Raw genomic sequence first — 63,744 nt, forward strand, 5'->3', positions numbered from 1 at the left:
GGAGTGACGATGGGAAACAGCAGGCCTGCACATAGCCAGGGATCCTCCAGGTGGGGTGGGCCATGGCCTCCTTCCCCAGAGCCTTGCCCCGTTCAGATCCTGCTGCACCTCTTAGAGGATGTGTATCCTTGGGCAAGGTACTTAGGCTCTCTCTGCTTCATACATCATCTTTAAAAAAAAAAGGAAGAAAACAATACTTTCCTCATAGGATCTATAAAAGAAAATGTAAAGCAGGTAGCAGAGTGGCTGGCACAGAGTAGGTGCTTAAGCTGTGGGAACTTCTATTATTGTTACTATTGTTTTTAGTTCAGAACAGGCAGAATGCAGAAAGAATCCAACAGCCAATGAGCTCTTGACAGCCCCTGCTGCAAAGGAGGCCCGCTGGGTAGAAGGGAGAGCTTTGGGATCCACTGCAATTCCCCATTCAGGCACATCACCTAGGAGAGCACAGAGGGGATGGGGAGCCAGTCTGGGGCAGCCTGCCCTGTGGAGAGGGAAGCCTGAGCTCCCTTCCCTCCCTCCAGTCCCTGAATATGTGTATGGGGGTGGGTGGGAAGAGGAGAGGCTGAATCTGAAGTGGCTCAGTGGCTCAGTTGTTTCAGGCCAGAAGCCATTACCTTCCTGGAGAGAGAAGCCCACAGCCCATCTGAGGCTGGGGCAGGGGCAAGCAGGGGTACAGATCAGAGTGAGACTCGGGGCCTGCCCTGGGGCCTCCTTGCCTTCCCTGTTCCCCTTGTCTGTCCAGGTGAAGAGGCAAAGTCCCTGCTCTTCTCCAGTTTGGGCCTGATTGGCACTGGCCCTGGGGGTGAGGTGTGAAGGGGACCAAGGGAAGAGAGGGGTCCCTGCTCGAAGTGCTTCTGTAACTTATTGTGCCTACTGTGTGCTAGGGCCCAGGGATCTTCTGTTTGTACCCTTGACACAGCTGGAAACCAGCAGGGACCTTTTCAAGAGAGTCATCCAATTATCTAGGCTGGGGGTGTGACTGGACAGTGGGAATGGGAAGATTTCCATATGAGGGATGCTGGAGCGTGGACTGGAGGGACGGTGGAGGGTGCTTGAGACTCTGCCTGCTGGCTTTGCATAGTAAACGTGCTGTCTTATGAAGACTGCTTGCCTATTTAGGGTAGCTCAGGACTGCTGGTGATTGAGGGGAGGGGTAGTGCTGCCTAAATCACCTGGACACCACCTCTGGGGTCAAGCTCAGGGGAAGCACTGGCCTATCAAAGTCCAGGCCCAGAAGCCACTTGAGCTCAAGATGGCAGTCTGTTGGATCATCCCCAAGGTGGTTAAAGGGAGGCAGGGATGGGCTGAGCTCCTGGGCGTGGGCTGTGTGCATGTTCTTACCCAGGAGTGGGACTGTAGGTTTTATTTTATTATTCTTATTTATTTATTTATTTATTTAATATTTTTAGAGACGGGGGTCTCGCTATGTTGTCCATGCTGGAGTGCAGTGGCTATTCACAGGCGCCATCCCACTACTGATCAGCACAGGAGTTTTGACCTGCTCCGTTTCCGACCTGGGCCGGTCACCCCTCGGTTACCCCTCCTTAGGCAACCTGGTGGTCCCCCTGCTCCCAGGAGGTCACCATATTGATGCTGAACTTAGGGCGGATACCCAATCAGCATATCGCACTACATACAGTCCAGAACTCCTGCGCTCAAGACATCCTCCCACCTCAGCCTCCTGAGTAGCTGGTACTACTGGCACCTGCCACTGCGCTCAGTGGGACTGTAGGTTTGTGTGCAGCCCACGTGCACAGCATTGGAAAGGGTTTCTGTTGCCTCTTGAGAAAACACTTCCCCCATCTCTGCTGGGTGCTTGGACGCTCGGAGTGCCATGGCTGTCACTGAGTCCTTTTCTACCTCATGCCTTCCTGGCTTCTATCCCCTTTGCCTCTCTGCTCTTGGCAATTTTATGTCCCTGTTTCTAGCTCTCGGTGTCTCATCAAGGGCCTGTGAATCTGTGTCCCTGTCTCTGTCCCTGTCTGACTGTATCTCTGTCTGTCTCTGAATCTTGGTGTCTCTCCGTCTGTATTCCTCGGCAAGCCTCTGTGTGACTCGATGTGGTCTCTATGCTCAGGTTCTTTTTTTTGTTTGTTTGAGACAGAGTCTTGCTCTGTCACTCAGGCTGGAGTGCAGTGGCATAATCTCGGCTCACTGCAACCTTTGCTTCCTGGGTTTAAGTGATTCTCGTGCCTCAGCCTCCCGAGTAACTAGGATTACAGGCATGTGTCATCATGCTTGACTGATTTTTTTTCTATTTTTAGTAGAGATGGGGTTACATCATGTTGACCAGGCTGGTTTTGAACTCCTGGCCTCAAGCAATCCACCCGCCTAAGCCTTCCAAAGTGCTGGGATTACAGGCATATGGCACTGCACCTGGCCTATGCTCAGGCTTTAAGGCTACTGCAGGTCAGGAGCTGAATGGAGAGCAGAGGCTAGGAGACAGGGTGTCCTGGATGCCTAGAGTCCCCTTTGAGGGGCCTTATTCTACAGAATCTGGACTTGGACTCAGCCTAGGTCAGGCCACGAACACTCTGAAGGTTCCAAGAGCCTCCTGCTTTATACTGTCTTTCAAGGGAAAAGCCTTGCCTCCATTCAGACAGGCAGCCAATTTCTCTGCAATTTCCCCCTTTCTCCATTTTTTTTTTTTTCAAAATGAGAAGGAAGTCAAACTCAAGTTCAAATTCTAGACTTGCTAATAATAAGCTCTGTGATACTGAGTAAGGTATTTGATTTCTCTCAGCCATGAACACCTCCTCATCTATAAATGGGGATGGGAACAGTCCTTATCTCTGTGAATTGTGGTGAAATAAAATGTGTAAAACACTTAGCACAGAGCCTGACTCAAGAACTGGAAGCCATATTTATTGTATTTCCGTGATTTTGTGTTTGCAGAGCCCAATACACACATAGGCCCACAGGAAACTTATTGAATAAATGCAGAGTTCTCTGTGGTTCATTTCCTTATTTCCCTTCTAGCTCCCTTTCCTTCCATGTTTCTCTATCCCTACGTTTTGGAAAGAATGGGTCAGGAGAACTTCTTGAGCACCCGTATGTACCCAGCCTTGAGCCTGGTTCTGCAAATGGTGACAGGCTCTATAAACAATAATGAGATCTACGTGTGGGGTTTGGCTCTGCAAATAGCATCTTTGTAAAGTCTAGGGTTCTGACAATGGTAACATGTTCTGCAAATTATCACTGGGTCTGTGACACTGACAGACTCAGAAATCAGTGATGGGATGTGCTCTGCAGATGGTAGTAGGCTCTGCAAATAATGATGAGCTTTGCATCTGATTTCAGGCTCTGCAAACAATAGCAGACTGCAAACTTTAAGGCTCTGCAAACAATGATGAACCTTATAAATAGGGAGAGACTCTGCGAAGGGTAATGGGCTTTGCCAATAGTGATGGCAAGCTGTGATAGGCTCTGAAAAAACTGAATAACCATTCTTAAAGGACAGGCGATCCCTCCTGTGGGTCCCTAAAGAATAAAGTTCTGTCTCAGTACCATGGACAGCAAGGCCCCCCCCTACTCTGCCACATACACCCAACTCCACCTGCAATTCCACTCCCTTACAGGCCTAACTAAAGCACCTCTGTCCACTTATTCATTGGCGTTGGGTATGTGTTGTGTGGTGGAGGATGTAACTGAGAAGTGGGACAAGGAGAAGAACAAGCTATGTTCCCACTATCAAGGCTTTCAGTTGGTTGAGAAGACAGACTTCTAAGTAGACAAATGGAAGGATTGTGTCTGTGTTGACAAATCTGTTCTCAGCCTAGCTATTTGCGAGGTAGAAGGTGTCTTTCCACATCAGAGGCTCTCAGAATGCTAAAAGGGTGTTTAAACCACATTGGGCCTCCTGGGGGAACCGAGAAAGTCAGCTTTGCAAAGCACGTCTTGCAGGCTCCAGCCGACCTTAAATTCTAGCTGGCACCTGAATAGCTTTGTAGCAATTTAAATTTCTCTGCCTGTCCTTTCCAGGTCTGGCCACATTAGCAGGTCTGTATCACAGGGCACATGCATACCTCTCAGAGCACAGGGCCTAGGGAGGGCAAAATGCGAATCTGTTTTAGATAGGCTGTGAGTAAGGCGCTGAGGGTCTGATGGTTGAGAGTGGGATGGGGATGACGACATCATCGACGTGGAGATCGTTGGATAGCCATGGGGGGCGGGTGGCGCTAGCATGCTGATGGAGGTGGGGGAAGAGCTGGGATGTTGATAATGATGGAGGTGATGGGAAATGATGGATATCATCAAAATACCGTGGGCAAAGTAGGCCCTAATGGGAGATCGGTTGACTTCTGGTTCTGCCATTAGCTGTGTGACCCCAGTCAACTTATTTAACTTTTCTGTACCTCAGTTTCCTCTCTCATAAAATAGGGATACTAATAATGCCTACCTCATGGAGTTCTTGTGAGGATTAAATGAGTTAATAAAATACGTACAATACTTAGACTAGTGCTGGGCCCATAGTAAATACTATGTAAGTGATAGCTGCCGTTACCTTTTTTTTTTAGATGGAGTCTCACTCTGTCGCCCAGGCTGGAATGCAGTGGCGTGATCTTGGCTCACTGCAACCTCGCCTCCTGAGTTCAAGTGATTTTCCTGCCACAGCCTCTCGAGTAGCTGGGACTACAGGTGCACATCACTATGCCTGGCTAATTTTTGTATTTTTAGTAGAGACAGGGTTTCATGTTGGCCAGCCATATTGGCCAGGCTGGTCTCGAACTGCTGACCTCAGGTAATCCACCCACCTCAGCCTCCCACAGTGCTGGGATTACGGGCATGAGCCATGGAGTCTGGCGTGCTATTACTGTTAAGGAGGGCAATGGAAGTGGTGATGATGAAGGTGGGGGTGGTGGCAATGAAGTTGATAATAGTGAGAATAGGGAGAATAATAATGAGACTAAGGCTTATTGAATACTATGCGCCCTGCACTAAGTACTTTATATGTAATAACTTGTTTAATCATGTCAGCCCTCTGAGGGGGCTAATATTACCCTCATTTAAAGACTATGAACCTTAGACACAGAGGGTAAAATATGTGATCAAAGTCGACACAGCTAGTAAATGGAGGAACTCCAGAGCCTCTGCTCATAACCGTTGCTAAGTGGGGAAGTGATGGAGTTGGCGATAGCAGTGGTGAGTTCCGTGTCCTTGTGGAAGCAGGGCTGGGGGTGGAGACCACGGTTGAGGTGGCCTGGGCAGCAGTGGCTGTGGTGATGACAGGAGGACCGGAACTGGCGACGAAGGAGGTAAAGGTGAGGGGCCTGCAGGGCAGTGAAGGCCGGCTACAAGAACACCCACTGCCCAGCTCCCAGCAGGAACTTGCAGCTGCTGCTATGAGGCTCTGCTCAGAGAGCAGGGAGGACAGCAAGGACCTCACTTTCTGTCAGCAGCTGGGGGTTGTAAGTCGCAGACAGTGAAGTTGAATGGAAACAGGCAGACTGGCGGGCAGTGCGCGGTAGAGGGGTGGGCAGCGTTTCCCATGGGCTCTCCACCTTTTCCCTGCGATTTGGCATTCTCTGACCCCATAACTACCAAGTCTGCATGCTCCACGCCAGGGCCTGATCTGCACTGCTGGGGCAGACAGCAGCAGAGGTAAGCCGCCCGCCCCATCTGAGAACCTCCCCGCCTCGCCGGCCCAGTGCCGACTCTGGCCTGCCTCTCGCTCGCTGCTGCGCTGAGGGGAAGCCTTAATAGAGAATCCGCCTCTGTGCCGCCGCCCCCGCCCGCCAGCCCGTCCCTATTATCAACACCATCAACGGCGGCAAATGACACTCTCGGAATCTTGACTCCAATCTGATGCCTGGTCCCCGGAGCCGCGGAGAGGCGCAGGCCGGCCAGGCTGGGGGGCTGGGGAGGGTATGTGCAGTAATAGGATGTGGCCGAGGACGGTCTATTAGCAGCGGCGCAACCGCTGATGAGTCTCCTCCCCAGCCCCTTGGCGTCCCCATCCCCGCTCAGCCAGGCACAGCATGAGGCCTGGGGGCTGCTGGGGTGGGGAGCAGGAAGGAGGGCAGCTGCGGGGGTGGGGCTAGGCTAAGCCGTCTTTAAGTCGAGACACCAGGCTCCCTTGGGGGGACATAGGGGTGGGAGGGGGAAACTGAAGAAATGAGGCTACTCAGACACTTTCTTCTGACCATGTGTCTGGGGAGGAAGAGGAGTCAGGGAGCAAGTGGTCTGTCTGAAGGTGGGCGATTTCTCCCGTTGCTCCATAGGAGCAGCCTGGGGCTCCAGGTCTAAGTAGCCCCAGGAGGATTGCATCCAGCCTCCCTTCCCCAGCCTCACCGGGAACTCTCTTGGGCAGGGGAAGCTCAGCACCTCCCTGGGCTGCCTGTCGCATTGCTAAGTGCCCCCTCATTTGGAGACCTGATTGGTCTTTCAGGACTTAGTTTAGACTGAGACCCCTCTGAGGCCCTCACCCCACAACCAAGGGTTTGGAGCCATGTCTGCTCACCTGGGCCCTCACCCCTCCTCCTGGCCACAGGTCTTCTTGTTGATGTATAATGTGTGTGTGTGGAAAGGTTATAAGAGGTTGGGGGAAGGTGTCGGGACCCACTACAGGGCCCTGGAGAGGCAGGGGAGATGGTGGAAGGACCTCTGGGTGTGTGTGGGACACCTGGGTTCCAACCCAGTTCATCTGGCGACCATAGGTGAGTACTCACACGGCTCACCCTAGACTGACTCTCCGAAACACCCTCTCAAAAAAGGCCTGCCAGGCATGGTGCTTGACGCCTGTAATCTTAGCACTTTGGGAGGCCGAGGTGGGTGGATCCCTTGAGGCCAGGTGTTCGGGACTAGCCTGGACAACATGGTGAAACCCCATCTCTACTAAAAATACAAAAATTAGCTGGGCATGGTGGTAGACGCCTGTAATCCCAGCTACTCAGGAGGCTGAGGCAGGAGAATCACTTGAACCTGGGAGGTGGAGGTTGTAGTGAGCTGAGATCACACCACTGCACTCCAGCCTAGGCGACAGAGCGAGAGTTCATCCCAAAAACAACAACAACAACAAAAAACAAAAAAACAAAAATAAAGGCCCTGGCTGAGAAAAGGGGATGATGAAGTCAGGTTTTCTCCCTCAAGGGCCTGGGTGGCTCAATGCTTTGGGGAGTAAAAGTTATGAATTTGGGGCTAGACAGTCTCTAGGCAAGGTCTAATTAATACTCCCTCCACCCCTACACACACAGCACCCTGTGGATGGAAGAAAATGAGGCAGAGTAGAAAGTGGGCTTGTGGCCAGGCACAGGGGCTCATACTTAGAATCCCAACACCTTGGGAGGCCAAGGCAGGCAGATCGCTTTAGCCTAGGAGTTCGAGACCGGCCTGGGCAACATGGTAAAACCCCATCTCTACTAAAAATACAAAAAAAAAAATTGACCAGTAGCTGGGACTATAGGTGGTGCACACCTGTCATCCCAGCTACTTGGGTGGCTGAGGTGGGAGAATTGCTTGAGCCGGGAAAGGGTAAGTGGGTGGGGGTTGAGGCTGCCAGTGAGCTGTGATTGATTGCACCACTGCACTCCAGCCTGGGCAATAGAGTAAGACCCTGTCTTAAAAAAAAAAAAAAAAAAGAAGAGTGGCCAGGTGCAGTGGCTCATGCCTATAATCCCAGCAGTTTGGAAGGCCGAGGCGGGTGGATCACTAGGTCAGGAGTTCAAGACCCGCCTGGCCAGCATGGTGAAACCCCATCTCTACTAAAAATACAAAAATTAGCCAGGTGTGGTGGTGGGCATCTGTAATCCCAGACTCAGGAGCCTGAGGCAGAGAATTGCTTGAGCCCAGGAGGTGGAGGTTGCAGTGAGCCAATATCATGCCACTGTACTCCAGCCTGGGCAACAGACCAAGACTCCATCTCACACACACAAAAAAAAAAGAAAGAAAGAAATAGGGCTCTTGGGCCTGACTGTGTGTGCTGGGATGCACCATAGAGGGGCTGGAAGGCAGGGTTCTGTCCTGTCCTGTCCTAAAGGGTGCCTGGCAGGCTAGAAGCCTGGGCACTTAGGCCAGCTGGACAGAGCTCCCTTCTGGGCTTCACAACAAGACAGAAAGGCTGGGCCTGCCTGAGAGAGGACCCTTGGGACAGGCCAGAGAGGGAGGGAGAGGAGCCAAGCCTGGCTCACAAACCTCCCCTGACCCCTGCCAGGTCTAGGCCTCTGACCACAGCACCGAACTCAATCTGTTCTGCCTACTGCCCCCACCATGTCTCCTAGACCAGAGGCCACAGATGTCCAAGCTGTTTGCCTCTGCTGAGTGGCCACCCTCAGTGCCCCCAGCAGGGGCCTGGCTATTAGTCACAAGGCTGGCAGTCCTCAGGACTGGACATGCAGAGCTGGATGTGGACCACTGGATGGCAGGCAGCAGGGGGCACTGACTGCTATGCATAGGCTGCCTTGGAGGCCTCCATACGGCTTCCCTGCCCCCTTTTCTCTCCTCTAGCCCACCTGTGCCCTCGCCTTTGCCCATATCTCCATTTCCCCATCACCTGTGTCTACTTCACCCGCCCTGTCCCTATGCCCTTCTCACCCGTGGGCCTCTGATCTGTCCCCTTTCTCTTCCTCCATCAGATCCCTCTCCCCTGCCCCTCCTTGGGGCCACTTTGCCCCAGACCGACTTCTCCTGTTTCCTGTGTTAGTCTCTTCACACCTTAGGGGTGGAAAAGTCAAGATTCAGCCTTTGAAACTCCATCTTCCTAACCTCGCTGCCCCTACCTCAGCCTGGCCCTCTCTTTTTCGACGCAGCTGCCAGTGGGGGAATTGGAACCTCAAAGCAGAATGGGTTTTTTGCCCAACCACAGGCATGTGGAGGTGAGAGGAGAAGACCTTGTGTGGTTGTGGGAGTACAAAAGGATCCTGGGAGGGGCACCCTGGGGAGAGGGTGCAGTTCTGAGAGCTAGACAGCAGGGGGCGGCTGATCCTTGGTGACGTCCGGTTTGTTCCTATACTTCAACCCCCCAGCTGGAATTACCCAAAGGGGTAAGTGTTGAGTACATTGTGGGTGGAACCCTAGGACCCTCAGTAGGGGCAAGCTTTGTCCCAATCTGAAGTTGGCCCTGGATTGTTAGCTTTTTAAAGAAACTCTTGTCTGTTACCCCCAAAAACTTCTCTATTTGAAATCCTGCAAGGGATGAATCCGCTTGGGGTTTAGACCCTTGGAGGAGAGGAAGGGGAAAAAGGCATTTTGGTTCTCCTGGGGAGCGCTACCTCTGCTGTCCTCAATCCTCAGGGAGGCTGGCACCTTGCCTCTTAAATGTTCCTATTCTGGATTAGAGAAGGAGTCAGAGTCTCCCTCCCAGCCCCCGAAGAGTGCCCCTCTCCCATCTACAGGCAGCATCCTCGATCCACTGAACTCTCATACCCACACCAGCTCCGGAACGGAGCAAGCCCAAGGCGTTTGCTACAGACCTCCTGTCCCGTGCTAGTTGGCACAGAGGAGGGAGAAGAGGCTGGGAGCAGTGGGCCCTCACTATGTGACAGTGTGACAGCAGGTGCATTCAGTGTGTGCACAGGTATGTGTGTGTGAAAGAGAGACACCATGGTCTGCTCTGTTCTCTTAATTAATCCTGACACGAGTGTTCCAGTGCTCCACCCACCCCACCTTTCAGGAAGGAGCTGAGCCTGGGCGTGAGGTCACAGCAACTGTGTGTGACACTGATGCCAACTAGGTGGAGCAGCCCTCTGGGGCCCGTGCCACCACCCTCTTTGTCCTCAGTGCCTGAAAACTCACCATTAAACTTTGTATCCTCAGGAAGGAAGGCACTGCCTCAGATTTGAATAATATAATTATTAGATTACATTAATAATGTGATGTGCAGCATGAGAGCCCAATGTCCTGGAGAGGACCCAGGCACCTGGACACAGGGCAGCAAGGGAGAATTTCTGAAGAAGACTAGACTTGATGGCGAGGGACCTTTCAGATATCCCTGTGACTGCAGGTGGGAGAGACAGCCTGGTGCAGTCATTTCAGGGCCCATAAACACCTTTCTGGGCCTCCCACGGTGCTGGGAACTGGAACTGAGATCCTGAGCGTAACACACCACCCCTCCCAAACAGGCCATGGGAGGTTGGTAAATATCGTAATCAGATTAGTGGAGTGGAGACAGCAGAAGCTATGGTGGGAAAATGCTCTGGGCTGGCCTGGCCCCCACCCCTCTCCTGGGAATCCACCCTCTTGCCCTGCCCACCTCCTCCTCTGTGGGCCCCAAGGCCATCCTGGCTCCTCAGTGGCCCCTGCCAGCCTGGTGACCTGCCTGGCACCTGGCCCTCTCTGAGTCCGGTGGAGGTTTTTGCATCCTGGGTCTCCTCAGCTTAGGAAAGCAACAGGGCAGTAGAAAGCCCAGGCCTATTAATATCCTCTTCCCCAAAAAAACTAGCCCTTTGGGCTGCTTTTCTCAAACCATGGAGGCCAGCAGAGACGCCTGCCCGTTCCTCTGCCCATGATGCTGCTCACCTGTGAGACTGGAATGAAGCATCAGTTCAAGGTGGTCATGGGCGGAGACAGTGTCTGGTGCATGATGCAGGTTTAATCAGGGTTGAGTCAGAATCACTTCCCTCCTCCGTCTTCTCGTGGCCAAGCTGAGTACAGGTCTGGACCCCTGGGGTACTGGGAAGCCTGGTCAGGTGGAATGGCATAGGGCAGAGTGAGCCAGGGGGAGACCACGGAAGGGCAGGGGTGTCTGCCCAGCCCAGGAGGGGAAAGGCTGGGAGAACAGGGCTGGCATTCTGTGGAGCCTGGCGTGGGAAACTGGGGGAGAAAAGCCGAAGGGCTGTGAGTTGGAGAGTTAAGGATTATGGGGTGAGAATCAGGAGAGGTGGGGATTGGGTGGCTGAGGGGCTGGGAGTCTGGGGTACTAAGGTGTGGGATGACATTGGGAGGGGCTGAGGATTTTGGATATTGGGGAGCTTAGGGGCTGAGAGTTAAGAACTGGGGTGCTGGGGGAACTAGTGCCTGAGGAGACGAGGGTAAGGTGTTTGGAGGCTAAGGAACTAGAGGGCCAGTGGAGCTGACACGGGAGAAAGGAAGTGGGGAGACATGCTCACAGACAGAGACGGGTGGCCATGGGTGGATGGGAGGATGTGGCCAACAGTCCCAGGCCAGGCTCCCTCAGCTTCTGTGGCCGTGCTGGGGCCATGGGGGCAGGCAGCGGGCCTTTCCTTGTCGGGCTGTCAGAGCGGGTTAGGCTCGGGGAATTGGTTCTCTGGATCATCTCCCGGGAGCCAGCCCCTCCTGGCAGCTTTGTTTGGCAAAAGCGCAGGGATTAGCAGGGCTGCCCCCACACCACCTCCCGGCTGCTAGCTCCTGGCGCTTTCATCCCTGAAGGTCGCTAAAGCCGAAGTGCTTTGAGATTAGGCCCCACAAAGGGGCCCCTTGTGCTTCAGCCAAGCCTTAGGGGCAGGGAGGGGAGGGGATCCCAAGAGCTCAGTGCCGGCAGCCCCTGAGATAAATCCTTCTCTCTGTCCCTGTTGCATCCCGAAGGGTCCCCCAGGCCAAAGGCCAAAGACTCCTCTGACCCCTCTAGCCCCAGCTCAGAGGCTGTGTCCCCAGTGGAACCTGGTAAGGGAGCATCCCAGGCCCAGCCAGCCCAGCCCAGCACATCAGCATCCACCTGTGGTCATTTCAGGATGGAAGTGGACGAGGGAGTAGAGTAAGGAGGGCTGCGGGGCTCAGGGCGGCAGTCAGAGTGGGTCTAGATCACAGAGAAGGAGCATCAGTCTGCACTGCCCACTGAGCAGATGGGTGACCAACCAGAACTCAGGAGAAGAAGGGGCTTGTCCCGGGTCACACCAAGTTGCTGGCTGAGCTGAGGCAGGAATGCAGTGAGCTCCCCCTTTTCACCAGGCATTTGAACCCAAGCTAGAGGTCAGCAGGTGTTCTTGATGGGGAAGAGGCAGTTTTGTGCTTTCTGCATAGAAGAGAATGATGTTTCACATGTTTGCATTTCATGGGCCAGCAAAATATGTTTTAAATATGAGTTCCAGAATAAAATTGCCAGCTATTAATTTTGCCTTATAAGGGCACAGAGGGAAAACTACTAACTGCTGTCAGCATCATTTTATAAAAAAGAGGATATTTTAGCATCAAAAAAGTAGAAAAGACATAATCCTAGAATAGAGAGGATAGACCTTCAAATTGAATAGCTGTAGCTTTATGAAAAATTTCCTATGAAAACCTTATTTTTCTTATTTATTGGTATTTGGATGAAAATGTCTTGGGAATCCTAGACCAAGCAACCCTGGAAGGGGTCCCTGCCCCAAGGGGCTAAGGCTCCTGGGCCCTATGCACACAGGTCTCCTAGGTTAGAGCGCTGCCTACTCCTGTGTGTCAGGGGTGGAGGGGGTAGTTATTTCAGGTCTAGTGCTGGGAAGACTGAGAAAGGGGCTCCTGAGACGGGGTTGCTGCTCCAGGGGCTCTGCTGAGAGGACAGCCTTGGCCTTGGCCCTCTCATTGCCAAGGAGACTTACGGAGAGGAGGGGGAGGGAGCAACCCTGACTGTGGGTCGATAGCGGAAAATTTATCCCTGTCCTCTTGCTCGTAAAATGTTTGTGGCCAACATATTGCACAACATTCCCAGAGAGGCCACAAAAGGTAGTGCTGGGCTGGCAGGGTCAAATGAAGCTCACGGAGCCCAGCCCCTCTGTTTAGCCCCCTGGCTGGGTTAGGCTGTGGAGCTGGTCATAGGGAGGGGCCCAGAGAAACGGGGGAGGTGGTGATGGGTATATGGGATTAGCCTGAAGAACATCAAAGGTGCTCAAGAAATCCCTTGTGAGAAAGTGTTCACAGGTGGGGTGTTGCCAATGACGGTGAAGAACTGATAGTATTAGCTGACACTTACGTGGCATTTCTGTGTTAACTGGTAACTCGTTGAGCACAATCCTTTAAACAACCCTAGTGGGTGAGCGTGATTATTTCCCCCATTTTCCAGATAAGAACACTGAGGCACAGAGGTCGACTTGCCCAAGGTCACAGCTAGTAAGTAGCAGAGCCTGGTGAGGGAGCATCCCTCCCTCATCCCCCTGAATTTGAACCCAGGCAGTCTGGCTCCAGAGTCCATGCATTCAAACCATGCATGCTATAATGCTGTACTGTGTTTCTAAGCAAGGGATACTTCTGAGTTCCCACCATCCCTAGGCCATATCCTTCCAGCTTCAAGATAGCTCCATAGTTTTCCTGGGATTTGTAGGAATCAAGAGTTGCTCATCATCTTGCAGATACTGGGTAAAATGTAAATGTCTCCTTGCCTAGTTGTGATTGTTTAAAAAAGTGTGTCCACAAATTCTTTGATACTTCTTCCTTTAAGAGTTGGAGCTTAATTCTCTTCTTGAATATGGGACGGACTTGGTGACTTGTTTATAATGAATAGAATATGACAAAGTGACAAGATGTCACTTTTGAGATTAGCTTATAAAAGACTACAGCTTTTGTCCCCCCACCCCACTCTCTTTCTCACTCTCTCTCTCTCTCTCTCTCTCTCTCTGTCTGTCTCTTTCTCTCTCTGATCCATCCCAGCCACCATATAAAGAAGTCCAAGCTATCCTCCTAGAGGCCACATGGAAGAGAACTGAGGTACCCTACCTGACAGCCAGCACCAACTGCCAGCCATGTGAGTGGGCTTTCCTAGAATAGGATTCTCTAGCTCCAGTCAATCAAGACTTAAGATGATATAGCCCTGGACAGTGCAGCTGACTACAGCCTCATGAGAATCCCAGAGCCAGACCACCCAGCTAAGCTGTTCCTGGATTCCTGACCATCAGAAACTATGATACAATAAATATTTGTTGCAAGCCACTAAGTTTGGGGGTAATTTGTTATGCAGCAATGGATAACTGATACACCTCACCCGTCTCACTATTGGGAATCTCATCATTAGAGCTTCACTCTGTGGGTGGGTTAAGTCACAATCTCCCCCATGACTCTCCCAACCTGAGGTAAATAACAACTGGGGTAATGCAGATTTGCTGAATCAGATAATGGCTAGAGAACACCCCCAATCCAGTTATAGGATGCTATGCTGAGAGTGGCATGTGGCCGCTTAATCATTCTTAGTTTTTTTTTTTTTTTTTTTGAGACAGAGTCTCACTGTGTAACCCAGGCTGGGGTAGTGTGGTGGTGTGATCTTGGCTCACTACAACCACTGCCTCCCAGGTTCAAGCAATTCTCCTGCCTCAGCCTCCCAAGTAGCTAGAACTACAGGTATGCACCAGCATGCCCAGCTAATTTTTGTATTTTTAGTAGAGACGGGATTTCACCATGCTGGCCAGACTGGTCTCAAACTCCTGACTTTGTGATCCTTGGCCTCCCAAAGTGCTGGGATTACAGGCATGAACCACTGTGCCTGGCTATCATTCTTAATTCTTAATTTTAATCATTCTTAACTCACCCAGGGCTGGGCCAGGTGGCACAAGCAGGTGTGCAAGCAGCTTCGACGGAGTCATAATGTCACAGCTTTTCTATATGTCTGGTTCCTTCCCAGGAAAATCATCCCTTGCTTTAGCTGACAGTGAGAGGCGCAGGGCTGTCTTGGGGATGAGGAATCGAGGAGAGCTGGGCTCTGGCCACAGTAGGACCCAGACTCCACAGATCCCATCTTTTGGGCCCTCTCCATTCTCTGCTTGTAGTGGCCACAGACACATTTGTGGGACCTCTCAGCATCTTCCAACCTCCTTTCAGAGTCCCCACCCCTGGCGGGCCACTGACCCAGCATCAGAAGTTAGCACGATGTGACTGTGCACATCTTGGTGTCACGGTGTGTATGTGTGCGTGTGTGTGGACATGGAGTGGGAGGTATCTGCGTGTAGTGTGTGCCGGGGGTCTTCATGTAGCATGCATTTGTCTGCAGGTACATTTGATTTGTGGGTTTCTGGGTGGGAAGGAGTATGTATGCAGCTATATTTCTATGTGTGCCTGGAAGAGTGTATACATGTATGAGAATATGTGTATTTGCATGATGGCTTTATCAGGGTGGCAACCCTGTGCACTTTGTGTTTGTGTCTGTGTTTGCTGCATTCGAGATGTGTATCTGTGTGTCTGGGTTTCCATGGCCAGCCACCAGCCTAAGGTGTGCCTGAGCTGTAGTCCTCAAAGGGTTAAGGGAAACAGGCGCCACCATAACTCTTAATCATAGCTTTGCAAGCTTAGCCAGTGCCCCTGTTGAAAAATGTTTCAAAAAGCAAAATAAATGATCTTTTAGTTACAGAAGTATTGATTTTGCCCACATCTAGTAATAAAGAGCAAGTCACCTGTAGCTAAAACTCTTGTAAAATATATTTTATACTCTAATAGTCTGCAGATAGAGTCACCCGCTGAGCACAGATGACAAATCTCCCCAGCGCGGCCTGCGCCCCCCATATTTCACGTCAGGGACGCGGTGGTGGTGCAGGCAGCGGCAGAGCTGGGCCTCCCCTCCGGTGAAGACATGGCCTGGTTGGCCGGAAAAGAAAAAAAGCCAGATTCCTGGCACATGGTCCATTCCCCTGCCTCTACCCTGAGCCCTCACCACCATCCTGGGTCGTGGTAGGTTAAGACCAACTGCCCTGAAGATAGAGCTGGCCTTCTCTGTCCAGACCCCTCAGGAGCTCCCCCAAGGCTCTCAGAGGGCCATGCCTCTCCCAGCACTCTGTGGGGGCTGACCGTTTGGGAATGCTGAGGCTAGATTTGAGAGAAGAGTGAACAAGGAGGTGGGGGCTCTTTCCCAGTTTGAAGGCCAGTTACCCCAGATGTACACAGACATGTTCACACATGTGCCACACTCAGGCCTCTCCCAAGCCTCCTTGTACACACGAGAGACACACTTAGTCCTCAATGCACGCATATACAAGGCAATCCCTTGGCACATATGTTGGGGGACAAACTTGACACCCCCGCCACATGTGAATGACACTCGGCTTTACGCAGACACACACTTGAGTGTTCCCCAAGTGAACGGGTGCACGCCCAGTCCCTTCTCACAGACCTGCATAGTACATCTAAAACACCAGGCCACATCCTCTCTACCTGGAGAAGTCCTTCAAAAAATCGACTTCTGTCTGAGACCATCAAACAGTCACTCTGTTTTTGGGGATGAGAATGTGTACCATACTCATATGAGATATACAGATCCAGGCCAGGCACAGTGGCTTATGCCTGTAATCCCAGAACTTTGGGAGGCTGAGGCGGGTGGATCACTTGAGATCAGGAGTTTGAGACCGGCTTGGCCAACATGGTGAAACCCTGTCTCTACTAAAAATACAAAAATAAATTAGCTGGATGTGGTGGCAGACACCTGTAATCCCAGCTATTCGGGAGGCTGAGGCCGGAGAATGGTTTGAGCCCGGGAGGTGGAGGTTGCAGTGAGCTGAGATCCTGCCACTGCACTCCAGCCTGGGTGCCAGAGCAAGGCTCCAGCTCAAAAAAAAAAAAAAAAAAAAAAAAAATGGAGGGAGAGATACAGATCCAGCCAAAAGCCCTCTTACACATCTGCCTCTCCAGGTGGGAGGGGCATTGCTTAGCGGGAATGCCTTGGTCACTTGGTCTCCTTTTCTTCCCAGAGCAGGTGCAGCCAGAGAGGAAGCCCAGGCCGGTGCCTTCCTGCAGGCAGCCTGCCTACAGGGTTGGGGGGCTGGAACTATGCTCAGGAGCACCTGAGCCATAGCCCCCTAGCTGGCACTGGTTAAGTGGGGTTGAAGGCCACCTTACCTGCCCCTCACAGTACAGTTACTTGAGGGCAAGAGTGGTCAGAATAAACTTAGCATGCTCAAAGGCACTGCAGGAGAGGCACGAACTCCACAGCTGCAAATAAGTAGGGGTTTCCAATCTCTGCTGGGAGTGGTGGGTGGGAGAAGGGTAGAGAGGGCAGAAATGGGGAGGCCCGCTGGGTGTAAGGAAGTTCTCGAGGTGAGGAGGGGATGAGTCAGGTAGCATTGGGGAAAGGCTGGGGGTATTGGGGGAAAGGCTGGGAGCACGTGGGATATTTGAAGAACTAGGGTTGGAGGGAGGGAGTGGAGCAGGCAGCAGCTCGAGCGAGGGAAGGGAGGGACGTGCAGGCAACTAACAGGGTGTGTGTGTTTGTGTGTGTGTGTGTGTGTGTGTGTGCGTGTGTGCGTGTGTGCGTGTGTGTGTGTGTGTGTGTATGGTGGGGGGCGGGTTACTTTTGGGTGGTCGGAGAGAGTCAGGAACACGCGGGGGTATCTCTGAGCGGCGAGTGGCAATAGCCGTCGGAGGGCGGGGACAGAACGGTAGCTGCCCTGCCTGGGATGGGGGTGGGGGTGGGGACGGGGACGGCTCTTTAAGCGCCGGCCGCGCTAATAACCTGTCCAGGAGATGGCTCGTGGCAAATTGCTTTGTTAGTCTTGTCAGCGCGGCCGGGGCCGCCGTCAGCTCGCGCCATGGATCAAGATGATGAATCGCCGCGGACGGCGCAGATGCGGGCGGCCAGCGGCCGGGCCCCCGGGTAGGGGTGGGAGGTGGAGGGGGCCACGGGGGGCCGGGCCGCTGCCATTAACTCCCGAATTAGCTCTAAGCCGCCCACCACCCAGCCACTGCCCCGGGGAGCGCCAACCGTGGGGGCGGGAGCGGGCCCAGGAGACCCGCGTCCCGCACCCGAACCTGGATCCAGCCTCCTCTGGACGCAAACAGCAGTGGCTGCTCCGGAGGGGCGGGGAGGGTCCCGGCCTCCAGTTTCGGGCTCGAGCCTTCTCCCCGCAGCCCCGTGTTCCGGCTCTTTGAGGACGTCTCCTGCCCGCGGGGAGGTGCTGGGAGGGCGGCCCCATGGGGCATTAGCTGACCCCACCCACCCGGCCCCAAAACCTCGCTGTGAGCTGCTTGGGACACTCCGAGTTTTACGGGGGTGGAGGCGGGAATGGAGAGAGAAACAGAGAGAGAGGGACAGACAGGGTTGGGGTGGGTAGGGTGGTTGGGTTGGGCGTCGCTGCTCTAAACTGAGCTCAGAGACTCGCGATGGTGGGGCTGGGGCCTGACCTGGGACTTCAAGGGGACCTAGGCCCCTAAAGTGGCTCTGGGCAGACAGCGGAGGCCCTGTGTTCTTTGAGTTTCCAGGCCAGTCGGGAACCTGTGAGCACCTAGTTTTCCCAAGTTCCTAAATAAACCCACCCCTTCCCCACTTCCCCATTAGTCCAATTTAGAAACCTCTCTTCCAAAACACACACACACACACACAAACACATACCCAGGAGTTTACAAAATCACATAATCCACATAAGCACAGTCTACATTCACAAGTAAATGTGTACACGTATATATTACACACAAATATCGGAGTATATACTTATATGTATTCATATACTCATAGCACAGGAAAATGAATTCTAACAATATAAAAGCACATCCAGAAATGCACCACTGACTGCAGCCCAGGGAAGTGTATTGGGGGCAGGTCCCCAGTTCCTCAGGGGACGCCTTTCTCTTAAGCCCTTTGAAGGTGTCAGCCACATCCCTGGGCAGGCGGGTGGGGCGGCCCCAGGAGGAAGGCCCTGAACCATTTCTGCTTCTTAATTCCTGTCTAGATGGTGGCACTTTCAAAATGGTTTTGTGAAATCACTAAAACCCACCCACATTGTGGCACATCAAGCTTCCCTGCGCGGGCCTCCCTAAAGGATGTGTTCACTTTCCCTGTCCTGTCCTGTTTTCCTCCGGACTTTCCATCCCAGCAAGGGAGCTTGCTAGGGATTTTTGTTTTTCCCCCAGCTTTGTCCCCACACCCAGGAATCTACAACCAGCCCTGAGCACAGCCCTTGGCTGCAATGTCTGTGAAATGTGTGGGGATAGGAAGTGAGTGAGGGACTGCAGCTCTCTCTGTCCATGATGTGTGTCCCTGTGAAAGTGGATCTGGCCTGTTAGTGTGGGCTTCTCCAGGTATCCGGGGATCTGAGTTTGTGGAAGACTGGCTGTATTACGAGGCTCAGAGCATACTGCCCACCCAGCCGCACACCACCTCAGACCTCTGGGATGGGGACAGCTGGCACAGGTGGGAGCCTCGGTAGCCTGGGATAGGAGGCAAGCAAGGGTTTCCCAGCTGGACTTAGAATCTATGTGGTAGATGACTTCCTTCCAGAGCGAGTGCCTGGCTGAGCCGCATGCCCCACTGCCTCAGTAGTCCTCAGCCAACCAACAGTGCTTGTGCGGTTCTCAAGCCGCCTTCCCCCAGCTCCGGCAGGTCTGGTGCACTCAGGCCAGGCTGAGTTGAGGTCATCATTCCTCCAGCCTGCCCTCCAGCTCCTGTGCTGTCTGAGGTGGGGACCTAGGGAGGAGGTAAGTTGGAGTTGAGTCCCTGGGCAAAGAAAGATGATGCCCCCTCCTACTGGAAGGGGAGACCCAGTTGGGAATAGGGGCAGAGGGGACAAGGCCTACCTGAGCAAGCCTTCCTTGCTCCACCATTAGGGATGGCAGGGAGGGATTTTGGTGCCCCCTCTTTTGTTTCTCCATATGTGACCCTTCCACATGTGCACCCTTGCCCCTGTCTGTGTGTGTGACTGAATGATGGTATGTGTGTGCAGGGGATTGCAGTTTTCTCCAGAATCATCTGTGTGCCTGATTATGTGTGGAGGTCAGCCAGGTGGGGGCGCAGTGTCCTTCCCACCATCTCCCTGGCTGCTGTGGAGCGCTACTGGCAGTCCCAATCATCTAAGCCAAAGAGGCAGCCTTGGTTGCCCTGCCCTTCCCTCCCCTCCTCTCAACTCCCTCTCAAACAGGGCCAGGATCCCTGAAGAGAAATTAAAAGGTTATTTAAAGCCCCCGCCTCCGCCTTTCTTGTCCCTTTAAATCGAGCCTAAACGGTTTTGCTTTGGCAGAAGAAATCTTTTCTGGAGCTTTGGGGTGGGGGTGGGGGATCCTGGTGGGAGAGAAGGGTCTAAGCGGCCTAATCCTCTTACCGCCCCCTCCTCTCCCCTCCTCTCTCTTCTGAGGCCCACTGCTCCCCCCACCCCCCCTCAGTCATCAAGCCCCTAACTCTGACTGAAGATTGACCCCAAACCTCAAATCTGACTGTGGCCCCTTCTGCCCCACCCAGGCCAAAATTCCTGATGCCCTCAACCCAGGCTGGGGCCCTAAAATCTACTGGCAGTATTGGCTAGCCAGCATCAGCTCCTCTCAGTGCCTGATCCACTAAGCAAGCAGCCCAGCTCCCAGGAGCTAGACCGGAGAGCTTCACTTATAGACCAGGGGGACTGCCAGAACCAGGGTCCTGCTGCTTAGGTCCCAAGATTGAGTGGCCACCCTGTGTGCAGCCACCTGGATTTGCAACTACGTTTGAGCTGAAAATTGCACAAGGACTTGCTACACACACACAAAGGACTCAACACCATAGGAAACCCCACAGCTGCACTTGGATTCGTGGTCATGGGAGCACCAGTCACAAGGGCACACTCAACATGTGAGTCACAGTTGCAGCCACTGAGGCCAAAGGCTGGTTGCACAGGGTCCCTTCCCCACCCACCCCACCGCCTCCACACACTTGGCCAAGACCTCTCCAGCCATCTCCACACAGCCACATCTACAGAGCCTCCCAGAGCCTCTATACAGCAACTTGTCACCCCTGCATCCACTGGCAGTGTGGGCGTAGCATACACCTGCCTCCTGGCACACAGCTTAGACACACACCTTTTGGGAAGCCGAGCCTCTGCCTGGTTGAGAGCCGGCCCCAGAACGTCCTCTTCCTGTGAGCGAGTTCCCGCCTGGAGGAAGCAGAGCGCTGGTAAGAGCAGGACAACCTCGGGCCCAGGATTTTCCCAATGTGAGCCGGTCTCGGAGTGTGTGTGTCCCCCCAGTTCCGGCGACAGGTGCCTGTGCTGCGTGTGAAGCCGTGAATTCAAGCCCGCAGCCTCTCGGCCCAGAGGCCGACATCCAGCTGCCAGACAGGTGAGCGGCTGCTAGGAGCGCCAACCAGCGCACCCGCGGGGTGTGTGGGCGGCGAGTTCAGAGTGCGGGCTGTGGCGCTGCGTGGTGGCGCGGGGGTGGCAGTGTTGCAGGTGGTGTGGAACTGATGGGGAGGGGTGTGTGTGCGTGCCTATGTATGCGCGCAGCTCCAGACCAACCTTGAAGGGGCAGTGAGGCCGAAAGTCCGTCGGGGCGTCCCCAGGCCACCTCTACAGACCCCAGGTGCTAAGCATCGGGTTGGGACAGGGGAGAGAGAGGTTTCTCAAGACCTTTCAACACCCCAGGGATCGGCCTGCGGCTTCCGCGGACCCAAGAGAGGCAGAGATCCCAGGACCGGGAGCCAGAGATCGAGGAGCAGAGATTCGGGAGAGGTGACGGACGCGGGCCCGGCGCTCAGATCCACCGACTGTCGGGCCCGGGCCACCTTGGCCTGGAGCTGCGGCACCAGCGGGGCGGGGCGGGGAGGGAGCGACGCGTGATTGGCAGCCACCAGGGCCATTAGGAAGCGTCTGGGCCCGCGCCGGGCGCCCGGGAAACGCAGTTTAAAACTCCAGCCCCTGCCCTGGCGCGCGTAGATGGCAGCGGCGGCGGCGGCGGCAGCGCGGGCCGGGTTGACCAGGTACGAGCGGGCGGGGCTGGCGGGCCCAGCCGGGAAGGGCGCGGGACTGTAGCTGCGGGGAGGACGCGGGCCGTGAGACCCCGGGGACAGCCTTCCCTCTTGGTGTCCTGTAGTCCCGGACCCACTGGGCAGATCAGAAAGTTTGCAGGGAGGCAGGGACTTGGGGACAGACAGAAGGCGCAGGGACAGAAGAAGCGGAGGGACTCCAGAAAGACGGAGAGTCGGAGACAGAGAGACCCATGGTGAGACAGAGGAAGCGATACCCGGGGCTGAAAACGGAGGGAGAAAGTGAGCAATCTAGGAAAACAGAAAGAGCGCAGAACTCAAAATTCCGAGGCAGAGAGAGCCAAGGGCGAGCCTTGGGCAGAGACGCGCCGAGGCGGAGATGCAGGCCTTGGCCCGCGGAGACGCAGGCATCCGCGGAGAACGCCTCGGATCCGTCATGGTTTTGCCTCATTTGGAAGATATTACTTCGCCCCTGAAAAAAAAAATACAAAAGAGGTTTGGATATTAAGCGGAGACAAATCCTTCTTAGTTTGGAAGGGGGCGGCATGGAGAGGGAGGTGGCCGGCGTAATGCTGAGCAGATGTGGCCCGGGGAGTCGCGAAGCCTGGGGTGGAGGCTGGGGAGGGGGCGCGGCCGGCGGCCCAGTTCCCAGCCCGCAAAGCGCAGAGGCCGCCCACACCTCCCCAGCTTCCTGGTCCACGCAAACCCCGCAGTGCCCCGGGCATTGCCCGGGATCTGGCTCTGGTCTCGCCTGCGCGGATCCTGTTCAAACTCAGCTGCCACCAAGTGCGCCTTTTTTTTCTTGATTGCGATTCTGCACAAATTTTCCAATTGAGGTCGGTTCGGCGCTCAGCCAGCCTCTGCTCTCGTAGACGTGGTCTCGGGCTAGGGTCCTCTAGGTGGGTGTTTGGGGCGCAGTGGCCCTGGTTCCCTGGAATTCGTTTTACCTCCCGAGGCCTCAGCCGGCGTGGATCAGGTGAGCGCCGGTGGGGAACGGCAGGCTGGGGGCAGTCACCGGAGCGGCTCTCGGGGCGCTTCTAGGGGAGCGGTCAAAGCGTTGGGGAGATGGCCAGAGTCTTTCCTCTCTGGGCTTCCCACACCGGATGGCCTGGCCGTAACTCGGTCGTGGACGACAACAGGCCAGGGGCCCTGACAGACTATGCAGGGTTCCAGGCACCACCGGCTGAACTTTCTGACGATCACAAATTCCCGGAACCTGCGCAGAGGCTTCGGTGGCACTGGTAGTGCACTTAAGAAGCTTGAGAGAAACCTCCTTTTCCCCAAATTCACACCAAATCTGGGGTCCCGACTTTTCCTGGATTCCAGCCACACTCAGTTTGGGAGGCAGTGGGCTCCTTAGGCTTGTGATTTGGGGCAGGAAGGAGTCCCAGAATGGGGAAACAAGGCGGATGAGCTCCGAGGCCTTTTCACCCTCTTTCCAAGCATGCAATTCCCCAAAGCGGAGAACCCTCGGAGCCTGGGGCACCTCCGCTACTTCAAACCCAGGCCCCAGAAAGTCTTTTTCGTTTGACAAAAGTTCTCCGAGGCCGCGGCAGGGTGGGCCGTTGCTGGTTTTCTAAGAGCAGCTCCGGTTTGAGGACATTGGGGAAAGAGGAGGGCTTTATTGACTCGATGGGCCTCGGAGGAAGGGGCTGTCGGCACCGCAGGGGTTGTGTGCTCCACATCCGAGGAAATTGTGCAAGTTCCCAGCTGGCTGTGGCGATGCAGGACGACCAGAGTCCTTTCCTCTCTCTAGTGCCGGGGCTCCTTTGCGCTGCAGGCGGGTCAGCTCTGTCTGATCCCTTTCTAGGAAGTTTTGTGGCCTGTTAGTTTTAGGTGGGCGTAGTGGGGGTCGTTTTCAATTTTTCGGGGATTTGTGTTTCACTTACCTTCATCCCTTGTCCTCCCCTCAAGCGGAAAGGCACTCTGGCCTAAGGACCAATGAATTTAGTTCCTACCTCCCCTTTCTGCAAACCAGCTGTGTTTATGTATATGTCTAGATGTTCAAAAAAAATTGAATTTGCTGCCTAGTGAGAGCAAATTATCTGGATAATTGGCTCAAAGCTCTCTCCTCTATGGCTGGGGTAGACGCACTCTTGGGAAAAGAAGCAGGGCATTGCTACTCAGGAGGGGGGTAAACACCATACCCCACCCCTGCAGACCTTGGGGGCACCAACTCCTGCAAGAAGGTGGGAATTTGGCAGCCCAGACCCTGAACGGAATGCAGAACAGAAGGGCAGAGGTACAGAGGAGTGGAAACCCGCCCCAGGCGAAAGGCTATGATGAAAGGCAAGGACTCGCGCCTCTGGAAGGTCTCTGCCGGATAGCGGGCTTATGGGTCAGCTTCACGGGCATCGGGTGAGTGTCTGCAGGATCCCTGCACCCCTGTCCTGGCCACTTTCACATGCACAATCCTATGTGTTTGGGAAATATGAGCTGCTTCTCCATTCTTAAACATAACTTTCACTTGACACACCGCGGGCACACACCCATGCACACACTGCTGATTTTGAGCAGGAAATAAAGTTTCCATCCCCTCCTGGGCCTGGGCGCTCTGGGAGCATACAGCCTGGAATGAGGAGTCCACCATAGCCCTTAGTGTCAGCCTCCCGGAGGCCAGGGGCCTTCTGAGGAGCAACCCATCTGGTGTGACTGGAGCATAGGGACATTGCCGGTGGTTTTTGAGGGAAGGGGAGAACCAGATCCAGAGGCGCAGTCCCCCCTGTGTCTGAATGAATGCTGTGTGTGCACACATATTTGCCAGCTGTCTAAATTGGCGGTCGTACACAGACACACATATAGAGGCTGACAGGCACACAGAACGGGACTCCTGGGTTAGAGTCACCCGGGCTATGGGTATCACACTCAGACTCTTTGAGAAGTCACACAAGAAGATGCACAGGCAGATCCACTAAACCACACAAAACCCCTCTGAGAGACACAGTTCCATACTCACAGGCTAACCTCACACAGACAGACATGCCAACAAACGCAGATACCCCCTAGGGCAACAGTCCCAAGCGTCAAGGCCCTGCTTTGCGCAGAAGCCCCACGCAGCCTCAGGCAGGGTGCGTCTACATTTTTGCTTGGCCTCTGCCCTCCCTATTCCCACCACTCTCTCCGGGCCTTGAAGCTTAGTCTCCTGGCCGGTCCTAAGTCCTTGAGGAGCCAGTCTTCACCTCCCCCACCCCTGCCTTCCCATTTCGCCCTCAATTCCACCCCTTCCCCACAGACTCGCTCGGCCGCCCCGCGGTGCCCATGTAAATGACAGCAATAAATATCTAATCAAGGCCCCGGGCGACGCCACTGCTGCCCGCCAAAGCCCATTACCGAATGAGTGTGGCGGGGGAGCTGGGGTGGGTGGGTAAGCTTCAGGCGGGGCATGTGTTCTGGTCTGCACATTCATCCTGTATTGAGTACCTCTTCTGTCTGCCCTTGAGTGAGTCTCAGTTTCCCCTTCTGTGAGAAGGGCACAGAGCCGGGCTGTCCCTTATCAGATTCAGTGGCCTCTCTATTTAGTCACTTGTCTGTTCTTCCGAGCTTATTTGACTCGGCCCCAGTGTTGCCTGATGGGTGGACCTCCCAGTTTGCACAGACCACAGATCCCAGTTTGCACAGACCAGAGCTCTGGTGGCTCTGGCCCCAGCTGTTGTTCGGACTTTAGCCAGGTTTTCACCGGCAAAAGGGAATTCCCTGGATAGGAGAGCGGCAGGAGGGAGCACATTTCCCCGAACGGTGTCACTCCTTCCCGCCAGTCTACTGCCACTGTGGACATTACTTCAATGTGCCCGAGGCCAGTGGAGCCGACTGGATTTCACAGCCCCCTCCACCATCCACGGCTCTATCTTCAGGGTGTGTTTGCATCCCCGATGCGCTGTACATCTGTCAGTGTGCAGAGCTGTCAGTGTGCCGAGCAGGAACCGTGCTTTCTGTGCCCGAAGAACAGAGCCTCCTCCGAGTTCCTCCAGCCATTTGGAGGCCCTAACTTGGGCTTGGAACAGCTCTTCTCCACAGGGGACTCTGAAGTCCGTTTCCCAGCCCCTGCTTGGATCTAGATGGCCAAGAGCAGACCAGGTCATCCCTGAGGGACTTCAGGCCAGGGCTAACCCAGCAGGCAGGGCCACCACTTCTGCACCATGGAGAGGCCAGGAACATCCTGAGGTCCTAACATATGCCCTGCTGCATCTTAGCTCTGTCCAAGTCTCCTTGATCTCCAGTGCGCTAGCTGTATCTCTGCCAGAAAGGAAGCAGAGAATCAAGCAATTACCCAGACAACTCTACTCTCAAGACTTGCAGTCAGGTCCTTCGGCCTCCTCCACCACCTGCCTGCTCTCAAGTGCTGAAGCTGGACCAGATTTGAGAAAAAGCAACAAAAAAAGTGGCTTCTCCCATCCTCTTTTCCTTCCCTGGCTGCATTTTGCCACCTTAAAAAAAAAAAAATTACCTCCAGCCGCCTGATTTCTCTGCACCCTCAACATTAAGGACCTCGGGAAGCTGGAGGACTGTAGGCAGAGGGGCCTCCCTCAGTCTCGGCCCATTAGCCTGCAGGGGGCTAATTACTCCAATTAGCGGTTGATTTATAATTAATGACTCGGACCAAGGGATAATTGGATGTTAATGGATAACAGTTTGTGTAGGAACTAAGAGCCCCCGACTCCTTCAAAGGGCCGATGGCCAGTGGTCGGCCCTGAGACCCACCGGGACCCTGGAGCTCTCCAGGTGGGTTCTTCTTGTAATCACTGGGTCCTCATTCCTGAGCCAAGAGGGGAGGTGAGAATCTCCTTTGAGAAATTTATGAGCTCTGTGTGCCCCTTATGACGTCCAGCACCCCTTCTAACCTGACCCTTGCAAAGCCACGTACTTCTAAGTCCACCTGCCTGCCACGCATGGCTCCAACTCCAGGCTCAGTTTGGGAGCCCTCAGCGGAGACGAAAGGAGGATGAGCAGATTCTTTGACCTCTACAGCTCATCCTCTTCCCATAAGGATCAAGCAATGTGGGGTTAACGGTGGTGACGTGAGGGTCAAGATGTCTATGTCCCTGGCAGGGGGAGGGAACATGGCCAAGGTGAGGGCAGTGGCCAGTGCTCATGTAGGATAGGGTTAGAGCTTAGTCTGTGACAAGGTCAGGGCCACAGCTGTGGCCGAAGGTGGCTTGGCTTCTGATGAGGACACTGGATTTTCCCTGCTGGGGCAGGGCAGAGCAGGCAGGGTGAGGAGGAAACTTTGGACCTTGGCTCACTCATTTCTGGGCTCTGCTGGCCTTCTCTCATCTCCCAGAGCTGGTCATGTGCCCATCTGCAATTCCCCTAGAATCTGAGCCCCTTGAGCTGGAATTCATGACACTACTCCCAAAGTCCATCGCTCAACAAGCAGTGGCTCCATCTTTCTTGGTGGAATGAATGTCTGAATGGTGAAAGGCAAGGACTCGGGCCTCCGGGTTCTTGCTCTGGGAACTGAGTACTGAGTACTAGCTGGGGAACCAAACCCTGCCCCCAGTCAAGGGTAAGAGCTCTAGTGGGCACTGAGTTCACATTTTAGAGTTAGACTCCCGGGATTCCATCCTGGCTAAGCTGCTTAGCTGGGTAGCTTTGGACAAGTGACTTTACCTCTCTGGGTCTCAGCTTCCTTAGCAGTCAAATGGGGATTATGAGGTTGTTTTGAAGATTAAATGAGATGCTGCCAGTCAGGTCTCTATGAGGATAGCTGGTAATAATAGTTATTTATTATAAAACTTGGCAAAAGGTAGGCAAACAGGCAACTACAGTTTGGTAAGGATAGGAATTTAAAGAAGTCACCAGACCCAGTCAGTGACTTCTGGACCCAACCAGTGATAAAACTTGATGATTATAGCAAATTATCCAATCTTTCTCACCTTCCATTTCTGAATCAGTAAGATGGGGGTGGCAGGAGAGGCTCCCTGGAGAAAGGGGTGCCCAAGCTTAGTGTGAGAAGTCTGGAGTTCTCCAGGTCATGCTGGTGGAGAGACAACATTCCCGGAGTGGGAGGCAGCCACCTGGTAGCTTTGGAGGGCCCTGGCTCACTGGTGGGGGGAGGGTAGGAAGGAAGAAGGAGGAAGGAAGGGGAGATGACAAATTTGGATATGCCTTTTAAGAAATATGGCTTTGAAGGTATCTGGTAGAACTGGTCTGAGAGATGGGTCTGTTTGTTTCAAAGGAGGCCTGGCCCACCCCACCCTCTGGTGGGGATCCCTGGCTGGGAAGAATCTGGCCCCTGGCAGGAGGAGGAAGAGGCTGATCCCTGGCTTTCTGCACCTTTGAGTACCTGAGACTGACAGGAGATTTGGGGAGCGTGGAAGGTTCAGCGTGACCCATGAATGATCTGGGGCTCTTGGAGGAGCCCCTGTAGAATAAGCAGCATCTGAGAGTAATAGCTGGGGTTGTCCTCATGTCAAGTTTGCTCCCAAACCGTATGCCTGCAGGGTCCTTGGTCAGGGTAGGACCGGGATCTTCATAGCCCTTACATCCTATGTTCCCACTGCAGATTCCTGGCAACCTGGAACTAAGGACAAATGTGGAAACAGGGGTACTTCCCCATTCCCAAGCAGGCCAGCCAAGGGGACTCACCTTCCTTGAGTATCAACTCCTCATCTGCAATGTGGAGATAATCATAGTGCTTCCCCCATAGACTTGGGGTAAGACATTAATGAGGTGCTGACGCTGAGTATCTGGCATGTGCCAGGGACAGAGCTTCCCTTAAAATCTTGGCTGCAAAGGCTCAGAGTTGGAAGGCTTCTAGGTCATCTTGCTCAGCCTGCCCCACAACACCCACACACTCGTGCACACACACATGCATACACATGAACGAGTCCCTCCTCTTCCGCCTCCCTCACATGTGGCTGGCCAGCCCTGGGTTACACACTTTTCATGACAAGGTCTCTTTCATGAGCTCAGAGATGGTAGGACCCTAGCTAAGGTCACAGGGCAGCCTGGAGTTGGGGCAGAAGCCCAGGCCTGCTGCTCCTGGGTTCATGTATTCATGATCTTCTACCTGAGAGAGTAAAAGTCCTTTTGGACTCCAAGCTGCGAAGCAGGAGGGACAGTTGCAGCAGCCTCTCTCCTCAGAGGGTCACTGGAGAACTTCCAGAGATAAAGGCAGCAGCATTTCTCAGGGAAGAAAGTCCATGGCAACAGGCTACTCTCCATCCCTCCCTCTGCCATTGACACTCAGGGCTAGTCTCACCAGGGCCTATCTCTTGGTCACACTGTGAAAATAAATACCAGGTAGCTCTTCAGAGACTCAGAGACCTGGGTTCCCATCCCGCCTCCACCACTTACTAGCTGTGAAACCTTGGGCAGGAGACGTTGTCTCCCTGAGTCTCAGTTTTCTCATTCATATACTGGGGATAATTATACCTACCTGGAAGGGTTGTGTGGAAGTTTATTAGGTGATACACCTGGAATGAGTGAAACAAGTCTTGGCTCGCGGTAGATGGCCAAAGAGAGGTGGCTGGTGGTGATGTCAATGAGATGACGTGCCTCACCGTGCCTGGAATAGACAGCGGGGTGAGACTCTCAGAGAATGTTGGTTTCTTCCTCTTCTGCTTCTCTTTCTTTTCCTCTAAATAAAGTTGTTTTGCCATGTTTCCACTGTGAATGGGAATGAGAAGTAACTGAGGGAGAATTAAAAGTTCAGAGAAGGAAAGGGAGAGGCAAAGAGTGGCGGCGTTGGCCTGCGGGGTGGCTGAGCCGAGTGTGACCCAAGGAAGGGTCCACTTTCCTTTTAATCAAAGACGTCTTGCATGCATTTTCATGGTACTGCTGCCGTTAATTTATAAAAAATGCCCTCTAATAAAATTCTGCTTGATTCTTCGATTGGCTGGGCATTAGGCCGCAGCCAGCAGCGACGCGGGGACATAACGGATGCATTTGCAGATTTGGAAAATTAAAGCCATCTATATGGCGCCTGTGGCGGGAGATCCGCCGATCTGCTTGCTTAATGAAATATAAAGATTCTTTTAACCAATGTAAGCACAATTCGACAGCTTGTGAAACGCGGCCGCGCCATGATGGATGGCTCTCCTGGCTCGCCAGGAATTGCGGGGCGGCACCTTTTAAATATATAATTGATTCTGTTTGGAGTGTGCAGTGGGCTGAGCCCACGCAGGGCCCAGTCTGGGGCCAGGAGTGTGGGGCCTCTGTTTAGAGGCTCCTGCAGGCCTTGTAGGTTCCAGCCTGGGGGGCCTCCCTATAGGGGCCACCAGGATTCAGAACTGGATGTGGAAGGGGCTCCTGTGGCTGGGCCTGGCTGAGGACCACTGTACTGCAGGTCCTGGCTGCCCCTACTGCTGGGAAACGGCCCACTAGGCAGGAGTCGCCCCCACGAGGCCTACAGTCCTGGGACAGAGGAGGTTATGGGCTGGGACTCCGGGTCTCCCTTTCCTCCCGTGGACCATCCTGGGCTGTGTTGGTCCTGTCTCCCTCACAATCCCTTGGTCTAAAATTCCTTCCCACTCATTCGAAGTTACTATTTCCTAAGCACCAACTGTGTACCAGGCTCTGTGCCAGGTGTTGCAGAAACAATGGCTAAGACAAATTATTTATTTGCTGTGTTGATTTATCTCCTTGCTTTTTTTTCTCTCTTTGTATTTTTCTCTTGTCCTCTCTCACATCCTGTTCAGGGGTGGAAGAGCCACAGTGCACTGACCTAGCAGCAGGGGATGGGGGCCACATGACTTTCCAGGGTACCAGTTAGTGTACATTTACCTGGTCACACACTCAGAGATACATTGTTTGTACACATGGGCTCACAGGCATGCACACCCACTGAGACACATAAAATAGCCAGATACACACATAAACAAGAGACAGGCACATACAGTCACGTGGCGGATCCCAGTTGGGTTGTGTACACACATGGCCACACATGGACACTGGGGTGAGCCACAGACCTGTGGCTGTGTGGGACTGCATGTGAGCAGCTTGGTTGGTAAGTAGCATCCACCGACAAGGGTCCCTCTGTGGCCTCAGAGAAGAGCAGGGGCCTTGAGATCCAGCTGTAGTGAGGCAGAGGAGTATGAGGCTGGAGGGAGAAAAGCTTAGCAGGGAAGATTTGGGCTTACATATGGCTTCATTTCACAGCACACACACATGCACACAATGTGCACACGAGCATGCATGCCAGAGGGAATGTGTTTTTTCTTTTCTTTTTTTTTTTTGAGACCACGTCTCGTTCTGTCCCCCAGACTGGAGTGCCGTGGTGCGATCTCAGCTCACTGCAACCTCCGCCTCCCAGGTTCAAGCAATTCTCCTAACTCAGCCTCCTAAGTAGTTGGGACTACAGGCATGCACCACCATGCTTGGCTAATTTTTGAATTTTTAGCAGAGATGGGGTTTCACCATATTGGTCAGGCTGGTCTCAAACTCCTGACCTCGTGATGTGCCCGCCTCGATCTCCCAAAGTGCTGAGATTACAGGCATGAGCCACCTCAGCCAGCAGAATATGCTTTTTCTTGCTGTCCTCCTATTGTCTTGGACCAATTAAGAGATGATAGAAATCAGAGAATGGGGCCAGGTGCGGTGGCTCACGCCTGTAATCTCAGGAGAATCGTTTGAACCCGGGAGGCGGAGATTGCGCCATTGCATTCCAGCCTGGGCAACAGAGCAAGACTCTGTCTCAAAAAAAAAAAAAAAAGAAAGAAAAGAAAAGAAAAAAGAAATCAGGGAATGGAATATGCTGGGGTAAGATCCTGTGTGACTGGGGCTAGGAAACACTAGCTAGTGGGAAGAACTTCACTGTTGACACCTGTTCCACCACTTTCTAACTGTATGGCCTTTAGCAAATTATCCAATCTTTCTCACCTTCCATTTCTGAATCTGGAAGATGGGGATAACATTTTCTACCTCCTACAGTGTTGGGAGAATTGATGGAGACGTCTGATGTAACAGAGGCATTTAATACACAGTTGTGATCATTAATTCATCATCTAATCCTTATTTCCTAGCCCTGCTTCTGCATTAGGCCCTGTGATCTGGGGGTGGGGTGGGTGTCCCGAAATGCATGAGATAATTTCTGCCCTCACGGAGCTCAGTCTGGTCTAGTCAGGGGGGTAGAAGTGTCATCACAGCACTGTGCTGCAGGCACTAGAATGAAGAAAATCCACCGAAGGTGTTGAGTGTGGTGTCCGGCACAGTGTGTTCAGGACATGATAGCTAGTATTGTTGTTGTCACCGTTGCAGTCATCGTCATTTCTATGATCGGTGCATACAGATCTTATCTGAGCCTTGAGCGGGGAGAGATTCCCTGTGAGAGGAGAGCAGGGGAAGGCCCCGTTTCTGAAGAGGGATCAGTTCAGCTAGGCCTTATGGAGAGGGAAGAGTTTGTCGGGGGAAGGGAAAGAAGAGAGATGGTGAATCAGGTAGAGAGCCCAGCAAGAGTAAAGGCATGGAGATGAAAAGGAGTGGCAGGTAGTCTGGTAGTGCTTGGTGATGGGGAGGGGGAAGGCATCAGACCAGGCTGGGAAGATCTCAGAGACCCTCAGAGGGCCACGGGGATGGGGCAACTGTGGGGCCCAGAGAGGCATCTCTCTGGCTTCAGTTAATAAAGCTGCGTTGTGCATCAAAAACTGTGAGATCAGCAATAATTAAGTCAATTAAAATGTCACTTACCACATCAACAGCAGTGAATTTTAAAGCAACAAAGCCCCTGAGTTTGGTGGGGGAGAGGCATTCCAATAGCAGGAGTTGGAATGGATGAAATGACTTCTAAACTCCGTTCCCCCTTCCTCACCTGGAGCTTCTGACACACTCTGGAGCCTGGTTTCATCCTCATATCCAGCAAAAGACGTGGATACCTCCTCCCAGCCCCTACCCCCACCAAAAAAGAAAGAAAGAAATAATATAAATGTGAAAATCACCTGTAATCCCATCTGCTATCTCCCAGAGATAACCTCTGTTAACATTTAAGGGTATCACCTTCCAGACTTTTTTCTATGCATATTTATACATGCATTACAAAAATGGGATCACATCATGCGTATTGTTTTGTTGCCTATTTTTCCCACTCAACAGTATCTTGTGAACATCAGCACATACAGATACACATCGTTTTAAATTGCAGTGCCGTATTCCACTGTGGGCCTACCTGTCCCCTCACTTGCTAAACTAATCCTCTCTCGATGGATAGTTAGGTTTTCAATTGTTTGCCATCGCAGGCAGTGCTGTGATAAATATTCCCATCATATCTCTGCATACTTGAAGGGTACATTTCTAGAAATGGAATTGTTGGGTCAAAGACGATGTACTCTCTAAAGGCTTTTGATGTAAGGAGTAAATAGCTCTTCTGCCGTCAAGGTAGGAGAAGGACCATTTCCCACTCCTCTAGATAACCCTGTGTAATAATTTTTCTTTATATTTGCTAATCTGATTGGTAAATAATGATCTTATTATTTTTGTTTTTGAGACACAGTTTCACTGTTGCCCAGGCTGTAGTGCAGTAGTGTGATCTCGGCTCATCGCAACCCCTGCCTCCCGGATTCAAGTGATTTTTCTGCCTCAGCCTTCCGAATAGCTGGGATTACAGGCATGGGCCACCACACCTGGCTAATTTTTGTATTTATTAGTAGAGGTGGTGTTTCACCATGCTGGCCAGGCTGGTCTCAAACTCCTAACCTCAAATGATCTGCCCACCTCAGCCACCCAAAGTGCTGGGATTACAGGCCTAAGTCACAGCGCCCAGCCTTTTTCTTTCTTTGTTTATAAATAAGGCTGAGCTTTTTGTCATGTCGGTTGGCTATTTGTATTTCTTTATTAATGAGTTGTTTCTTCATTTACTTAGCCTATCTTTCACTAAGGTAACCATCTTTTTATTTATTTATTTAGAGATGTGGTCTTGCTATGTTGCCCAGGCTGAATTCAAACTCCTGGGCTCAAGTGATCCCCCCACTTTATCATCCTGAATGGCTGGGTCTACAGGTGTGTGCCAGTGCACCCATCTTTATTTTTTTATTCCCAAATAAGAGTTCTTTGTATATTATGGATATTCCCTTTTATTTGATTTGTGTTATTTATTTTTTATGAATTCCTCTATGGCATATACAGTATATAACAGATATTTTTCCAAATTTGTTGTTTGCCTTTTAGCTTTGTTTATGGATATATTCTGTTATATTGAGGGGTAAATTCTTCATCTCACCATGTCTATCACTCTTTTCTCTTTATTTATTTATTTATTTTTGAGACAGAGTTTCATTCTTGTTGCCCAGGCTGTAGTGCAATGGCGAGATCTTGGCTCACCGCAACCTCCATCTCCTGGGTTCAGGCAATTCTCCTGCCTCAGCCTCCTGAGTAGCTGGGACTACAGGCACTACTACCACACCTGGCTGATTTTTGTATTTTTAGTAGAGATGGGGTTTCACTATGTTGGCCAGGCTGGTCTCAAACTCCTGACCTTATGATCCACCTGCCTCGGCCTCCCAAAGTGCTGGGATTACAGGTGTGAGCCACCGCGCCCGGTCGTCTATCACTCTTTTCTCTTAGCTTTCTGCCTTGAGGTTATGGTTCTGGTGTGTGGAGAAGGCTTCTGTAAGTGAATGCTGTTGGAGGAAGCTAGTGTGTTAGTGCTGACTCAGAATCTGTAAATCTAGCCCTCAGCTCCAGACTCCCACATCCAACAGCCAATTCAACATGCTTACCCGGAAGTTGAATTCATGTCAGTCACTCTTGCCATGTCCCTCCAAACCTTGATTTCCATTCTCTCCCTCCCCAGATCTGCTTCTCCAACTCAGTGCTCTTCATTCAGGAAAGGACCCATCTTCACTCAGCTGCTCAGGATGGAAACTTGAGTTATCCTATTTTTTTTTTTTTTTGGCCTCTTTTTCTCACATCTTATAACTAAGCTATCAGCAATCATGCTGATTCTACCTTCAAACTACCAGAATCTGACCATTTTTTGTCACCTCCTCCACTCTAGTGAAGGCAGCATGGTCACCAGCCTGGACTTCTGCGGTGTCCTAGTGGCCTGCTCTCTCTGCTTTTCTTCTTGCAACTCTGCAGTTTATTCTCTGTATAGCAGCCAAATTGAGCTTTTAAAAATAAATCATAGGCCAGGTGTGGTGGCTCACGCCTGTAATCCCAGCACTTTGGGAGGCCAAGGCAGGAGGATTGCTTGAGCCCAGGAATTTGAGACCAACCTGGGCAACATAGTGAGACCATGTCTCTATAGAAAAATTTAAAAAGCTATCCTGGCATGATGGTGCACGCCTGTAGTCCCAGCATACCCGGGAGGCTGAGGTAGGAGGATTGCTTGAGTACCAGAGATTGAGGCTATGGAGAGCCAAGTTTGTACCACTGCACTTCAGCCTGGGAGATACAGCAAGACCTTGTCTCAGAAAAAAAACAGAACAAAGCAAAAAACCCAGATCATATTATGTTACTCCCCTCAAGACCCTCCAGGGGCATCCCATCACACTCAGGATAAAATCCAGATGGGATTTCCATTGAGCCATAGGATTACAATGGGCGGTGGAGCCCTCTGGCTAGTGGCCCCTCTCTCTCCAACCTCACCTCCTTCGCCTGCTCCCTCTCTCTGTGCTCCATCCACCCTTGTTTTCTTGCTGCTCTACAGTCACAGCCTGTCCATGCCCCAAGGCCTCTGTCCTTGCTGTTCCTTCTGCCTAGAAAGTCTCCCTGAGAGCTCCACGTGCCTTGCTTCAAGTTTCTGCTCAAATGTCAGAGAACCCTTTCCTGACTACATGTTCCACAACAATTTCTCCTTTCCCTCTTGTCATCCTCCTCCCCTGCCTTATTTTTCTTCAGAGACTGTATTCCTGTCTGACATTAGTATGTATATTTTTATTCATTGTTATACATCCCCCCACATCTAGGAATGTAAATTCCATGAAGCTAGGGACTTTGCTACTTAGTAAGTGGGTGCTTAATAAATATATGTTGGATGAATATGTGTAATATAGAAATGGATGTGTGAGCCCTCACATGGTAAAACATAAAATAGAAAACATACACTCTATATGTTGGAGTGTAATGTTTGTGTGTAGATGTCTCTGCTGCATGAATAGATATCTGTGAGCATGTCTGTGCGTGGAATGGTGGGGAAATAACATTTTGTGTCTGTGAATAGGCCAGCTCTATGAATGCCTTGCCAAGAATGTCTGCCTACGTGTATTTGTGCATGAAACGTGCGTGTGCTTGCCTGCAGCTGTGCGTGATTCTGTATAGCCCACATCTATTTCAGTGAGGAGCTGAGATACCTGCATATGTCTTCCTTTTATCAAATGGACCTACCATTGCCCCAGCCTTTTCTTTTCACCTCCCACACTTGGGAAATAAGAAACACTGTTGTGTTTTGGGGAGATTCCAGATGTGGAATCAGTTCCAAAAATGACATTTCACACTGCTGCAGGGTGGGTGAGGGTCCGGATGGGACCTTGGCAGCCTCCTGCTGACGGTGGAGCTGTCTCAGAAGGATGGACGTCTTCCCTGAGGAATGGAAGATTTCCTTGGGACAGTTGGCCATGAAAGAATAAGACTGCAGGAATGTGGAGTGGGGCAGACCCTGGACTGGCTGTGTGGCCTCAGCTTGACGCTGTTCTTTCTCTAAGCCTCAGTAGACTCAGCTGCAAGTGGGGCTCATCATTCTTGGTTGGCTTGCTTCTTGGAGATACGGTGAGAATAATGGGAGGTAATGGCAGTGAGCATACGACAGTCATAACAACGGTATTCTTACGTTTGTGCAGGACATTAGGGTTTATCACATTTCAAAGCAAATGCCTCAGTGGAGAATCTAGCTCTGGGCTTGGCTCCAAGTGGCCCTCAATGGGTATTGGTTGAATAAGTAATAAGTGTGTGAGTGAATCAATGAAGGTAAAAATGAGTAAGTGCCCGAATAATTGAATGAAGAGATGATTGCATAAAGCAGCAAATGAATTTGTAAATCACAACGACTAATACTTTTGAGTACTGTATATAATATGATCCAGTCCTTTGTAAAAGCTTCTGTTAATCCTTGCAGTAACCCTATGAGACAGGTACTGATATTAACCCCATGTTGCAGATAGAGAAACTGTGGGTCAGAGAAGTGAAGTGACATGCCCAGAGCCACAAATCTCCTGAGTGGTGGAGTTGAGGTTTTAGCCTGTCCTGAGGTTCTAGCCCAGAGCCCTAAACCCACACTGGCCCTGCTGAGTGAATCAATGAATGAGTGGGTGAATGAAGGAGTGAATGCAAGAGCCCTCACCTGGTAAGCCATGGACAAGACAGCCTCCTTTCTGATAGAGAGAGCTTCTGCCCCATCAGAAGGTGGGCATCAGCCGGGCGGGGTGGTTCATGTCTGTAATCCCAGCACTTTGGGAGGATGAGGTGGGCGAACCACCTGAGGTTGGGAGTTCGAGACCAGCCTGACCAACATGGAGAAACCCGTCTTTACTAAAAATACAATAATTAGCTGGGCATAGTAGTACATGCCTGTAACCCCAGCTACTCGGGAGGCTGAGGCACGAGAATGGCTTAAACCTGGGAGGCGGAGGTTACGGTGAGCTGAGATCGTGCCATTGCACTCCAGATTGGGCAACAAAAGCAAAAACTCCATCTCAAAAAAGATAAAGAAGAAAAGAAGGTGGGCATCCAGGCTGGACTGGGGGTGGGTCCCCCTGAGGGCAGAGTCTGAAAGCCCTGCCTCATGTCTCTTTCCCTCTTCCATCTGTAGGCAGATGCCGCCATGCAGCACTACGGGGTGAATGGCTACTCGCTGCATGCCATGAACTCACTGAGTGCCATGTACAACCTGCACCAGCAGGCAGCCCAGCAGGCCCAGCATGCCCCTGACTACCGGCCTTCGGTGCATGCGCTTACATTGGCTGAGCGCCTGGCTGGTAAGGGCCCTGGGGACTGGACCACGGAGATGGGACTGTGGGGATTGGGGGTGGAGGTTCTGGAAGGCAAACAGGAGAGGGAGCACTGGACAAGCTTCTTCCAGGCAGCTCCAAAAGACTCAGGTCACTTACCACACAGAGAGATGTCAATTCAAAGCTATGTGTGTATATCCAGAGCGTCTTTTGTTTGCCAACACTGTCCAAGGCTCTGGAGCTGCCCTATGCCTTCAAATTCTCATAACAAGCCCATGAGGGAGGCATGCATTAGCCTTATCTCACAGATGAAGAAATGGGGTAGGAGGGCCCAGAGTATTCCGGCTGGGAAGTAGCTGGAAGAGGCCCGGAGTGCTCAGGCAAGGAGAGTTCAGGCACAGGGAATTGTAAATAATGGCTTCTGTGTTTTGACACCAACTGTGGGTTAGGCACTGTGGGGGTCTCTCTTTCTGTGTGTATCAAATGATCCAATCCCCATGTAGAGAGGTATTTCCATTTTATGAACAAGGAAATGGAGGCTCAGAGAGGCTAAATCTGGGCTGGGTGGGGTTGGAAAATAACATGGCTAAAAATATGAGCTTTGGAGTCCCAGACTTGGTCAGCTCGGGGCTTTCCCATTCAGCTCTCTTCTCTGAGCCTCAGTTTCTCTTTTTATAAAAAGGAGACAACGGCCATGCCTATCCCCTAGGGTGGTTGGGAGGTGATCTGTGATAACATATTCAAAGTATTCAGCAGAGACTTGAGCAGCTGGTAAACCCACATGGGCCCAGCCCTGTGCCAGGCAGGCCTCAGATAACTTCAGGGAACTCCTAGGGAGAACAGGTGCCCATGACCCATAAGAGGGCACAACAGGAGGATGTCCAGGGTCAAATGCTGGGGCCGCTCAGAGCAACAGGATCAGCTGGGGTAGTCAGGGAGAGCTTTCTGAAGGCCATAGGGGCAGGAACCAGGCCTCAAAAAGGCATGGCAAGGAGTAGGGGGCCAACATGAGGAAAGGCACAGAATGGGAAGGGATCTGAAGATTCCACATGGGTAGCGGCACTGGCCTGGCAAGGAGAGCATGGCCAGTCTCACTCCTTTAGACTCCGCCAGGCCTCTGGGCAGAACTCAGTGGGTAAAAGTTTCCCTGGAGCAATGTGGAGGCATGAGTTTCTAGTGTGGGGATGTTGGATACAGTCCTGTGCCCAACCTGGTGGTGACATCAGCTCCTGACAGTATTCCAGGACCCGAGGACCAGAGCACAGAGAGGAGTCAGGGACAGGGGCTCATGTCCGCCGGTGGGGGCAGAGGAACTGGGGTGTTCAGCCCACCCCCAGCTAATTCTTAAAAAGGAAGAACATGAACTCCAGGTGAGCCTTTGTATGGAAGCCTTGCCTTCTAGCAGAGGCTCTGCCCAAGGTTTAAAGAGTCTGGCTTCAGAAAATAAAATAAAAAGAAAGAACAAAAAAAGAAAAGAAAACAAAAAACAAAAGAATCTGGCTTCCCTGTGACACCTACCCTGACTCCACCCCTGTAGTCCCTGGAGCCAGCAGTAGGATGCTGAGCTGTTGCTCCTCCCGCAACCAGAGTAGGGCTGACAGAGCAGTCCCCATGCCTTCGCCTGCCCCAGGATGACCGACAAGAGCTCAGGGCTGAGTCAGGCCCAGGATTAAGGTCAGTCTGTGAGGGGTTCAGAGATTCTTTTTTAAGCTGGAGAAGTATCTCAAAGTCTGGGGCTTCCTGGATACCAAGTTGCCTCTTCCTATTTTTTTTTTAGATGGAGTTTCCCTCTTGTTGCCCAGGCTGGAGTGCAATGGTGCCATCTCGGCTCACTGCAACCTCTGCCACCCGGGTTCAAGTGACTGTCCCGCCTCAGCCTCCTGACTAGCTGGGATTACAGGCATGTGCCACCACACCTGGCTAATTATTGTATTTTTAGTAGAGACGGGGTTTCACCATGTTGGCCAGGCTGGTCTCAAACTCCTGACCTCAGGGGATCTACCGGCCTCCCAAAGTGCTGGGATTGCAGGTGTGAGCCTCCACACCTGATCTTTTTTTTTTTGAGATGGAGTTTTGCTCTGTCGCCCAGGCCGGATGGAGTGCAGTGGTGTGATCTCAGCTCACTGCAACCTCTACCTCCTGAGTTCAAGGGATTCTCCTGCCTCAGCATCCCTAGTAGCTGAGATTACAGGTGCCTGCCACCACACCCAGCTAATCTTTTGTATTTTTAGTAGAGATGGGGTTTTGCCATGTTGGCTGGGCTGGTCTCGAACTCCTGACCTCAGGTGAGCCACCTGCCTTGGCCTCCTAAAGTGCTGGGGTTACAGCCGTGATCTGGCCTGTGCCTGGCTGCCTCTTCCTATTTAGGGTGTTGTGGATGACTTCCCATTCCCTGGAGCGCAGGGGAAGGACTCTGGCAGCCCAATGCAGAGGCTGAGATGACTCAAGTTCCCTTCAGCACAGACAGGGCAGGATCCAATTATGACATGATTGGAGGCAGTGAGGACAGAGGTTACTGTCTATTCTCCAGGGGCTATTCAAGCAAAAGGGCTGAAGGCTAGACCCCAGGATGGAGGCTAGACCCCAGCCCCAGGCAGGTACCTATCCTGGGTGTTATCATATTACCAGACATGTAGATGGTACCATGGAATCAACAGTCCATAGTCCTGTCTCCCCTCCAAGCCTGCAGTGGTTAGAACCTGGTCTCTTTGTCCTTCTGTCCTTGGGGAGGCAGCCACAGGATAAAGACGGAGTACAACAAGCCTTACCTGAGACCTGAGCCCTGCTGCCCCCACCCTCCCCTCTTCGTTCTTCCCCCAGCCAGGCTCTCTGTTCATGAAACAGAAGAGCAGGAGCCTCAGGCCCTGCCATCAGAGACTCTAGGCCAGCCGGGATGAGGTGGTTTACGTGTACAGAACAGAGGATGGAGTGCCAGTGAATTCCATTTGCTTAGTCAGTCCTCCCTTAACTAGACGTTGAGATGGGTACCAGCCCAGCCTGGCTTCTCATGGGCCGAGACCAGTACTCTAATGCTAAAGATGTCTTAGTATTCAGAATCTAAGGGCTGTAGGGTCTTAGGACTCTTGTGATATAGACTTACAGATTATTAGCGTCATGGAGTCTCAAAATATACTCACAGTATCCATCTTAGGGCAATACCCACTTACCCACCCCCAATGCCGAATAACAAAGACCCCCCCCACCCCAATCGTATGCCTGACAGCCATTTGTGGAGTTGAGTTAGACCTCTGTGGTACTGATGCTGCATAATGGGGTGGAGAGAACTTGAAAGCTCACAGCCACATGGAGATGGGTGATTTCTAAGGGCAAGGGACTAGGGCCAGCTCTGGCAGCAGCCTGGGTATCCACAGTGGGTCAGAGCAGGATAAGATTCAAAACTATTTCCCGTAATTAAATGGGCCCCCTCTCCTTGCCCTCCAACGGCTGTACATTTCAAGACATCATCTTGGAGGCCCGTTATGGTTCCCAGCACCGCAAACAACGTCGCAGCCGCACGGCATTCACGGCTCAGCAGCTGGAGGCCCTGGAAAAGACCTTCCAGAAGACTCACTACCCAGATGTGGTGATGCGTGAGAGGCTGGCCATGTGCACCAACCTGCCCGAAGCCCGGGTGCAGGTAGGGACCAACTCTCCTGACTAGGCCTTGCAGACAAACACCAGCCCATCAGTCTGGCCTTGTCCAGGAGCCAGCATGTCACCCCTGTGCCAAGGTGCAACTGATCTCTCCATCAAAGCCTTCGGTGATAGGAGGGCAGTTTGGGAAGGGACAGAAGGTGTGTGTTCCCTAGAGGGGTGGGGGCAATGTGATCATGTACCTCTTCTCCCAGAGCACCCTGCTCCACGCCAACTCCACTTCTTTCTTGCCCACCTCGGACTGCTCCTTTCCTGTCTCCAGGTGTGGTTCAAGAACCGCCGGGCCAAGTTCCGGAAGAAGCAGCGCAGCCTGCAGAAGGAACAGCTCCAGAAGCAGAAGGAGGCTGAGGGCTCCCACGGGGAAGGCAAGACCGAGGCCCCCACTCCAGATACCCAGCTGGACACTGACCAGCCCCCACGTCTGCCTGGCGGTGACCCCCCTGCTGAGCTTCACCTGAGTCTGTCTGAGCAGTCGGCCAGTGAATCAGCTCCCGAGGATCAGCCGGACCGTGAGGAGGATCCTCGGGCAGGGGCTGAGGACCTCAAAGCTGAGAAGAGCCCTGGGGCTGAGAGCAAGGGGCTGGGCTGCAAGAGGGGCAGCCCCAAGGCAGGTGAGGTCTGAGGGGTGCCATGGGAGAGCTGGGGCCTGGGGGACCTGAGCGTGTGAAGCGGGTCAGAGGTAGGGAGGGAGTAATCAACTGCCCCTCAGGGTCATGGCCCATCAGAATGGACTGGCCACAGCAGGCTTGGGCCAGGTCTTCACCCTTTAGTTGCTGAGTTGTGGGAAGGTCCAGGGGGTTCTGAGGGATGGGCTGAGTAGCAGGGGAAGGATACTGCCAGAGCTCAGGGCAAAAATTATTTATCAACCATTTGGAAGTATTCCAGTTTCTTTTTCTGAGGCAGAGTCTCGCTCTGTTGCTCAGGCTGGAGTGCAGTGGCGCCATATTGGCTCCCTGCAACCTCCACCTCCTTGGCTCAAGCGAATCTCCTGCCTCAGCCTCCAGAGTAGCTGGGACTACAGGTGTGTGCCACCACGCCTGGATAATTTTTGTATTTTTAGTAGAGACGGGGTTTCACTGTGTTAGCCAGGATGGTCTCAAACTCCTGACCTCAGGTGATCTGCCCGCCTCGGCCTCCCAAAGTGCTGGCATTACAGGCATGAGCCACCACACCCAGCCAGTATTCCAATATTTTAACAACCAGTTGGATGTCTTGGTGCATACTGGGCAAATACTGCATTGGCATCAGAGATTTCCACATGCAGCAGAGACTCTGAGCACATTTCTGAAGAAACAGAGCTCTGGCATGAGGCATATCTCAGACACAAACCCTAAGCCCAGCAGGGAGGGGACTGGGCTGTGAGCTGAAGGTTGGAGGGAGGGAATGGGAGCACTGGGCAGGGGAGCGGCAGGGGAGGTTACAGCCCTTGAAAAGAAAAAGAGACAGACATGGGGGCCTTGGCAGGGCCCCCGGGGCTTTCCCAGGAAGCCTGGGTCCCTTTCTCCTAGGATTCTGAGCCTTGTTTCAGGGGATGCCCTGGCTGGGATGGGATGGATGTGGTTTCAGCCGAAGCCTGTCTTGTCTGTAGCGCCGAGGGGGTGAGAAGGCTGAGCGTACTTCACCTGGCAGACAAATGCTCTTGTCCTGAGTGCTTTGTTCTTGGGTTCTCTGCTTGCAGATTCCCCAGGCAGCCTGACCCTCCCTCCTGCGGCCCCAGGGGGTGGCCTCCTGGGACCCTCCCACTCCTACTCCTCGTCCCCTCTGAGCCTCTTCCGTCTGCAGGAGCAATTCCGTCAGCACATGGCGGCCACCAATAACCTGGTGCACTACTCATCCTTCGAAGTGGGGGGTCCCGCCCCTGCTGCTGCCGCGGCGGCTGCTGCCGCTGTGCCCTACCTGGGTGTCAACATGGCCCCGCTGGGCTCACTGCACTGCCAGTCCTACTACCAGTCCCTGTCAGCAGCCGCTGCTGCCCACCAGGGTGTGTGGGGGTCCCCACTGCTGCCTGCACCCCCAGCGGGCCTGGCTCCTGCAACAGCTGCCCTGAACAGTAAAACCACAAGCATCGAGAACCTGCGGCTCCGGGCTAAGCAGCATGCAGCCTCCCTGGGACTCGACACACTGCCCAACTGACTGTCTGGCCTCCCAGGGGTCTTGGGTATCCCCTCCTCGCCCCGTGGTTATCCCCAGGTGGCTCTCAAGGAGTTAACTTCATGAGCCCAGGGATCCTAGGGCCTGGTGTCCTATTCCCTGCCCCACTTCCCCATACCCAGCCCGAAGTGAAGCCCACACCTACATACCCTCTGCATGGCCCTGCCTGGACCCCCTGGAGGCTGAATGGGGAGGAGGTGAGAGGCTGGGGTGCCCCAAGCTTTCCTCCGGGAAGTGAGAGGCTCTCCCTGGCTAGATCCCCATCTCAATAGTGCCTCCTCCCTTTCCTCCCTCCCCTTCTGCCACCCTAGTGAGTCTATGTGTGGAATGTGAGATATAAATATAAATATATAAAGCTATATTTTCAGGCACCTGCCTGCCCCAGGCCCCCTGCCCTGCCCCCATCTCTTCTTCCCTCCCACCCCTGCCCTGCAGCCTCTGTGGCTCACTCTAGCTATCCCTTCTCTTTCTGCTTCTCTCTCCTTCCTTCTTCCCTTGATCTCCCTCTTCCGGTCTCTGTCCAGGTCCCTGCCCTCATCTCCGCCCAACCTCTGTATTCTCCACCCTTGATCTTTCTCCCTGTTTCTCCCCGTGCCCTTAGTTTCTTCCTTTAGTGCTGGCTGTGTTGGTGTTGTCAATTCTTAAGCTATGTTTTGTTCAGGGTTATGGCTGGTTTTGGGTTTTAGTAATTTTGCTACTTCTCGTTCCACTCCTCTTCCCTCCCTTCTGCCCTGCCTGCCTGTCTCCTCCCTGCATCCACACCCTCTCTAGGCAGCTGTTCTTTCCCATGCCCAATAGAAGCAACAAGCCCCTAGCTGGAGACCCTGGGGATCTGGAGCTGCAGGTGGGAGGTGGCACTGGCTCCTACTCCCACCCTCACCCAGGCTGGCATCTAGAAGGTGTCATGAATTACTTTCTCTTCTCTCTTCTCAGTGTTTAGGTCCTCATTCCCAAGATTGAGGAGGCAGTAGTCAGGCTGGGCAGGCAGTAGAATGGCCAGCATTCCTGCCTGTAAAACCTCCAAAGACAGAAGCCTAGTGTCAGTGTTCAGCCAGGACTCTAGAGCTAAATTTGGAGAGACTTCCCTAGTTGGAGTGTGGCAGCAGGGGAAGAGGTGCTCTCAGAGACACCAGGGCTGGTGCTCCTCTCCCATAAGCCCAGCCTCCACATCCAGCAGGTACTGTCCATAGCAGGTGTGTGGGTGACCAGGAATGAAGGTTGAACTCTGCTCCTGCGCACAGTGTATGCAAAGCATACAGCAACGCATAGGCTTAGGGTTCTGTGGGCTTCCTGCCCTAGAGCCAGTTATGGAGGTAAGGGCTTCTCTCCAACTAGTCACTGGCATGGAAAAGTGTGTTCCTGTTTATAGCCAGGAAACCCAGATCAGCAAACTCCCTTTCAAAGCTGTGTGACTGACCGGGGGCAGTGGCTCATGCCTATAATCCCAGCACTTTGGGAGACCGAGGCAGGCAGATCACCTGAAATCAGGAGTTCAAGACCAACCTGGCCAACGTGGTGATACCCCATCTCTACTAATAATATAAAAATTAGCCAGGTGTGGTGGCATGTGCCCATAATCCTAGCTACTCAGGAGGCTGAAGAGGGAGGATTGCTGGAACCAGGGAGGTGTAGGTTGCAGTGAGCCGAGATCATGCCACTGCACTCCAGCCTGGGCAACAACGTGAGAATCCATCTCAAAAAAAAAAAAAAAAAAAAAGTTGTGTGACCTTGGGCAAGCCTGTAGCCTCTCTGGGTCTGTTTCCCTGTCTGGGTTAGATGGCTGTAAGGTCCTAGCCAGCTCTACTTTCTGCATTCTGTGCACAACCTTGCAGGACCGAAGTTTTTAGTTCAATTGACAATGACAGAAGGTTCTCAAAAGCACAATGTATGAATTAGAAAATTACTGTAGCCTTGCTGTGGAGCAAGGAGTGTTGTATGTAAAAGCCTCTCTGTAGACACTGCCTTAGTTTCCCCATAAGTATAATGGATTCCCTCTAGTTCAGACAATCTGGATTTGATCCTGATTTTCTTGAGTTCCAGTGCCAGTCTCTGGGATCACCCCATTTTCATACCTTTGCATGATCTCAGGGGCTCTTGGCAGTGGGAAGGGTGGCTTGGACAAATTCTTGGTCATGCTCCCCAACTCTTGGCTCACCATTGAACACTCCAACCCCTGCTTAAAAACGATCTGAAAACCAGGGTAAAGATTCTTAAGGCTTGTCTCCTCACTCAGTGGGAAGAGAGGGGTTCTATTGGTTTCCTGGAGGATTGGTTTGTGAAGAAGTCAATGCCTATCACCCTTGAGGGGGTCAGCCTCGGCTGGGGCAGATGGAGAAGGCTTCGGACAGGAGAAAAGTGAGGGGGATGGTAGTCTGGTCCAGGAGAACCATTTGAAAAAAGCAGCAGAGATGAGACTCCACAGACCACAGGAAAGGGGTGGCTGGCTTCACCAGAGGTGGGGTTAAGGGGCCTGGAATCCAGGCTAAAGACCTCACCTACATGTGGCAAGTACCAAGACAGGCAGCTGAGGGTTTCTGAATCCTCAAGTGTCTTGCTGGGTCTGGAATCTGGAAGGGGAATCCACCAGCCATGGGAGCATCAGAGAAGAGACTGGCAGCGCTGTGGGAAGTTGGCAGATTCCAGGAGGGACAGAGGAGGTTTTTGGTTTGGGAGGGCTTCTGTGGCCAATGGCCCAGCCACTGTCCTCTGGGATTAGCTCCAGGAAGTTCTGTTTTGAAAAAAAAAAAATAATCATCTGGTAAGGTATGGGAAGATTCCTAGCTGCTTTTAGACTGACACTTTTTGTCAGTTCCTGGGTATGAGTGATTGTCACTGGGCCTTGGAATCCAACAGCCCTGGATATCACCACCTCCTCCAGGAAGCCTCCCCTGACCTCCTAAGGGGCAATGTTCTGTCATGGCGGGAGGCAGGCCCACTCAGGAGCAGCCCAGCTTCCCTCAGATGTTTGTTAACACTTGTCGCATTCAATTGACCCAAATCTGCAAACCCAGAGAAGGCAGGAAAGGTCCATGTGGTCCTGCCCTTGGAGGGCTCTCAAGTTTAGGGCACCAGCCTTGGGTATGAAAGCGGCTGGAGAGCAAGAGCAGAGCACGCTCGTGTCTCACGCACACTGGTAAGCGGCACCATGCATCTCCTCCGAGCACACTTGTAAGCAGCACTGAGCGTCCCTTCTGGTGGGCAGAGGGTACAGGCCCACCACACCTCATGCTGGAGCCCCTCCCAGGCCTGCGGGGCCAACCTGGGCCTGAGACCAGAGGCTCAAGCTCTGACTGTCCCTTCGCAGAATGCGGAATGCCTCAAGCCTGGCCCCTCCCTCCTATCGGAGTCTCCCTTTCCCTGCTTGCTCACTCCCCCAGAGCATGGTCCAGGGACCTGGGTCCCCACCCCAACTCCAAGGCTGGTGGGCTGTACAGACTGCTTTCCAAACCAGCTGTTTTGTGACCATTTGTGCTTAGAGCTTGTGCCAGCCCATGGCAAAAACACTGTGTACTGTATTTATTTATTCTGTTAGTTGAAAAAGCAAGACTTAATTCACCCGTGCCTGTACCCTCCCCTGCTCCCTATGTAGTACAGCATGACACTCTGTGTATCTGTCCTTCTGTCAGTCTTATTCCCTGTGATGTTGTGACCTGTTCTTTGTCTTACCTGGCAAATAAAAGAGAACCCAGCAGCCCAGACGTCAGTCCATTTCATTCCCAGAGATGCCTGCAGTAGGCTGAACAGGCAGGGTCTCCAGATCTGTTCACTGCCCCTCTGTTGACGTGGCCAGTGGGGAGGGAGGCCCGCCTACCTCGCTATTGGCATTGTCACTCTGACTGTGTAGTGTAGCTCTCTCTGTGGCCCTTACCACTCTGGTAAGGATGCCACACTGGAGTGGCTGCAGGAGAGCAGATAATGGGGGAGGGTTCCATCTTCTCTAGGCTGCTTGGACCTCACCCAAGCACAAGTGGCAGACTAGCGGGGACAGGAGACACCTGCCCGCCCGGGATAAGCAATGCCTGGGAGTTTTCAGGGGAGCCTGCAGGATGGGTCTGCAGGACAGAGAGAGGCAGGGGATTCTGTGGGAAACTGCAAGTAAGCCAGGGCCACAGGGGAGTGGTAAGAAGACACATTTGGATATACAGCCAGAGCTGTTCTCCAGGGCAGAGGGAGGCCTTCAGAGGGTATGAGCTCTGTCCTCAGACGTGAGCAAGCAGAGGATGAAGGGCTTTCTGCCACGGTGCACTGTGGTGTGTCTGTGTTATTGTAAGTCTATCTGCAGGTCTGAGAACCTGTGCTATGAATTCCTAAGTGTCTGTTTGCATCTGTGTGTGTATGAGCACATTCACGATGCTCAAGAGAGACGGCGTGAGATAGATGGCGAGACTGTACATACAGGCAATAAGTGCAGAAGAAATGCACAGCCAGGAAGTTCTTGCTGTGAAACCCTGCTCCCTCCGGCTGCATTTCAAGAAAAAGAAGATGAGATTTCTGCTCAGTCCGGGCTGCTTTGGCTCCACCTCCTTCCCCCGAGCTCCAGAGTGCCTGCACAGGGACGAGAGCCAGAAGGGGTGATGCTGACACCTGGCTGAGGTTTGGGGGAGGTGACAGTCTACCCTGCCTGCGGATTTCCTGGTAGGAGAACCCAGCAGTCCTGAATGTATGTAGGAGGCTGTCTGCTGGGCTTCCCAGGGGCGGGCCCTGACCTCCCCACTTCCCAGGTCCACCCCAGGAGACGCATTCCTCTCTCCTCTGTGGCCTAGGATCTGGGCGGGGAGCGTCTTGCTTTCACCTTGTCCCCTGCCTCCCTGGGAGGAGCTGAGAGATCAAATGTCTGCCTCAAATCTCCCACTCCTCCCCCAGCCTGAGCCATTGAGTGCCTCCTATGTACTTCAGCCCAATGGGACACACCTTCCCTGGCATAAAGGACACCCTGGTAACACTGCAGTTCAAATCACTCATGTACTCAGCATATACAGAGCACCTGCTGTATGCCTATCCCTGTGCTGGGAGCTGGGTGGAAAGCAATACAACACAGGGTGATATGGTATTCAAAAAATGGAGACCTTGGGCCGGGTGCTGTGGCTCACCCTGTAATCCCAGCACTTTGGGAGGCCAAGGTGGGCAGATCACCTGAGGTCAGGAGTTCAAGACCAGCCTCCAACACGGTGAAACCCTGTCTCTACTGGAAATTACAAAAATAGCCGGTCGTGGTGGTGTGTGCCTGTAATCCCAGTGACTCATCTGCTCTGGAGGCTGGAACTCGAGAATCACTTGAACCTGGGAGGTGGAGGTTGCAGTGAGCTATGGGGTTACTGCACTCCAGACTGGGTGACAGAGCAAGACTCTGTCTCAGAAAAAGAAAAAAAGAAAAGAATATTTGTGGGCACACAGAAGAGGACACTTAGCTCAGTCTAGGGAAATCAAAAAGGCCCCTTGGGAAGGAGACTTTTGACCTGACTCTCATGGATCCAGTGTTCACCAGGAAGTCAAAGAGAAGGGTTTACTGGGAGAGGCACAGCTCATAGAAAGCTGCAGGACTGAGCCAGCTCACCAAAGCCCTGAGCCCTGAAAGAGAAAGGGATCTGTCTGGGTGGGGCTTGAGGATGGTGGGCATGGTGCCAGTGGGTGAGGATGAGAAGGGAATCAAGGGCCTTGCACTCAGGCCCGAGGGCCAAGGCTGTGGGGGGCACTGGAAGCTGTTCCCAGTGAGGGGGTGGGGTGATCAGTGTGTGTTTTAGTTACCCTCACCTTTGCTGCATGGCAGTTCATGAGAAGGAGCTGGGGTAGGAGATCAGAGGAGGCCAGTGTCTGTCACTTCCTGGTAGAGTCGGATGGCATCCATCTGGACTGGGGGAGGGGTGGGGAGCAGGGGTCTGATTGATAAGAGATTTCAGAAAGAAAATCGTTGTAATTTTCAGCACGATGGGCAGGGTCAAGGGTACTTTCGAGTCTCTGGCCAGACAATAAGGTAGATGGAGACCCCCTACACTGTTGAATGGGGTGAGTGTCTGAAAATGGTCCTGAGCTCAGAGTATTCTTATTTGCTGCCTTTGAGGATCCTTCAGTTTATTCAAGGGAAGATGTAGGGTCTGTCTCTGCTGCTGACACAGACTTTCTCTGTGCCTGGGATCTTACACATAAGAAGTCACTTAATTCTTACCCAACTCCATGGGGTAGGTACTATTACTATCCTCATTCACAGATGGAAAACTGAGGCACAGAGGGGTTAAATAACTTGCCCAGGGCCACATAGCTAGTCATGGGCCAACCAAGGGCTGAACCTGGCTGGCCTCAGAATCCATGCTCTTAACCTTGATGGTGTCATAGGGAGATGGAATGAAGCCATGTCACTAAATGAGATTACACAGAGAGAAGTGGAGAATGGGACCTCAGGGAAATGCTGACCACGAAGAGAAGAGGAAGCTACTGATGGAGCCAGAAGGAGCTAAGCCTGGCTTGCTGTTGACTGAGGGCAAATAACTGCCCCTCTCTGGCCTGCAGTCTCCTCTTCTGCTGAAAGGGAATCTTTAGCCAGGTCCAGCCTGCTTCCTGGGTGGCTCAGAGGAGGTAAAGAGGAGAAGGTACTGGGGAGGCTGAGAAGCTGAGCAGTTCTGGGCCCAGCGTGTTGTTGGTGCTCAGATAGCCCATGGTGGGGGAAATGGGAAGGGCCGGGGGGGGATCCCCAAAGCTTCTGTCCAAGTTCTCCCTTCTTGTTCTCTGTTTTTTTTGTTTTGTTTTTGAGATGAAGTTTTGCTCTGGTTGTCCAGGCTGGAGTGCAATGGCGTGACCTCGGCTCACTGCAACCTCTGCCTCCTGGGTTCAAGTGATTCTCCTGCCTCAGCCTCCCAAGTTGCTGAGTCTATAGGCGCCAACCACCACACCTGGCTAATTTTTTGTATTTTTAGTAGAGATGGAGTTTCACCATGTTGGCCAGGCTGGTCTCGAACTCTTGACCTGAGGTGACCCACCCGCCTTGGCCTCCCAAAGTGCTGGGATTACAGGCACCTGGCAATTCCCCCTTCTCTTAGGCCTAGGTCGAGGTGTTCTTGCAGTTCAGGGGTCTGGTTCCTTAGGAGCCCTCGAGGAAGGGGCCCCTGCTGAGAGGGTCTGGGGGATGGACCCCTTTAGGGCGGGGCACCTCCCTCATCTGTTTCCCACAGGGCTGCTCTGGGCTGGAGCCCTCCACCCCCATCACTCATTCTCCTTTAGCTTCTGGGAAAGCCGATTAAGAGGTGGCCTTCTGCCCGCCCCTCTGACAAGTGTGTCTGAACTTCCAACAAAGGCCCTCAGAGGGTTGCAGAGGGAGGGTTCGGCACTGGGAACCTGACACCATTGGCCCAGGATCACCCCGCAGCCTAGGAGGCAACTCTGTGGGGCTGCCCACCCTTGGCAGGCAGGAATGTCGCTCTGAGAGGGGACTGGGCCCCTCAAAAGCCTGGGGGCTAGGCTGGGGCAGCTGGAGAGGTCTTCACCTGGTAGCCCCTCACAATAGGGAAGGCAGCAGGGGCCAGCGCCCAGGAAGGCAGGTGGGAATAGGCATACATGCCCCCACACACTGACAGTCTCTCTCCCATTCTCCCACACAGTCACAGCACACGCGCACACACACCCTCTCACACCCACGGGACACACTGACTTCTCCGCTGTACCACACCATGCCAGGGCGACTGCCTCCTATCTCCCATGCCTGTGCATGCAGCCCCACTCCAAGCCCGCAGACACACAGCCATGCTCTGTTGCCTGATGCTTCACACACCACTCCACCCCGAGACATGCATTCTTCCTGGCTTGCTCACGCTCCAGACAGACCCCGTATGCTCAGTGGCACCAGCTCCCCTCTAAACACGGCCTCCCGAGCCACACTGCTGGCTTGGTGCCTACAGACTTGGCGGCAGCTGCCCTACGCTTGTGGAAGATGCCACCCAAATGTCCACATGAGAGTCAGACACTGGTGCCACGTGAACACCCATGTGCACCAACCCCCACATCCACCCCAAAGGGCTGCCCTGAGACCCCCTCCTCACAGTGTGCTCCCTCCTGCTGCCGCCTCATGGGAGTGTGATCCGTGCAGTCACACAGGGCCCTGGGCTAAGGAGGGCCTGTAACGTTCTGATGTCACCATCTTGAAGTCCTTACTTTTTAAGCAGGGGCCCTGCATTTTCATTTTGCCCTGCGCCCCAGGAAATATATAACTGGTGTCACCCCCACCCCATCTCTTTTTATTTATTTATTTGGGACACAGTTTTGCTCTTGTTGTCCAGGCTGGAGTGAAATGGCGTGATCTTGGCTCACTGCAACCTCCACCTCCCAGGTTCAAGCAATTCTTCTGCTTCAGACTCCCAAGTAGCTGGGATTACAGGCACCTGCCACCATGCCTGGCTAATTTTTTGTATTTTTAGTAGGGACGGAGTTTCACCATGTTGGCCAGGCTGGTCTCTAACTTCTGACCTCAGGTGATCTGCCTGCTTCGGCCTCCCAAAGTGCTGGGATGTCTTTCGGCTAACTCACTGGCCTTTCTGTGGCTTCAGAATCCCAAGGCCTTCCGAAAGCCCTTGGCTTCTCCCACCTGCCCAAGGACCTCCACTTCCTCTTCCAGCTGAGGTTTCCCTCTCCACCCCATTCCTCACCAGGCCACTGAGTGTGAGGGGCGGAGGAACGACCAAGAGCGTCCTATACTTCTACATGCCTCCTCCGAGTGTCACCTCGGGGCTCAGTATTCTCCTTGGTAAAGTGGAGTGAATGATAAAATGATCATGCCCGCTTCAGGGTTCTTTGTGAGGAATAAAAGATAACATCTGTAAAACACATAGCACAATGTTGGCATTTAGTAAATGCTCAATACTTGCTTGTTTCTGTTTGTCTTTATTTTTATTATTTGAGGTGAGGTCTCACTGTGTTGCCCCAGCTGGCCTCTAGCTCCTGAGCTCAAGTGATCCACCCACCTTGGCCTCCCAAAGCTGGGATCACAGGCATGAGCCGCCACGCCCAGCCAACACTTGCTTGTTATTATTGCTCTTATTACATAATGATAAGTGCCGCTAAACAAAAATAGACTCAGTCCTTGCCTCTATATGTAGTCTAGTGGATAAAACAGAGATTACTCAAATAATCACATATATATCCACGTAAAGGGGCAGGGGTGAATGAGAAGCGTACACGTCTCTGACCTGGAAGGGCTTATGGCTAGCAGGAGAAGCAATCTGCGGCTAGATGCAGGATCAATCTAGGGCAAGTCACAGCTCAATTAGAGGTCAGAGCTGGAGCTCAGAACGGGCATGGCGGGACTCAGCTCGGGGCAGGGTCAGCTCAGCCTGTGACTGGTGCCAAGTCAGTCACAGTTTCATTTCTAACACTGAGTCGCTGTGGACCACTGAATAAGCTGCTAGGCTTCTGGGAAGCTCTGTTTCATCATCTGTAAAATGGGGAGACCTCTGTCTACCCTGAGGGCTTGAGAGAAATGAGTGAGCTAATAATGGAAGTGAAGGATTAGGCTTCTGTTGCCACCACTAATGACTCCAAGCCTGGCCTCATGGAGCTCTCCTCCCCCAACTCCTTCCAGGCCAGGGAGGCTGTGTGGCCCTCACCCATGTCTCCCATCTCCCGCTGCAGGAAACTGCCACCTCAGCCCGGGATCCTTTCCAAGAAGAGGCTGGAGATTTCACAAAGCCCTTTGAACAACAAAGGCTGCAGCAGCGATATTTCCTCCTGGGGTTGATGGCCCCGTGGCTCCTTTATCTTGGCAGCCAGACTTGAAGAGCTGTTCTTGGAAAGAGCCCGTGTGGGCGTGTGTGGGTGCATGCGGTGTGAGCACGGGCATAAGCTGCTCTTTGTTGTTGGTCTCACCTGAGCAGGACGACAGACCCCCAGGCCTGGCCCTTCACAGGTCACCCTGCCCAGCCCCTGGCCTCTGCACAGCATGTGCTGGGCAGCCAGGAGGGAGGGGACACATTCTTTTTTACCTTAGGATTCTCCTGGAGAGAACTCCAGGACACAGGAGCCCCAGTGCTTCAGGAAGAATCCAGGTTCGCTGAGGTGGAAGCTCCATCACAGGGGAGAGGTGAAGGGGAGGCAAGGGCAGGTGCGCCTCGGCTGCCTGTCGCCGGCTCCTCAGCACACACAGCCCCTGTGGAGGCAGGGCCCAGGAGACGTCTGACAGGTTCACCTACTTCAGGTTTACCTCCTTCAGTCTGCCCTTGATAGGCCGCCTAGAAAGCCCCAACCTGCCTCTCCACCTGTGGGCTATTGGAAAAGCCTGTCTCTAGGCCTTAGTCCCTATTATTTTTTTAAAGACAGGGTCTCACTCTGTTTCCTAGGCTGAAATACAGTGGTGTGATCACGGTTCACTGCAGCCTCACTTTTCTGAGCTTAAGTGATCCTTCCCCCTCCACCTCCCAAGCAGCTGGGACTGCAGGTACACATCACCATGGCCAGCTAATTTTTGTATCTCTGACAGAGGCGAGGTTTCACCATGTTGCCCAGCCTGGCCTTGAACTCCTGAGCTCAAGTGATCAGGCGGCCTTGGACTCCCAGACTGCTGGGATTACAGATGTGAGCCACCATGCCCAGACCTCAGTCCCTATTTTTTTTTTTTTTTTTTTTTTGAGACAGTCTCGCTGTCGCCCAGGCTGGAGTGCAGTGGTGCGATCTTTGCACACCGCAACCTCCACCTCCCAGGTTCAAGCAATTCTCCTGCCTGAGCCTCTAGAGTAGATGGGACTACAGGTGCACGCCACCATGCCCGGCTAATTTTTGTATTTTTAGTAGAGACAGGGTTTCACCATGTTAGTCAGGCTGGTCTTGAACTCCTGATCTCATGATCCACCCACCTCAGCCTCCCAAAGTGCTGGGATTACAGGCGTGAGCCACTATGCCCAGCCATACATTTTTTTTAAGTGGGGCTTTGGACAACTTCTGAGCCCTATTTAAGTACCCCACCCTGCCACCAGACTGGGTGGAAGCCCCGGATACATAGAAGAATGACTGAAAAAGCAGTCTTTCGGTCTGCCTTGTCACCTCCCTCTCCCACATTCCAGCTACCAGCGGCTAGCTGAGCCCAGGAGGATGGACCAGGTGCGGGGGGGCGGGGTCGCCTGCTGAAGAGCCAGGCCTGTTGATGTCTGGTCATTTCTGCTTCAGGTTCTCGGGATAGACATCCTCAGGGGTCTCTAGTTCCGCCTCCATCTGGGGAGGAGTCACTGATACCCAGCCCCTACCCACAGTCCTGAAGGGGTGGGCAGCTCACTACCTTCCAGGGCAGCCTGTGCCCGGGCTGTCGGAAAGTTCTTCCTAATATTGTCTGAAATTTGCCACCCAGTAGTCTCCTTATCAGGCCTGGCTTGGCCTGGGAGCCACACAGAACATGTCTATTCACATTCCTCTGGGGTGTGTCACCCAACTGGCACACACTCACTGTGCCCTCTCCCCGAGTACCTCCGTTCTGCTGGTCCCTCCTCCTGAGGAGAGGCTTCACTCTTCCGAGCCCAACCACAAACTACCCGCTCCAGGAAGCCTTGCTAGATTATCGCAGGGGAGGGAGACGCCACTCCTTCTCTTGACCCCTCTGGCCACTATATAGTTCTCATCCACTGCCAGATGGAGCTCCCTGGGCAGAAGCTGGCATGGCACACAGCCTGGTACAGAGTTTGTGTTCAACCAGTACTGAACTTGTTAGACAAACTTGGAAGAGCACGTGAGGGACCAGCTCTGGGGAGGACTGCAGGGAACCTGGTTTCTGTCTGGGCCTGGCCATAGCTTTCCATGATGGGCTTGGGCAAGCCCTGGCTCTTTCTAGGCCTCTGTCTCTGTTTCCCATGCAGAGGTTGGACAGCTGGTCCATACAGCCACCTTTTTCAGACAGCCTTTGTTTCCAAGAGTCTTGCTGGTTTTTTTCTTCCATGTGATATCATCCTGTTTCCTCAACTGCTCCATCCAGAGCTGCTTCTTCCCATGCTGGGTCCTCCTGGCTGGGGGTGCAGATGGGGCTTAGAGGTCATCAGAGGGCAAAGGCACATCGGCCTGGGAAGTGGAATGAGAGGGTCTCCTGGGACGGCACTCAAGGACAGGTGGACCCTCTGTCCTCGCAGGGCTTCTCGCTTTTCCTGCCTGCCTCCCTCATGCCATCCTTAAGAGACAAAGCTGGGCCCAACGCAGCGACCATGCCGTAGGCTCCTCTCTCCTCCGGAGGACATGGCCCTGTCCCGGCACAGTGTTTAGCTCCCCCCTCCCCGTCCTCAGCATCAACGTCCAGAGTTCAGGGAGCACACCCCAGTCTTTGTGAGGTGGATGGGAAGTCTATGTTAGTTGAGTGAGCACCATTGTGTGCAAGATGCAGCCCTGACACTGGGAATACAGTGCTGAGCAGGGCAGCACCTAACGTCGAGGGGGAGACAGACAACAAACACAGAAGCAGCGGAATGCACCTTCAGCAGGCTGATGAAAGGTTGTGAAGACACTACAACAGGGCGTGACGTGGGGGCTCAATGCATGGCTGGAGGAGACAGATGGAATGACTAGACCAAGAGTGAGGCCAGGGATGACCAGGCAGGTCAGGATGACCTGACCAGGCCAGGATGACCAGTGCGACTGCCAGGTGGACAGATATGAGGAAAGAAGCTGGCCCAGGCCCAGAGGCAGGACTGAAGGCTCCTGGGGGGAGGGATGGCGTGGGGAGGCGAGATCTATTACGCTGATGACTCCTGGCCCTAATCCTGTGCCAGGCCCGGCGGGTGATGTGTGCGTAGGGGGAGGGGAGCGCCCCCGCTGGGGTGTAATTTCACGCTGAAAGGCCTGATGGGGCATCCCAGGGACTGATCCTTTCTGGATCAGAAAACTCACTTCCCTTTGTCGTATGCAAGGCGATTAGCGCCTTAACCCTTTGTGGGCTGGTCCTGGGCCAGCCCCACCCCATCGCACCTCCAGAGCCCTTTGCCTTCAATCCAGCCAACTCCTCCACCTGGTCTAGTCTGCAGAGAGAGAGAAGGTGTTGACTGAGGAAAGCCAGGAGCTGGATTCTCAACTTCTGTCTGTGTCCCTGTTCCATGGCATCTAGCCCTCCCAAGCCCGTGTGTCCCCAGAGAAGTGAGCTCACCACACCATCTTTTCAGGCTCCTCTTACAGCTCAGATCAAGTTCAGTCACCTTCAGCAAGTCTAGGGTCTAGTCTAATCCATTGCCTTGTTTGGGGAAACCCCAACTCATAGCATTCCCACGTATGCTTTGATGGGGAGTCCACTACCTGCTGGCGATACAGCCACTACCTTCCCCTCCCACTGACCTGTCATGGGGAATGAACGCTGACCCCAGGAGGCCAGGACCATGCCTCCAGTAACATCTCAGAGACATCCTTGGCCACTTTGTGTAATGGCAGCATTCCGGGACTGGGTAGGACATCACAGCGAGCCCCCTACCTCCCTCCCCTCTTTTGCTCATGTACTCTGATTCTGTTAAAGACTCACCAGGAAGTTGTCTCAGTTTCTTTGGCTCCAATGGGTTGTCCCTTTCCCTTGGGGAAGTCTTCCCCTCAGTCCTCCCAAGGCTAACTGCAATGCATCTCTGGGGCGGCTCCCACAGGTCCTCCTCTTGGGGGCTCCCCTAGGCTGGGGGAGAAGGCAGGGAACAGGTTGGGCCTCCCCTAAGCTCCCTGGGTCTCTAAAACCCCAGCCCCTATAAATGAAAGCCCCTAAATGTTATTTACACTTTGGAGTCTTAAAAACCATTAACAAAAGCCACTTAATTCAATTACCTTCCCGGCTGGCTCAGTTCTCAGCGCTGAGCGCCAGCTCCCCTTGCCGCACCCCCACCCCGCCTGTCCCCCCACCACTGTCATTGTGTCGGGCTAATGAGGTAAACTGAAGCGAGCCCTGTCCCCCCTGACAGGTTTATGAGAATTTAATAAAGCGTGGCCGGGACCAAATGAGTTGCCTCAGCCTCGGAGAGCTCATTGTCTTTGGCGTCAGCGTTTTTTGACTGGAGCTGCCCCCTCCCCCGCCCCAGCTCCTGCCCGGCTCGGCCTCCACTCCCGCCCTCGGAGCCTCCCTAGGTGAGCCTGGAGGCCAGTGGGCCCTGCAGCGGGAGGGCACCCAGGCTGAACCTCGGGGAGAGCAGAAATGGACTTGGCCAGTGTGTCCTGGGGAGGGACCGTGCTGTCCTTTGTCCTCACCTAGCACACCTTCACATGCTGCAGACTCCAGAACATGCTGGGCCCTGGGGACTTCCCACGCTCTGCCTTGTGCTCTTGGGTCTTGGCCGCTGTCAACCCAACGCCCTGCGGAAGCCACCTTGAGCCTGCCTGACTTTTTCTCCCTGGTTTAGAGTAAGCAGCCAAAGTGAGCTCCCAGAGGGAGGAGCTTCTCTTCCCACCAGGGCATGTGTTGGGGGCAAGGGGCCCTCAGTCATGGCCTGGTTCCACCCGTCGCACGGAATGTCGCCTCCTCATTTTCCCTGAAAGCTAACAAGGGGTGGAACAGAGACCTCAGAGCAGAAGGGAGTCAGAAGTGCGAATGAAGAGGCAGTCAGTCGGGAGCCTCCCCAGATGGACAGGCAGGCAGAGGAGCCTCCGCCCCCACAGTTGTGGGGGTACCTTGAGAAGGTACCCGGCTGCCCTTCTCTCCTCATGTCCTGGGCAGCCTAGAACTGGCCTTTCTCTGCCTGGCCTCTCAGCGGTCCAACGCAGAGGCGTTTCTGGACCATTTGGAGACCTAGAATTCCTTCTCTCCCCAACAAAAGTGTTTCCAGGAATTACTTCCTTCTGAGACTAAAGCTTGGCCTGACACAGGAGCCTCATCTGTAAGGCCCTTAACTCGTTGGGATGTTGGATGAGCAAGTCTTAGGGATCAAGGCTCAGTCTGTGACCACGATAAAGGCTCAGTAGTTGTCCAGTGTCAGGATTCAATGCATATGGATCAGGATCAGAATTCAGGTTGGCACCAGATTCAGGATCAGGCTCAGTGATCAGAGCCAGAGTTCAGTGTATGGACCAGGGTCAGGGCTGTGTGTTCCCAGGGTCAGGGCTCAGTTTATGGCCAGAATAAGGGCGAATGTGTGTCCATGATCAGTCTGTGTCCAAGTCAGGATTTACTATATGGTAATGGTCAGGGTTTAGTCTATGGGCTGGGGTCAGAGCTCAGCCTGGATCAAGGTCAGGGTTTGATGAATGAACAGGCAGGGTCAGAGCCAGGGTCAAGTTCAGTCTATGATTAAGGCCAGGACTCAGTATGTACTGGGGTGAGGGCTCAGTCTAAGATCAAGGTCATGGTTTAGTCTATAGGCAGACTCAGGACTTATCTGTGACCTTGATAAAGGCCAACTAAGTCTCTGTCCAGGATGCAGGCTCTTCCTGTAACAAGGTCAGGTTCCAGGGTTGGATGAGTCACTTAGTAAATCTGAGTTACTTAACTGCCCCCTTTCCCCAACTCCCTTGATCTCCCCATTTCTTTTTCTTTTTCAATTTTTTTTTTTTTTTGAGACAGAGTCTTGTTCTGTCACCTGGACTGGGGTGCAGTGGCGTGATCTCGGCTCACTGCAACCTTCGCCTTCGGGTTAAAGCAATTTTCTGCCTCTGAATCCCGAGTAGCTGGGATTACAGGTGCCCACCACCACGCCCAGCTAATTTTTGTATTTTCAGTAGAGACAGGGTTTTATCATCTTGGTCAGGCTGGTCTTGAACTCCTAACCTCGTGTTCCAACTGCTTCGGCCTCCCAAAGTGCTGGGATTACAGGCGTGAGCCACTGCGCCTGGCCATCTCCCCATTTCTTAGGGCCTTGGAGCTCAGAAGAGGAAAAGGCAAAATTGTGCAGTCTGGTTAGGCTGAGTGGTGTCTGTCTCCTGCTGTGTGCCCGGGGTGCCCTCTGGTGGCAGTCCCCAGCAGTGCCGATTTCCTCAGGCTTGGTCCCTTCATCTGGCTATCTCCTACTTTGGGGAGCCTGGGCCTCAGGCTCGACGCTGATCTAGTCATCCCTTCTTTCCCGTGCCACCCTGCCTCCCCACAGAGAAGTAGAAAACAGTGCAATTGGCTAGGGGAACAACTCCCATACACATGAGGAGATTTTCTCCCTTCCCTCCCAGAGTTAGGCATCTTAACAAACCCATATTACTGAGGACCTGGAATCAGCTGTGCAATGAGATCCACACCTTTTCCTTCTTCCTCCAGTCCACAGGCATTTGCTGAACACCTACCTTGTGCCAGGTGGGCACTGAGGGTACAGGAGTGAACAAGTCAGAAGTCCTGGCCCCTTGGTGCTCACATTCCGCTTCTCGCTAATCCCCCACTCCTAGTCCACAGCTCTCATCAGGAAGTCTCCCTCGCAGAAGGCTGAGCGGGATTCAGAAGTCAGCAACACAGGCTCCCTGCTTCCCCCTGGAGTCCGTGGTTAGATTATTTTAGGTTCTGGGCTCTCTGTCTTCATTCTCTCCTCGGAGCTTCACCACCATCCACGTGCCGACGGCTTCTGTCTCCATCCCAGCACCTCCTCTTTCCAGAACTCCAGGCTGTGGCTCCAGCTCCTGTGGGACAGTACCTCTGGGCTAACAGGTCTTATGCCTTACCACGGCATCGCTTTTATCCCAAAACTAGATCCTCCACCATGCACTCTGGTGCTTAAACCAAAACTTTAGAACTTCCTTAGGATTCTTTTCCTTCATGTCCCCAAAACTCCCCCAACAGCTGCAGAATATGTCCAGTCCGAGCAACCACCTTGGTCTCAGTGCCCGTATGTCTCACTGCTGGGACCTCCTAACCTGCCCTTGCTCTCCCTTTTGCCCCTTGCCACTCTGTTGCTTCCACACAGCAGGGGGAGCAGTCTTTACAATCATAAATCAGATCATGTCACTTCCCTGCTTAAAACCCTCCAGTGGATCCCATCTCACTGAGGATCAAATCCCATCTCCTCATGGGGGCTTACTAAGCCCTCCACGAGCTGAGCAATACTCCTCCCCACTCTCCAGCTTCATGTTCCACCTCTGTCTCAAAGCCCTTCTTTCTTGTTCTGACACACGGAGCCCAGTTCATTCTCACTTTCGGACTTTGCACCAGCCGTTTTCTGAGCTTGAAATGTTCCTGCTCTAGACCTTTGCATGGCTGACTCTTGCCATTCAGAGCTCCGCTTCAGTGTCACCTCTCAGAGAAGATCCCCCAAGCACCTGATAAGTCCCTCTATCACAACGTCCTACTATAATTTTCTGTGTAGTGCTGTTCACTAGCTAACCTTTTTGGTCTCATTTGCTCACTTATTTAATTCTTTATTGTCTGTCTCCTCCAAATAGAATGTGAGCTCCATGAGAGCTTGTTCATCTTTATATTCCCACATAGCCGGAACGTAGCAGGGCTCAGGAATTGTGAAATTAATTAGTAAAAAACAATTTTAAGGCTGGGCACATTGGCTCACACTTACAATCCCAGCACTTTGGGAGGCCCAGGTGGGAGGACTGCTTGAGCCCAGGGGTTGAAGATCAGCGTGGGCAACATAGTGAGACCCTGTCCCACAAAAAAATTAGCCAGGAATGGTGGGGTGCGCTGGTAGTCCCAGCTACTTGGGAGGTCGAGGTGGGAAGATCACCTGAGCCTGGGAGGTTGAGGCTGCAGTGAGCTGTGACTGCGCCACTGCACACCAGCCTCAGGAACAGAGCGAGATCCTGTCTCAAGATAATAATTTAAAAAAGGTTCTAAGTGGCTGCCCTCATGTCTTCTAGAGGGAGGAGAGTGCGGGGAACCTCATTTTCTGGCCCCTTAATGGGATCCCTTGTCCAGGCCAGCAGTAGTTTCCTTGGGGAGGCAGGGGTCACTCACCACCTGTAGCACCCTAGAGCTCCCGCAGGCCCTGGAAGGACCAGCTCTGTGTCCTCTACCACAGCCCCTGTGCTTCTGAGGACAGGCCTGGTGCCTCAGTTCTTAGACTTTTAGGGCTTAGGGTGGGAATGGGAGGTTTCACCCTCATTCCAGCGCCAGTCTGCAGCATCCCTGCAGGAGCTACTGGTCCCATCTCAAATTCCCCAAGGTCAGGGGGCTTGATGCTTCTGTGCTGTCAGAATCACATCCTTTCCTCAACAGAAGCCTGCCTCCCAGAGGACCCTTCAGGGCCTGGAGCCTGCCTGGGGGGGTCCTGCATAGGAGTGGGGACACAGCACACCCTCCAGCCTCACTGTGTGTAGGAGTGTGGGGCTGCCCTATGGCCTCACTGGCCATATTGCCCTAGAGGGGCCTGCCCCTGGCTGTCACCCAGGGAAGGGGTGTGAGGTGAGGAGTCCCCATCGTGGCTGACTGGAGCTGATGGGAAAGTGAGCCCTGGGGCACTGGATGTGGAAAATCTCTTCTGGTGTGCCTGTGAAGGAAGGGGGACACAGAAGAGATAAATGATGACCTTCAGCTGGGGGTATAAGCTGAGGGGACTCGGGGCAGCCAATGTCCACTCTACTCACACCATTGATCCATGTCCCACTGCCCTGAGTCCTTATCGTAGGTTCACACTTCCTCTGCACTAGCCAGGCTCGCAGAACAGGATCTGGAAGTCTTGTCCGGGAAGAGGAAAGAGAGTGTAATTCAAGGCATCTAACAGCAGGTGGGAGAGGGGTTTGGGCTGAGCCTGGCATTGCAGGGATAGAATCTTGAGGCAGGAGGAGAAGGGTAGTTCTGACCACACCCCAAGGCTGTGTCAGCGGTGGCCCCTCTCACCCACGGCTTTACCATGGCAGCAGGTGGCATCTGAAGCTGCAGACCAACACACCAGAAGAGACAGGACTGGAGCCTGGGGAGGTGGCCTTCCTTACACACATACAGGGTGGAGTTGGGGAGCTCAGAGAAGAGGTCATCCGCTCTAGGTACTGGATGCTTCAAAGGTTAAGGCCCATCGACATGAGCAAATTAATAGAGATGGCCTGCTCAGCACCTGCTCAGGTAGATTTGCTCTTCTCCAGGTCAGTGGGAGAGGGAGACAGTAGGAGAGGCGGAGATGGCACCAGAGGAAGGAAGAGCCCAGGGCTGGTGGGAAGTGTCCGAGTCATGACAGAGTAGTAGTAAAGCCTGTCTTGGGAGGAGAAAGGGAGGCTGGTGATGAAGCCAAGAGTGGATGAGCGGGGAGTCACAGCCCTGGGCGGGGGGTCAGCATGTCCCCCAGTCACTGCTTGCCAAGATCGCTGCATGGAGAGGAAGCGCTAGCCCAGAGTTGCAGTGTCTCCTCCTCAGTCCCCTGTACTCCCTTTTCTTTTTTGTAAGGCAGCCCCTATTCCTCTACCTGGCCCCCTTACCTGCCCCCTCACCTGGACGAACCACAGGCTGGGCCCAAACTATGCAAGTCCAGCTAGCCGAAGCACAGGGCCTGGGCTTTGCACACCCTGTGGAGCACTTCTGCATTTCTCCCCCCACCAGCCCTGCTCAGCGACCACGCCCTCAACCACTACTGCTGCCTTCACACCCCCCATGCATGTGTGATGTCAGATCATTACCCAAACACTCACTCCCTATCTCTTCCAAGGGCCAGGCAATCACACCCATAGTCACACTCCTATGTCCGTCCAGTCCCCCAATCTGACACATCTGTTCCCACAGACATTCACCAGCACAAAGTCTTATAGTCTTTTGCTCAGTCACACACTCCTCTCCCCTGGAGCCCACTTCAAGATCTCCAAGAGGGACTGGTACCAGGATGTGGAGGCACTCAGCCACAGGCTGGGAGGGCCCCAGAGCCCAGGGTGCTCAGCCAGAGGCCCCACAGCCACTCCCCCCTCCCCAGCCTGCACCGTCACAGACCACTGACTCCAAAGGCGCTTTATTGAGAGTGAGCCATGCAGTAAAGCATGGTGTGGCACTGCCATGGTGGGTGGGCCGGCATTGCTGGTAGTGAAGCTCACACTAGGACCTTCAGGGCTGCAGAAGTCCCCTCACCACTCATCTCTGTCAGGGCCCCAGCCTCAGCTACCCCCACTCCTAGTCAGACAGAAAGGGTGGGCAGTGCTCACCCCCACCCTACTTCTAGGGCCCATCGTGACTCAAGTCAGAGCCACAGCTTCTCAGCCAAATTGATCCCAAAGGTCATGTTGGGGTAGAAACAAGGAGGGTGGGGAGGGGCAGGAGAGGCGCTGGAAGACCTTCACAGTGTGTGTAAGGACAGAGACAGTCCAGGCTGACATTTGTCCCTTCTTCCTCCCACCTCCCTGGGGGAACTGGCATTGCTGGTGGTTAGCCCCTTCAGGGTAGGTGCTCCTTGGTTCACAGTGCCCAAATGCCAGGAGGAGGGGGCAGTGTTAGGGTTTGAGGGTCCAGGGGCCTACTTTCATCAAGCTGGGTGGTTAAGGTTTAGTAGAGACCAGAGGCTCCACCTAAGGGGCAAAAGCTCTGCTGCTCCCTTCTTTGGGGTGTGACCCTGTGATGATGGTGTCATCATCACATTCTACCCCCTAGAAGTTTGGGAGATGGGAAAGATGAGGTCACTGGTGCCCAGCACCAGACCTTTGTGAAAGAGAAAGGAAGGAAGGGAGGGAGGGAGGAAGGAAGGAAGGAAGGAAGGAAGGAAGGAAGGAAGGAAGGAAGGAAAGAAGGGAGGGAGGGAGGCAGGAAGGGAGAGAAGAGAGAGAAAGAGAGGAGAGACAGAGGAAGGAAGGAAGGAAGGAAGGAAGGAAGGAAGGAAGGAAGGA

At 53.3% G+C, this 63,744-nt stretch overlaps 1 protein-coding gene across 1 annotated transcript; it reads left to right on the forward strand.

Moving 5' to 3' along the window:
• The first annotated feature begins 21,447 nt into the window (after positions 1-21,447).
• DMBX1 (diencephalon/mesencephalon homeobox 1) lies at positions 21,448-44,591 on the forward strand. Its single transcript, XM_032247458.1, has 5 exons — positions 21,448-21,490; positions 37,176-37,341; positions 40,773-40,951; positions 41,231-41,579; positions 42,647-44,591. Exons 2-5 carry the CDS (start codon positions 37,188-37,190, stop codon positions 43,099-43,101), a joined length of 1,137 nt encoding a protein of 378 aa, XP_032103349.1. The 5' UTR covers positions 21,448-21,490; positions 37,176-37,187; the 3' UTR covers positions 43,102-44,591.
• Positions 44,592-63,744: the final 19,153 nt, after the last annotated feature.

Source organism: Sapajus apella, unplaced genomic scaffold (assembly GCF_009761245.1).
Source record: "Sapajus apella isolate SASKATOON/1434 unplaced genomic scaffold, GSC_monkey_1.0 scaffold62, whole genome shotgun sequence".
Taxonomy (NCBI): Eukaryota; Metazoa; Chordata; class Mammalia; order Primates; family Cebidae; genus Sapajus; species Sapajus apella.

Bases quoted from the DNA above. Each gene is read 5' to 3' on its own strand.
- DMBX1 (XM_032247458.1), top strand. From the start codon at position 37,188: ATGCAGCACTACGGGGTGAATGGCTACTCGCTGCATGCCATGAACTCA. The intron at 40,952-41,230 runs GTAGGGACCAAC...TCCTGTCTCCAG, and splicing joins TGCCCGAAGCCCGGGTGCAG to GTGTGGTTCAAGAACCGCCG. The intron at 41,580-42,646 runs GTGAGGTCTGAG...CTCTGCTTGCAG, and splicing joins GAGGGGCAGCCCCAAGGCAG to ATTCCCCAGGCAGCCTGACC.